This window comes from Protopterus annectens, chromosome 7.part0 (assembly GCF_019279795.1).
Source record: "Protopterus annectens isolate FY-2018-M chromosome 7.part0, PAN1.0, whole genome shotgun sequence".
Taxonomy (NCBI): domain Eukaryota; kingdom Metazoa; phylum Chordata; order Ceratodontiformes; family Protopteridae; genus Protopterus; species Protopterus annectens.
In genome coordinates, this window is record NC_056739.1 from 115,062,921 (window position 1) to 115,135,009 (window position 72,089).

Genomic DNA, 72,089 nt, shown 5'->3' on the forward strand with positions numbered 1-72,089 from the left:
TGTCCCTTCATATTATACTGATGCTGTCCATTCATGTTATACTGATGCTGTCCCTTCATGTTATACTGATGCTGTCCCTTCATGTTATACTGATGCTGTCCCTTCATGTTATACTACTGCTGTCCCTCATGTTATACTGATGATGTCCATTCACGTTATACCGATGCTGTCCTTCATGTTATACTGATGCTGTCCCTTCATGTTATACTGATGCTGTCCTTCATGTTATACTGATGCTGTCCCTTCATGTTATACTGATGCTGTCCCTTCATGTTATACTGATGCTGTCCCTTCACGTTATACTGATGCTGTCCCTTCATGTTATACTGATGCTGTCCCTTCATGTTATACTGATGCTGTCCCTTCACGTTATACTGATGCTGTCCCTTCATGTTATACTGATGCTGTCCATTCATGTTATACTGATGCTGTCCATTCATGTTATACTGATGCTGTCCCTTCACGTTATACTGATGCTGTCCATTCATGTTATACTGATGCTGTCCATTCACGTTATACTGATGCTGTCCCTTCATGTTATACTGATGCTGTCCATTCACGTTATACTGATGCTGTCCATTCATGTTATACTGATGCTGTCCATTCATGTTATACTGATGCTGTCCATTCACGTTATACTGATGCTGTCCCTTCATGTTATACTGATGCTGTCCCTTCATGTTATACTGATGCTGTCCATTCATGTTATACTGATGCTGTCCATTCACGTTATACTGATGCTGTCCCTTCATGTTATACTGATGCTGTCCCTTCATGTTATACTGATGCTGTCCATTCATGTTATACTGATGCTGTCCCTTCATGTTATACTGATGCTGTCCCTTCATGTTATACTGATGCTGTCCCTTCATGTTATACTGATGCTGTCCATTCACGTTATACTGATGCTGTCCCTTCATGTTATACTGATGCTGTCCATTCACGTTATACTGATGCTGTCCCTTCACGTTATACTGATGCTGTCCCTTCACGTTATACTGATGCTGTCCATTCACGTTATACTGATGCTGTCCATTCACGTTATACTGATGCTGTCCCTTCACGTTATACTGATGCTGTCCCTTCATGTTATACTACTGCTGTCCATTCACGTTATACTGATGCTGTCCCTTCATGTTATACTGATGCTGTCCCTTCATGTTATACTGATGCTGTCCATTCACGTTATACTGATGCTGTCCCTTCATGTTATACTGATGCTGTCCCTTCACGTTATACTGATGCTGTCCCTTCACGTTATACTGATGCTGTCCATTCATGTTATACTGATGCTGTCCATTCACGTTATACTGATGCTGTCCCTTCATGTTATACTGATGCTGTCCATTCACGTTATACTGATGCTGTCCCTTCATGTTATACTGATGCTGTCCATTCATGTTATACTGATGCTGTCCATTCACGTTATACTGATGCTGTCCATTCACGTTATACTGATGCTGTCCATTCACGTTATACTGATGCTGTCCCTTCATGTTATACTGATGCTGTCCCTTCATGTTATACTACTGCTGTCCCTTCATGTTATACTGATGCTGTCCCTTCATGTTATACTGATGCTGTCCCTTCATGTTATACTGATGCTGTCCCTTCATGTTATACTGATGCTGTCCCTTCATGTTATACTGATGCTGTCCCTTCATGTTATACTGATGCTGTCCTTCATGTTATACTGATGCTGTCCTTCATGCTATACTGATGCTGTCCCTTCATGTTATACTGATGCTGTCCCTTCATGTTATACTGATGCTGTCCCTTCATGTTATACTGATGCTGTCCTTCATGTTATACTGATGCTGTCCCTTCATGTTATACTGATGCTGTCCCTTCATGTTATACTGATGCTGTCCCTTCATGTTATACTGATGCTGTCCCTTCATGTTATACTGATGCTGTCCATTCACGTTATACTGATGCTGTCCATTCACGTTATACTGATGCTGTCTCTTCATGTTATACTGATGCTGTCCATTCACGTTATACTGATGCTGTCCATTCACGTTATACTGATGCTGTCCCTTCATGTTATACTGATGCTGTCCATTCACGTTATACTGATGCTGTCCCTTCATGTTATACTGATGCTGTCCCTTCATGTTATACTGATGCTGTCCATTCACGTTATACTGATGCTGTCCCTTCATGTTATACTGATGCTGTCCATTCATGTTATACTGATGCTGTCCCTTCACGTTATACTGATGCTGTCCCTTCATGTTATACTGATGCTGTCCATTCATGTTATACTGATGCTGTCCCTTCATGTTATACTGATGCTGTCCTTCATGTTATACTGATGCTGTCCCTTCATGTTATACTGATGCTGTCCCTTCATGTTATACTGATGCTGTCCCTTCATGTTATACTGATGCTGTCCCTTCATGTTATACTGATGCTGTCCCTTCATGTTATACTGATGCTGTCCCTTCATGTTATACTGATGCTGTCCCTTCATGTTATACTGATGCTGTCCCTTCATGTTATACTGATGCTGTCCATTCATGTTATACTGATGCTGTCCCTTCATGTTATACTGATGCTGTCCCTTCATGTTATACTGATGCTGTCCCTTCATGTTATACTGATGCTGTCCATTCATGTTATACTGATGCTGTCCATTCACGTTATACTGATGCTGTCCCTTCACGTTATACTGATGCTGTCCATTCACGTTATACTGATGCTGTCCATTCACGTTATACTGATGCTGTCCCTTCATGTTATACTGATGCTGTCCCTTCATGTTATACTACTGCTGTCCATTCACGTTATACTGATGCTGTCCCTTCATGTTATACTGATGCTGTCCATTCACGTTATACTGATGCTGTCCCTTCATGTTATACTGATGCTGTCCCTTCATGTTATACTGATGCTGTCCCTTCATGTTATACTGATGCTGTCCATTCACGTTATACTGATGCTGTCCCTTCATGTTATACTGATGCTGTCCATTCATGTTATACTGATGCTGTCCCTTCATGTTATACTGATGCTGTCCATTCATGTTATACTGATGCTGTCCTTCACGTTATACTGATGCTGTCCATTCATGTTATACTGATGCTGTCCATTCACGTTATACTGATGCTGTCCCTTCATGTTATACTGATGCTGTCCCTTCATGTTATACTGATGCTGTCCATTCACGTTATACTGATGCTGTCCCTTCACGTTATACTGATGCTGTCCCTTCATGTTATACTGATGCTGTCCATTCATGTTATACTGATGCTGTCCCTTCATGTTATACTGATGCTGTCCCTTCATGTTATACTGATGCTGTCCATTCATGTTATACTGATGCTGTCCATTCATGTTATACTGATGCTGTCCCTTCATGTTATACTGATGCTGTCCATTCATGTTATACTGATGCTGTCCATTCATGTTATACTGATGCTGTCCCTTCACGTTATACTGATGCTGTCCATTCATGTTATACTGATGCTGTCCCTTCATGTTATACTGATGCTGTCCATTCACGTTATACTGATGCTGTCCATTCACGTTATACTGATGCTGTCCCTTCATGTTATACTGATGCTGTCCATTCACGTTATACTGATGCTGTCCTTTCATGTTATACTGATGCTGTCCATTCATGTTATACTGATGCTGTCCCTTCATGTTATACTGATGCTGTCCATTCATGTTATACTGATGCTGTCCCTTCATGTTATACTGATGCTGTCCCTTCATGTTATACTACTGCTGTCCATTCACGTTATACTGATGCTGTCCATTCACGTTATACTGATGCTGTCCCTTCATGTTATACTGATGCTGTCCATTCATGTTATACTGATGCTGTCCATTCACGTTATACTGATGCTGTCCCTTCATGTTATACTGATGCTGTCCATTCACGTTATACTGATGCTGTCCATTCATGTTATACTGATGCTGTCCCTTCATGTTATACTGATGCTGTCCATTCACGTTATACTGATGCTTTCCATTCACGTTATACTGATGCTGTCCATTCATGTTATACTGATGCTGTCCATTCACGTTATACTGATGCTGTCCCTTCATGTTATACTGATGCTGTCCATTCATGTTATACTGATGCTGTCCATTCACGTTATACTGATGCTGTCCCTTCATGTTATACTGATGCTGTCCATTCATGTTATACTGATGCTGTCCATTCATGTTATACTGATGCTGTCCATTCATGTTATACTGATGCTGTCCATTCACGTTATACTGATGCTGTCCCTTCATGTTATACTGATGCTGTCCATTCATGTTATACTGATGCTGTCCCTTCATGTTATACTGATGCTGTCCATTCACGTTATACTGATGCTGTCCATTCACGTTATACTGATGCTGTCCCTTCACGTTATACTGATGCTGTCCCTTCATGTTATACTGATGTCCATTCACGTTATACTGATGCTGTCCCTTCATGTTATACTGATGCTGTCCATTCACGTTATACTGATGCTGTCCATTCATGTTATACTGATGCTGTCCCTTCACGTTATACTGATGCTGTCCATTCACGTTATACTGATGCTGTCCCTTCATGTTATACTGATGCTGTCCATTCACGTTATACTGATGCTGTCCATTCATGTTATACTGATGCTGTCCATTCACGTTATACTGATGCTGTCCCTTCATGTTATACTGATGCTGTCCATTCACGTTATACTGATGCTGTCCCTTCATGTTATACTGATGCTGTCCCTTCATGTTATACTGATGCTGTCCATTCATGTTATACTGATGCTGTCCATTCACGTTATACTGATGCTGTCCCTTCATGTTATACTGATGCTGTCCCTTCATGTTATACTGATGCTGTCCATTCATGTTATACTGATGCTGTCCCTTCATGTTATACTGATGCTGTCCCTTCATGTTATACTGATGCTGTCCATTCACGTTATACTGATGCTGTCCCTTCATGTTATACTGATGCTGTCCCTTCATGTTATACTGATGCTGTCCCTTCATGTTATACTGATGCTGTCCCTTCATGTTATACTGATGCTGTCCATTCATGTTATACTGATGCTGTCCCTTCATGTTATACTGATGCTGTCCATTCACGTTATACTGATGCTGTCCATTCACGTTATACTGATGCTGTCCATTCACGTTATACTGATGCTGTCCCTTCATGTTATACTGATGCTGTCCATTCACGTTATACTGATGCTGTCCATTCATGTTATACTGATGCTGTCCATTCATGTTATACTGATGCTGTCCCTTCACGTTATACTGATGCTGTCCATTCATGTTATACTGATGCTGTCCATTCATGTTATACTGATGCTGTCCCTTCATGTTATACTGATGCTGTCCATTCATGTTATACTGATGCTGTCCATTCACGTTATACTGATGCTGTCCATTCACGTTATACTGATGCTGTCCCTTCATGTTATACTGATGCTGTCCCTTCATGTTATACTGATGCTGTCCCTTCATGTTATACTGATGCTGTCCATTCATGTTATACTGATGCTGTCCCTTCATGTTATACTGATGCTGTCCCTTCATGTTATACTGATGCTGTCCCTTCATGTTATACTGATGCTGTCCATTCATGTTATACTGATGCTGTCCCTTCATGTTATACTGATGCTGTCCATTCATGTTATACTGATGCTGTCCATTCATGTTATACTGATGCTGTCCATTCATGTTATACTGATGCTGTCCCTTCACGTTATACTGATGCTGTCCATTCATGTTATACTGATGCTGTCCATTCATGTTATACTGATGCTGTCCCTTCATGTTATACTGATGCTGTCCCTTCATGTTATACTGATGCTGTCCATTCATGTTATACTGATGCTGTCCCTTCATGTTATACTGATGCTGTCCCTTCATGTTATACTGATGCTGTCCCTTCATGTTATACTGATGCTGTCCATTCACGTTATACTGATGCTGTCCCTTCATGTTATACTGATGCTGTCCCTTCATGTTATACTGATGCTGTCCATTCATGTTATACTGATGCTGTCCATTCACGTTATACTGATGCTGTCCATTCACGTTATACTGATGCTGTCCATTCATGTTATACTGATGCTGTCCCTTCATGTTATACTGATGCTGTCCATTCATGTTATACTGATGCTGTCCCTTCATGTTATACTGATGCTGTCCCTTCATGTTATACTACTGCTGTCCATTCACGTTATACTGATGCTGTCCCTTCATGTTATACTGATGCTGTCCCTTCATGTTATACTGATGCTGTCCATTCACGTTATACTGATGCTGTCCCTTCATGTTATACTGATGCTGTCCATTCACGTTATACTGATGCTGTCCATTCATGTTATACTGATGCTGTCCCTTCACATTATACTGATGCTGTCCCTTCATGTTATACTGATGCTGTCCCTTCACGTTATACTGATGCTGTCCATTCATGTTATACTGATGCTGTCCCTTCATGTTATACTGATGCTGTCCATTCACATTATACTGATGCTGTCCCTTCATGTTATACTGATGCTGTCCATTCATGTTATACTGATGCTGTCCATTCATGTTATACTGATGCTGTCCCTTCATGTTATACTGATGCTGTCCATTCACGTTATACTGATGCTGTCCATTCACGTTATACTGATGCTGTCCCTTCATGTTATACTGATGCTGTCCATTCATGTTATACTGATGCTGTCCCTTCATGTTATACTACTGCTGTCCATTCACGTTATACTGATGCTGTCCCTTCATGTTATACTGATGCTGTCCATTCACGTTATACTGATGCTGTCCATTCACGTTATACTGATGCTGTCCATTCACGTTATACTGATGCTGTCCCTTCATGTTATACTGATGCTGTCCCTTCATGTTATACTGATGCTGTCCATTCATGTTATACTGATGCTGTCCCTTCATGTTATACTGATGCTGTCCATTCACGTTATACTGATGCTGTCCATTCACGTTATACTGATGCTGTCCATTCATGTTATACTGATGCTGTCCATTCATGTTATACTGATGCTGTCCATTCATGTTATACTGATGCTGTCCCTTCATGTTATACTGATGCTGTCCATTCATGTTATACTGATGCTGTCCATTCACGTTATACTGATGCTGTCCATTCATGTTATACTGATGCTGTCCATTCACGTTATACTGATGCTGTCCATTCACGTTATACTGATGCTGTCCCTTCACGTTATACTGATGCTGTCCCTTCATGTTATACTGATGCTGTCCATTCACGTTATACTGATGCTGTCCCTTCACGTTATACTGATGCTGTCCATTCACGTTATACTGATGCTGTCCCTTCATGTTATACTGATGCTGTCCATTCACGTTATACTGATGCTGTCCATTCATGTTATACTGATGCTGTCCCTTCATGTTATACTGATGCTGTCCCTTCATGTTATACTGATGCTGTCCATTCATGTTATGCTGATGCTGTCCATTCACGTTATACTGATGCTGTCTCTTCATGTTATACTGATGCTGTCCATTCACGTTATACTGATGCTGTCCATTCACGTTATGCTGTCCGTTCATGTTATACTGATGCTGTCCCTTCATGTTATACTGATGCTGTCCATTCATGTTATACTGATGCTGTCCCTTCATGTTATACTGATGCTGTCCATTCACGTTATACTGATGCTGTCCCTTCATGTTATACTGATGCTGTCCCTTCATGTTATACTGATGCTGTCCCTTCACGTTATACTGATGCTGTCCCTTCATGTTATACTGATGCTGTCCATTCATGTTATACTGATGCTGTCCATTCACGCTATACTGATGCTGTCCATTCATGTTATACTGATGCTGTCCATTCATGTTATACTGATGCTGTCCCTTCATGTTATACTGATGCTGTCCATTCACGTTATACTGATGCTGTCCATTCATGTTATACTGATGCTGTCCATTCACGTTATACTGATGCTGTCCATTCACGTTATACTGATGCTGTCCATTCATGTTATACTGATGCTGTCCATTCACGTTATACTGATGCTGTCCATTCACGCTATACTGATGCTGTCCATTCACGTTATACTGATGCTGTCCCTTCATATTATACTGATGCTGTCCATTCACGTTATACTGATGCTGTCCATTCACGTTATACTGATGCTGTCCCTTCATGTTATACTGATGCTGTCCATTCACGTTATACTGATGCTGTCCCTTCATGTTATACTGATGCTGTCCATTCACGTTATACTGATGCTGTCCCTTCATGTTATACTGATGCTGTCCATTCATGTTATACTGATGCTGTCCCTTCATGTTATACTGATGCTGTCCATTCACGTTATACTGATGCTGTCCCTTCATGTTATACTGATGCTGTCCCTTCATGTTATACTGATGCTGTCCCTTCATGTTATACTGATGCTGTCCATTCACGTTATACTGATGCTGTCCCTTCATGTTATACTGATGCTGTCCATTCACGTTATACTGATGCTGTCCCTTCATGTTATACTGATGCTGTCCATTCACGTTATACTGATGCTGTCCCTTCACGTTATACTGATGCTGTCCCTTCATGTTATACTGATGCTGTCCCTTCATGTTATACTGATGCTGTCCCTTCACGTTATACTGATGCTGTCCCTTCATGTTATACTGATGCTGTCCATTCATGTTATACTGATGCTGTCCCTTCATGTTATACTGATGCTGTCCCTTCATGTTATACTGATGCTGTCCATTCATGTTATACTGATGCTGTCCATTCATGTTATACTGATGCTGTCCCTTCATGTTATACTGATGCTGTCCCTTCATGTTATACTGATGCTGTCCATTCATGTTATACTGATGCTGTCCCTTCATGTTATACTGATGCTGTCCATTCACGTTATACTGATGCTGTCCCTTCATGTTATACTGATGCTGTCCATTCATGTTATACTGATGCTGTCCCTTCATGTTATACTGATGCTGTCCATTCATGTTATACTGATGCTGTCCATTCATGTTATACTGATGCTGTCCCTTCACGTTATACTGATGCTGTCCATTCACGTTATACTGATGCTGTCCCTTCATGTTATACTGATGCTGTCCATTCACGTTATACTGATGCTGTCCATTCACATTATACTGATGCTGTCCCTTCATGTTATACTGATGCTGTCCATTCATGTTATACTGATGCTGTCCCTTCATGTTATACTACTGTTGTCCATTCACGCTATACTGATGCTGTCCCTTCATGTTATACTGATGCTGTCCAGTCACGTTATGCTGATGCTGTCCCTTCATGTTATACTGATGCTGTCCCTTCATGTTATACTGATGCTGTCCATTCACGTTATACTGATGCTGTCCCTTCATGTTATACTGATGCTGTCCATTCACATTATACTGATGCTGTCCCTTCATGTTATACTGATGCTGTCCCTTCATGTTATACTGATGCTGTCCATTCATGTTATACTGATGCTGTCCCTTCATGTTATACTGATGCTGTCCATTCACGTTATACTGATGCTGTCCATTCATGTTATACTGATGCTGTCCCTTCATGTTATACTGATGCTGTCCCTTCATGTTATACTGATGCTGTCCATTCACGTTATACTGATGCTGTCCCTTCATGTTATACTGATGCTGTCCCTTCATGTTATACTGCTGTCCATTCACGATATACTGATGCTGTCCCTTCATGTTATACTGATGCTGTCCCTTCATGTTATACTGATGCTGTCCATTCATGTTATACTGATGCTGTCCATTCACGTTATACTGATGCTGTCCATTCACTTCATGTTATACTGATGCTGTCCCTTCATGTTATACTGATGCTGTCCCTTCATGTTATACTGATGCTGTCCTTCATGTTATACTGATGCTGTCCATTCACGTTATACTGATGCTGTCCATTCATGTTATACTGATGCTGTCCATTCATGTTATACTGATGCTGTCCATTCACGTTATACTGATGCTGTCCCTTCATGTTATACTGATGCTGTCCATTCACGTTATACTGATGCTGTCCATTCACGTTATACTGATGCTGTCCATTCACATTATACTGATGCTGTCCCTTCATGTTATACTGATGCTGTCCCTTCACGTTATACTGATGCTGTCCATTCATGTTATACTGATGCTGTCCCTTCACGTTATACTGATGCTGTCCATTCACATTATACTGATGCTGTCCCTTCATGTTATACTACTGCTGTCCCTTCATGTTATACTACTGCTGTCCATTCATGTTATACTGATGCTGTCCCTTCATGTTATACTGATGCTGTCCCTTCACGTTATACTGATGCTGTCCATTCACATTATACTGATGCTGTCCCTTCATGTTATACTGATGCTGTCCATTCATGTTATACTGATGCTGTCCCTTCATGTTATACTGATGCTGTCCATTCACGTTATACTGATGCTGTCCCTTCATGTTATACTGATGCTGTCCATTCACGTTATACTGATGCTGTCCATTCACGTTATACTGATGCTGTCCCTTCACGTTATACTGATGCTGTCCCTTCATGTTATACTGATGCTGTCCCTTCATGTTATACTACTGCTGTCCATTCACGTTATACTGATGCTGTCCCTTCATGTTATACTGATGCTGTCCATTCACGTTATACTGATGCTGTCCATTCACGTTATACTGATGCTGTCCATTCATGTTATACTGATGCTGTCCCTTCATGTTATACTGATGCTGTCCATTCATGTTATACTGATGCTGTCCCTTCATGTTATACTACTGCTGTCCATTCACGTTATACTGATGCTGTCCCTTCATGTTATACTGATGCTGTCCATTCACATTATACTGATGCTGTCCCTTCACGTTATACTGATGCTGTCCATTCATGTTATACTGATGCTGTCCCTTCATGTTATACTGATGCTGTCCATTCACGTTATACTGATGCTGTCCCTTCATGTTATACTGATGCTGTCCCTTCACGTTATACTGATGCTGTCCATTCACATTATACTGATGCTGTCCATTCATGTTATACTGATGCTGTCCCTTCATGTTATACTGATGCTGTCCATTCATGTTATACTGATGCTGTCCCTTCATGTTATACTGATGCTGTCCCTTCACGTTATACTGATGCTGTCCATTCACATTATACTGATGCTGTCCCTTCATGTTATACTGATGCTGTCCATTCATGTTATACTGATGCTGTCCCTTCATGTTATACTGATGCTGTCCATTCACGTTATACTGATGCTGTCACTTCATGTTATACTGATGCTGTCCCTTCATGTTATACTGATGCTGTCCATTCATGTTATACTGATGCTGTCCCTTCATGTTATACTGATGCTGTCCCTTCATGTTATACTGATGCTGTCCATTCATGTTATACTGATGCTGTCCATTCACGTTATACTGATGCTGTCACTTCATGTTATACTGATGCTGTCACTTCATGTTATACTGATGCTGTCCATTCATGTTATACTGATGCTGTCCCTTCATGTTATACTGATGCTGTCCAGTCACGTTATACTGATGCTGTCCATTCACATTATACTGATGCTGTCCATTCACATTATACTGATGCTGTCCCTTCATGTTATACTGATGCTGTCCCTTCACGTTATACTGATGCTGTCCATTCATGTTATACTGATGCTGTCCCTTCATGTTATACTGATGCTGTCCATTCATGTTATACTGATGCTGTCCCTTCATGTTATACTGATGCTGTCCCTTCATGTTATACTGATGCTGTCCATTCACGCTATACTGATGCTGTCCTTCATGTTATACTGATGCTGTCCATTCACGCTATACTGATGCTGTCCCTTCATGTTATACTACTGCTGTCCATTCACGTTATACTGATGCTGTCCCTTCATGTTATACTGATGCTGTCCATTCATGTTATACTGATGCTGTCCCTTCATGTTATACTGATGCTGTCCCTTCATGTTATACTGATGCTGTCCCTTCACGTTATACTGATGCTGTCCCTTCATGTTATACTGATGCTGTCCATTCACGTTATACTGATGCTGTCCCTTCATGTTATACTGATGCTGTCCATTCACGTTATACTGATGCTGTCCCTTCATGTTATACTGATGCTGTCCATTCACGTTATACTGATGCTGTCCCTTCATGTTATACTACTGCTGTCCATTCATGTTATACTGATTCTGTCCCTTCATGTTATACTGATGCTGTCCCTTCATGTTATACTGATGCTGTCCCTTCATGTTATACTGATGCTGTCCATTCACATTATACTGATGCTGTCCATTCACGTTATACTGATGCTGTCCATTCACGTTATACTGATGCTGTCCCTTCATGTTATACTACTGCTGTCCATTCACGTTATACTGATGCTGTCCCTTCATGTTATACTGATGCTGTCCATTCATGTTATACTGATGCTGTCCATTCACGTTATACTGATGCTGTCCCTTCACGTTATACTGATGCTGTCCCTTCATGTTATACTGATGCTGTCCATTCACGTTATACTGATGCTGTCCATTCACATTATACTGATGCTGTCCCTTCATGTTATACTGATGCTGTCCCTTCATGTTATACTGATGCTGTCCATTCATGTTATACTGATGCTGTCCCTTCATGTTATACTGATGCTGTCCCTTCACGTTATACTGATGCTGTCCATTCACATTATACTGATGCTGTCCCTTCATGTTATACTGATGCTGTCCATTCATGTTATACTGATGCTGTCCCTTCATGTTATACTGATGCTGTCCATTCACGTTATACTGATGCTGTCCATTCATGTTATACTGATGCTGTCCCTTCATGTTATACTGATGCTGTCCATTCATGTTATACTGATGCTGTCCCTTCATGTTATACTGATGCTGTCCCTTCATGTTATACTGATGCTGTCCATTCATGTTATACTGATGCTGTCCATTCACGTTATACTGATGCTGTCACTTCATGTTATACTGATGCTGTCCATTCATGTTATACTGATGCTGTCCATTCATGTTATACTGATGCTGTCCCTTCATGTTATACTGATGCTGTCCCTTCACGTTATACTGATGCTGTCCCTTCATGTTATACTGATGCTGTCCATTCACATTATACTGATGCTGTCCATTCACGTTATACTGATGCTGTCCATTCACGTTATACTGATGCTGTCCCTTCATGTTATACTGATGCTGTCCCTTCATGTTATACTGATGCTGTCCATTCATGTTATACTGATGCTGTCCCTTCATGTTATACTGATGCTGTCCCTTCATGTTATACTGATGCTGTCCATTCACATTATACTGATGCTGTCCCTTCATGTTATACTGATGCTGTCCATTCACGTTATACTGATGCTGTCCCTTCATGTTATACTACTGCTGTCCATTCACGTTATACTGATGCTGTCCCTTCATGTTATACTACTGCTGTCCATTCATGTTATACTGATGCTGTCCCTTCATGTTATACTGATGCTGTCCCTTCATGTTATACTGATGCTGTCCCTTCATGTTATACTGATGCTGTCCATTCACGTTATACTGATGCTGTCCCTTCATGTTATACTGATGCTGTCCATTCACGTTATACTGATGCTGTCCCTTCACGTTATACTGATGCTGTCCATTCACATTATACTGATGCTGTCCCTTCATGTTATACTGATGCTGTCCCTTCATGTTATACTACTGCTGTCCCTTCATGTTATACTGATGCTGTCCCTTCATGTTATACTGATGCTGTCCCTTCATGTTATACTGATGCTGTCCATTCATGTTATACTGATGCTGTCCCTTCATGTTATACTACTGCTGTCCCTTCATGTTATACTACTGCTGTCCATTCATGTTATACTGATGCTGTCCATTCATGTTATACTGATGCTGTCCCTTCATGTTATACTGATGCTGTCCCTTCATGTTATACTGATGCTGTCCATTCATGTTATACTGATGCTGTCCCTTCATGTTATACTACTGCTGTCCATTCACGTTATACTGATGCTGTCCCTTCATGTTATACTACTGCTGTCCATTCACGTTATACTGATGCTGTCCCTTCATGTTATACTGATGCTGTCCCTTCACGTTATACTGATGCTGTCCATTCACATTATACTGATGCTGTCCCTTCATGTTATACTGATGCTGTCCATTCATGTTATACTGATGCTGTCCCTTCATGTTATACTGATGCTGTCCATTCACGTTATACTGATGCTGTCCCTTCATGTTATACTGATGCTGTCCATTCACGTTATACTGATGCTGTCCCTTCATGTTATACTGATGCTGTCCCTTCATGTTATACTGATGCTGTCCATTCACGTTATACTGATGCTGTCCCTTCATGTTATACTGATGCTGTCCATTCACATTATACTGATGCTGTCCCTTCATGTTATACTGATGCTGTCCCTTCATGTTATACTGATGCTGTCCCTTCATGTTATACTGATGCTGTCCATTCATGTTATACTGATGCTGTCCATTCACGTTATACTGATGCTGTCCTTTCATGTTATACTGATGCTGTCCCTTCATGTTATACTGATGCTGTCCATTCATGTTATACTGATGCTGTCCATTCACGTTATACTGATGCTGTCCCTTCATGTTATACTACTGCTATCCATTCACGTTATACTGATGTTGTCCATTCATGTTATACTGATGCCGTCCCTTCATGTTATACTGATGCTGTCCATTCACGTTATACTGATGCTGTCCATTCACATTATACTGATGCTGTCCATTCACGTTATACTGATGCTGTCCCTTCATGTTGTACTAATGCTGTCCCTTCATGTTATACTACTGCTGTCCCTTCATGTTATACTACTGCTGTCCCTTCATGTTATACTGATGCTGTCCCTTCATGTTATACTGATGCTGTCCCTTCATGTCATACTGATGCTGTCCCTTCATGTTATACTGATGCTGTCCCTTCATGTTATACTGATGCTGTCCCTTCATGTTATACTGATGCTGTCCCTTCATGTTATACTGATGCTGTCCATTCATGTTATACTGATGCTGTCCAGTCACGTTATACTGATGCTGTCCCTTCATGTTATACTCATGCTGTCCATTCACGTTATACTGGTGCTGTCCCTTCATGTTATACTGATGCTGTCCATTCATGTTATACTGATGCTGTCCTTTCATGTTATACTGATGCTGTCCCTTCACGTTATACTGATGCTGTCCCTTCATGTTCTACTGATGCTGTCCCTTCATGTTATACTGATGCTGTCCCTTCATGTTGTACTGATGCTGTCCATTCACGTTATACTGATGCTGTCCCTTCACGTTATACTGATGCTGTCCATTCATGTTATACTGATGCTGTCCCTTCATGTTATACTGATGCTGTCCATTCACGTTATACTGATGCTGTCCATTCACATTATACTGATGCTGTCCATTCACATTATACTGATGCTGTCCCTTCATGTTATACTGATGCTGTCCATTCATGTTATACTGATGCTGTCCCTTCATGTTATACTGATGCTGTCCCTTCATGTTATACTGATGCTGTCCATTCATGTTATACTGATGCTGTCCCTTGATGTTATACTGATGCTGTCCCTTCATGTTATACTGATGCTGTCCATTCATGTTATACTACTGCTGTCCCTTCATGTTATACTGATGCTGTCCCTTCACGTTATACTGATGCTGTCCCTTCACGTTATACTGATGCTGTCCATTCATGTTATACTGATGCTGTCCCTTCACGTTATACTGATGCTGTCCATTCACGTTATACTGATGCTGTCCCTTCATGTTATACTGATGCTGTCCCTTCATGTTATACTGATGCTGTCCATTCATGTTATACTGATGCTGTCCCTTCATGTTATACTGATGCTGTCCCTTCATGTTATACTGATGCTGTCCCTTCATGTTATACTGATGCTGTCCATTCATGTTATACTGATGCTGTCCATTCATGTTATACTGATGCTGTCCCTTCATGTTATACTGATGCTGTCCCTTCATGTTATACTGATGCTGTCCCTTCATGTTATACTGATGCTGTCCATTCACGTTATACTGATGCTGTCCATTCATGTTATACTGATGCTGTCCCTTCATGTTATACTGATGCTGTCCATTCATGTTATACTGATGCTGTCCATTCATGTTATACTGATGCTGTCCCTTCATGTTATACTGATGCTGTCCCTTCATGTTATACTGATGCTGTCCCTTCATGTTATACTGATGCTGTCCCTTCATGTTATACTGATGCTGTCCCTTCATGTTATACTGATGCTGTCCCTTCATGTTATACTGATGCTGTCCCTTCATGTTATACTGATGCTGTCCATTCATGTTATACTGATGCTGTCCATTCATGTTATACTGATGCTGTCCATTCATGTTATACTGATGCTGTCCATTCATGTTATACTGATGCTGTCCATTCATGTTATACTGATGCTGTCCCTTCACGTTATACTGATGCTGTCCATTCATGTTATACTGATGCTGTCCCTTCATGTTATACTGATGCTGTCCATTCACGTTATACTGATGCTGTCCATTCATGTTATAATGATGCTGTCCATTCATGTTATACTGATGCTGTCCATTCACGTTATACTGATGCTGTCCCTTCATGTTATACTGATGATGTCCCTTCATGTTATACTGATGCTGTCCCTTCATGTTATACTGATGATGTCCCTTTATGTTATACTGATGCTGTCCCTTCATGTTATACTGATGCTGTCCCTTCATGTTATACTGATGCTGTCCCTTCATGTTATACTGATGCTGTCCCTTCATGTTATACTACTGCTGTCCCTTCATGTTATACTGATGCTGTCCATTCACGTTATACTGATGCTGTCCATTCACGTTATACTGATGCTGTCCCTTCATGTTATACTGATGCTGTCCCTTCATGTTATACTGATGCTGTCCATTCACGTTATACTGATGCTGTCCCTTCATGTTATACTGATGCTGTCCCTTCATGTTATACTGATGCTGTCCATTCATGTTATACTGATGATGTCCCTTCATGTTATACTGATGCTGTCCCTTCATGTTATACTGATGCTGTCCATTCACGTTATACTGATGCTGTCCCTTCATGTTATACTGATGCTGTCCCTTCATGTTATACTGATGCTGTCCCTTCATGTTATACTGATGCTGTCCATTCATGTTAGACTGATGCTGTCCATTCATGTTATACTGATGCTGTCCCTTCATGTTATACTGATGCTGTCCATTCATGTTATACTGATGCTGTCCATTCACGTTATACTGATGCTGTCCCTTCATGTTATACTGATGCTGTCCCTTCATGTTATACTGATGCTGTCCATTCATGTTATACTGATGCTGTCCCTTCATGTTATACTGATGCTGTCCATTCATGTTATACTGATGCTGTCCATTCACGTTATACTGATGTTGTCCATTCATGTTATACTGATGCCGTCCCTTCATGTTATACTGATGCTGTCCATTCAAGTTATACTGATGCTGTCCATTCACATTATACTGATGCTGTCCATTCACGTTATACTGATGCTGTCCCTTCATGTTATACTGATGCTGTCCCTTCATGTTATACTACTGCTGTCCCTTCATGTTATACTACTGCTGTCCCTTCATGTTATACTGATGCTGTCCCTTCATGTTATACTGATGCTGTCCCTTCATGTTATACTGATGCTGTCCCTTCATGTCATACTGATGCTGTCCCTTCATGTTATACTACTGCTGTCCCTTCATGTTATACTGATGCTGTCCCTTCATGTTATACTGATGCTGTCCCTTCATGTTATACTGATGCTGTCCATTCATGTTATACTACTGCTGTCCCTTCATGTTATACTGATGCTGTCCCTTCACGTTATACTGATGCTGTCCATTCACATTATACTGATGCTGTCCCTTCACGTTATACTGATGCTGTCCATTCACGTTATACTGATGCTGTCCCTTCATGTTATACTGATGCTGTCCCTTCATGTTATACTGATGCTGTCCATTCACGTTATACTGATGCTGTCCCTTCATGTTATACTGATGCTGTCCATTCATGTTATACTGATGCTGTCCCTTCATGTTATACTGATGCTGTCCCTTCATGTTATACTGATGCTGTCCATTCATGTTATACTGATGCTGTCCCTTCATGTTATACTGATGCTGTCCCTTCACGTTATACTGATGCTGTCCCTTCATGTTATACTGATGCTGTCCATTCATGTTATACTGATGCTGTCCCTTCATGTTATACTGATGCTGTCCCTTCATGTTATACTGATGCTGTCCATTCACGTTATACTGATGCTGTCCCTTCATGTTATACTGATGCTGTCCATTCATGTTATACTGATGCTGTCCCTTCATGTTATACTGATGCTGTCCATTCACGTTATACTGATGCTGTCCCTTCATGTTATACTGGTGCTGTCCCTTCATGTTATACTGATGCTGTCCATTCACGTTATACTGATGCTGTCCCTTCATGTTATACTGATGCTGTCCATTCATGTTATACTGATGCTGTCCCTTCACGTTATACCGATGCTCTCCATTCACATTTCATACTAATGCTATCTGTCTAGACCATCTTTACTAGAAGTAGTGAATATAGTAACAGAGATAAAACAACTGTAACTGGGATCTTTAGAAAAGGGATGGAACAAACTACACAGGAAAAAATGGGAACTGTGGGAACAATATATGCAGAGAAGGAATGAGGTTTAAGAGGCAGGATTTGAATGAGCCATATAGTGCTAACTGACAATGACTGGATAGATTATAAGTGATGTATAATGTTTGAAACTACAGTTGTTTCAGTGGTGTCTGTGATGTATACTGTTTGCAACTAAAGTGGAGTCAATGTTGTTTGTTTTTCATTTATATAAATGTAAGATTGCCTATGTCATATGTGATAATTTAATAAAGATGTTTATTGAAAGAATAGGTGTATATAAGGCTAATGACCACTAGGTCCTTTATAAGCCTAGCTGTGCAACCCAAATGTGACCCAGAAATTTGATTTATATAAGGGGTGATTTACTAATTGCCTCTATTCATCAGTGACATAGGCACCAGACCCGGGGTGAATTTCCTATTACCCATCCATTGGTCCAGGTTGGGCTTAAATAACAGATAGGTAGGAACAAGGCTTCAAATGGATGGGGAGCCTGTTCCAGAGAATGGAAATTCTCTGGGAAATGTGTCTGTATGAGATAAAGCGTTATTCCTTTTCTGACACCTTATTAAGGATTTATTGATTTTAACCAAATTATTCTTTATGTATGTATGTATGTATGTATGTATTAATTTATTTATTTTATTGTTTATGTGTTTGTTTTTAGATATATTTGTTGGCCAGGAATATACTGCTGTGAATTCTCCATTTTCAGCTGAGTTTGGGTTGAAAAGCTCCAGAAACATTAAAGTATATAAAGGCCATACACATCAACAACAGCTCAGAGACATTGTGAGGGTGAATGCAATGTTTTGTCTTTGTCCTTAATCCATTAAGCTGTTCATTTGACAAATTAGATCATTATTACAATTTGGCTCCTAGAAAGCTAACTTGCTAAAAGTTTCTCATCTATTTTTTTGAGGATGACTAAAAACTATATAGTTCATCAGATGAGAAGTTGAAAGCACAAATTCAAATGGTCAAAACTCTCTCAAATGATATAAGGATGACATTTTGTCTTGATAAATGTGCGAAATCAACATTTAAAGCAGGAAAGTTGCAGCACCAAGAAAATATCAATCTGGGACAGGAACGTGATATAAAAGGACTTGAGCAGGAGGGAGTTTATAAATATTTGGGAAATGATGAAGGATCGGGAATAAAACATGAAAATAAAACTTAGTAAGAAATACTTCAGAAAACTAAATTAATACTGAAAACAGCCATGTCATACACGGATAAAGCCCAATCGATAAACAAATTTTCTCTTCCTGTTTTAACTTACAGTTTTGGTGGTAATGATTGGCCCCAAAGCATACTGTATCAGCTAGACAGAAAAACAAGAAAAATGCTTTATGCTTATCAAATGATTTATAAAGTTTAGTGTTCCCAAGATTTTCTGTTCCACACTTTGAAGGAGGTATGTGCCTCCTCGAAATTTATCACATATATAGAGCTGCATTCATGGGGCTGCATACATAGCTGCTGACCTCATCAGAACCAAACATAGTGAAAGTTATAAGCCATGAGGATAGGAAGTCTAAGATGGCCTCTCTGCTTAGTTTAGCAGAAGCATTCATGTGGCAAGCAGGAATGGAAATCAAAGCAGAAGCAGACAAAATCAGATGACTGAATGTGCCAAAAAAATATATAAGAAGAAGTATCAGATGAGAAGGAAACAAATGTGAAAAAGCCATAACTATAGTGGTAAATATAGAGATCCCTGGGAATGACCTCATGTTGATCAGGATTTGACACAAGAAGGGTTAAGGAGAGATCTGTTGAAAACAAAGGATGGAAGGTTGATAATGGCAGCCCAGGATAGTGGACTATGTATGCATTGGCTTACAAAGTCCATTGAACATGTGGGAGAAACAGACAAATGTAGGTTCTGTAAAAAAGAATTGGAAATGGTCACACACCTAGTTGTGAGGTGTGATACACTCATGGCAGAGGGTCTATACACTGAAATGCACCATAAAGTGATAAGATTGTTGCAATGGGGATAGTGTAAACAATACAATAACGAAGTACCTGAGAAGCATTGGGAACATGAACCATAACGCATTGAGAATGATGAAGTATATATTACATGCAATACCGCATTACCAACAGTTCAAAAAATAGATGCAAGAAAACCAGATATAGTAGTCCATGAAAAAAGACAACAGTATTGATCACCAAAATTACCACACCAAGAGATTACAGTGTCTCATGCACAGAGGGACTCAAATGCATAAAATATCAGGATTTGCAGGCAGAAACAAGTGCAGTGTACAAGAAATATACACAGACAGTTCCAATAGTAGTCAGAGCAATGAGTCTTATAAAAATAAATCTACAGCTGTATTTAGATATTTTACTAATACATGTAACTCTGTATGAATTGCAGAAGGAGATAGTTCTGGAAACATTGCGGATGCTGCAAAGAGCACTTTTGGCTAACATCAAAGATTGCAAGAATACTAATTTCATGAACTTTAATTATACCCTGACTTAGGAATGGTCTGCATTCCTGTCATGGTAGTAAAAACCAAAAAGATTTGGAGAAATTAAAATCAGGAATATATTATAAAGCATGAGGTGTCTTGTCTTAGAGTCTGCCAACATGTGCTGGAATACAGAAATCTTCATAGTTTCAGCAGAAATTATAAATACAGTATTCATATATTCTATCGTACTAGTATTATACTGCACTAGGGCATTTGGGAGCATGCAGAACTTTATGATCGAATTTCAATTAAATTAGAGACAGTTGCTGATCAAATGCCAAACTTTCAGGACTGTAAAGGATAGGGGTATAGACAGTGTTTTTGGAATTGTACTCTAGTTTCAAAACGTTGCTCCCATCAACACCAAAAAGTGCAGACTTAAGAAAAAACTAACTTAATTACCCCATCCCAACACCAGGAAGGGTAGGCTTAAGCAAAAAAACTCACATAAATACCCCCTCCCAACATATGAAAGTAGGTTTAAGCAAAAAACTCACTTAATTACCCACTCCCATCACAAGAAAGTACAGTCTTAAGCCACAACTAACTTAATTACCCCCTCCCAACATGAAAAAGGGCATGTCAATATACATTATTGTAAGGCAGCTTAATATTAAGAACAGGTATACATTACAAGTTTATTAGATGCTTAATATACAGAATCAAAGGGAATTTCCACATATTGTCAATAAACAGAGCATCAGACAAGTAAAATGACTTGACTGTATGAAGCCTGTATATTTTTTGTTGGTTTTGGCCAGAGCATTATGCATATGTGTAACTGTGAAAAACAAAATAAAATAAAATCCACAGAACCACCCCGTCAGAGTAGAATAAAATGGGTTGTTTAATATAAGGTTAGCACTTTCATGCTCTCCTGATACAATCCAATACAAACAAAACTAAAACACACTCCACTTAAATACTAAAAAATCATTATCACATGACCAATAATGCATTACTTAAGCAAATTGTTATAAATTAATTATTTAAATAAGGTTTGTGATTTAAAGGAACATGCCCATTCAACCCTGGATGTACATCTGCCTGTAGTCTTACTATCCACCTTGTCTCTCTCTGTTTGTAGTTCATAGGTTCATAGTTTAGTACTAGGCTAATTGCCCTTGTGGGCTATTTTAAGCCTAACCAATTACCTCAAGTGAGAATCAAACCCTGCACCTTGTGTCTGTAAGGTAAACACCTTGACCATTATGCCAACCTCCACTGCATTATTAACTCCCCCCAGTCTGATGATTTGGTCTACCATATCCAATACCCTAAAACTAAAGGCATGAGTATCACCTTCCTTGTAAATATGCTTAGCTAAAGCATTCCTCAAATCTTGACTCCTGATAGCCTGTAAGTGTTCCCTTATTCTCTTCCTTAACATCCTCACTGTTTTTCCTATATAAAAACATAAGCATAGCTGACAGCTAGCCAAATAAATCACATTGGTGCTATTGAAAGTAGCTCCAACATTTAGCCTATGCTGTTAATTTGTTATCCACACTTTGTGTTTAGGAATAAACATTTGTTAAAGCAACTTATTTGCTATGAAAAAAGGAAAGGAAAAAAATCCACAGACTGTAAGAGGAACTACACCTTGTGGAAATTGTAATTTTTGCCAGTTTATAGATACCAATAGTGTTTTTGTGCATCCTGTACAAATCAACAGCATAGGCTGAATGTTGAAGCTACAATATATATAGGAGACTGAAGTCTCAGCAGCAGTCTGCTTCTTGGAACCTGGCATAGAAGGATCCCTCACCTAATTCATCTTGCCTTGCTCTAGTAAGTGACCAGGTTCATAGATTCATAGGTAGGTACTAGGCTATCGGCCCAAGGACCTACGTAAGCCTAGCCAGCAAGGTTCCATAGCTTACGCCACCCAAGAAAGTTATTTTCCTGTGCCACTGTCCAGCAGAGACACAGAAGTGATCCCCAGAGTGTATTTCCTATTTCCCATCCGCTCATCAAGATTTTTCTTGAAGAGTGCTAATGAAGAACTTTGCTTGACATAGATGGGTAGCTTGTTCCAGAGTATAGAAAGTCTCTGGGACAGGAATCTATCCCTCTAGCGTGTCCTGTGTATTGTGGTGACAAGGTTTAGGTCCCTAGAGCGTGTAGCTCAGAGGGATTGGGATTTCTTTAGGTGTAGCATGTCCAACAGCTCTGGGTTTGACATAGCTTTATATATTAGGCAGAGATCACCTCGGAGTAGGTGATTTGCTACGGAGTAAAGCTGGAGTTTTTTGAGGTGGTCAGTGTAGGGCATTTGTTTGAGGTCAGTAATCCTCTTTGTGAGGTACTTCTGTGGCCTTTCCAGCTGCTGCAGATGTCTTGTGAGGTACATTCCAAAAGGGGCGTTGTATTCTATAATGGGTCTAATGAGTGATGAGTTGAGGGGAACAATGACCTCTTTTTTCCTGGATGAGAACCCTTTTATGATGAGGTGTACCACATAGAGGGACTTCCTGACTACTGTGGCGATGTGACTATCAAAGGAGAGACTACTGTCCACCTTGGTCCCAAGGTCTGTTATCATGCATTTCGGTGTTTAGTAGATTGCTGCCTATGTGGTAGTTCATGGGTACAGAGTTTTTACCAAGGGATAGTAATTCTCTAAATCTGTTAGGAAAATATAGTGGAATTAGTTAAATACTGTTTTTGCTGTAACTGTATGACTTTATTCATCTGTGTTATTTTAATATTTCCTGTGATTGAAACTCTGGTGTTTATTGTAAATAGATATTTAGTATTGTCATGTTCTTTTATTATTTATTATTAAATATATTTAAACTTTTCATTGTGACTGATCCTTTAGAAAATATTTTTACCTTTTAGAGTACTTATATCTATTGGTGACACTGTGGCCACTCCTGAAAGCCTGGCTGTTTGGTCAACATTACCATCTGTATTAATATTAATTTTACTTAGTATAATTGGGTACACTTGCAAGAGCCTTAGAGTAGCTGGTTTTGGAGTGTCTGGTGGCAGGGTAACTACCTTATAGTCTGGGCAGATGGGCAGAAGGGGGAACAGCAGGTGAATTTGTGCCAGCCTTTCCCAGGTGTGTGTGCATGTGTGAAAATCAAATCTCAAAGAGTGCATGCATCATCTGCTGGGTGCAGGGACATGAAGTACTGGTTTCACAGACAGGGTGCTGAAGGACTTGGCCTGGATATTTGGCTGAGGACTTACCCCACAGCCATGCTAGTGGGGAGCCTTATTAGGGTCTTGGGGAGACAGATATAAAGAAATCCAGACCCCAGGCTGACTGTGTTCTCTGTGTGCTCTTAAGGGCAATAGTGCTTGATTCAGAGAGGTCTACATCTGTAAATACTGAGTGCATCCATTTGTATTCCAAATGAACATCCCTTTACAGTGTCAGTGGTGAGTATTCAGGCTCCTTGATTACTGGTCCAGAGAGGGGATGTCATATAAGGTACGCTATGAGCAACTAATTAATGATACTTCCAATAATAAGGCATTTTATAAATATGCTAATATAATAAACAATAATAAATCAGCAATTGATATCAATAAAATAATCAATGTGGCTACTCAGGTTGCTTATATTATTGCAAGTCTAGAATCTCAATGGCAACACTCAGATCTGCTCTGAGTTACAGCACAATGGCACTAAATATACAGAACCAACTGATATTGCCAACATCCTGGCAGATAGGTTCAGTGCTAACTTTACGCCCTCTCACCCCCTAAAGGGCCCATCTCTATACTGGAAGAATGCAAAGTTCCTGTAATCACAGCTGAAGAGGTAAAAAACACATTATCCAAAGCCAAGAACACAGCATCCATGGGACCTGACAACATACCAGGCTGTGTTCTACATGAACTGCAGAATGAACTGGCACCCCACCTAAGCACCATGTTCAATCATAGCCTCACCTCAGGCTTTGTGCCCACTGAATGTCGCACAGCGATGGTTATCCCACTCCACAAAGGGGGAGCCAGCACGACCCCTGGAACTATCTCCCCGTTAGCCTAACGAGCCTGGTCTGCAAGGGCATGGAACATATCATTATAGAACTTATAAACAAAGACATTGGTAATCTCCAAACTCTGGACCCCACCCAGTTCATGTTTGTAAAAGGCAGATCATGTCTTCTAAACCTGATTAACTTCTTTGAAGCAGTCACCAAAGCCGTAGGGGAGGGTACAGTGGTTCACACAGCCTATCTAGATCCCTCCAAGGCTTTTGACACCATCCCCCACTCTGGAATTATAGATAAACTCACTAAACTAGGTATAAATCCCTATGTCACAAGATGGGTTGCCAACTGGCTCACTGATAGAATCCACACTGTGAAAGTAGCAGACTCCAAATCTGACTTCAGACCAGTGACAAGTGGAGTACCACAGGGTTCAGTCCTGGGTCCTCTCCTGTTTGGTATCTACTTTTCTGAAGTACAGGCTAACACAGAAGGTCTTTGACTAATGAAGTTCACAGATGACTGCAAACTAGGAGCCATAATCGAAACTCCTAACGATGTGGGCATCCTACCCTTTGATAATCACATCGCCACAGTAGTCAGGAAATCCTTCTACATGGCACAAGTCATCACAAAAGGTTTCTCGTTTAGAAAAAAAGATGTCATTGCTCCCCTCTACTCATCACTCATTAGACCCATTATAGAGTACAGTACTTTTGGTTGGTACTCCCTCACAAATGCCCTACACAGACCGCCTAAAAACTCCAGCTTACTCCATCGCGATATCATGCCCTTTCAGAGGCGATTTGCCTAACATACAAAGCTATGTCATCAAACAAAGCTCCTCATTAGCACTCTTCAAAAAAATTGATGACTGGATGGAAATATGAAATTCACCCGGGATCTCCTCTGTGGCTCTGCTCAACAGGGGCAGGGGCACACAGGGAAATAATTTGGTTGGGTAAGCTAGGGTTGAGCTTATTGGTTATTTGGCTAGCCCAGCCCCTAGCCTGACTGACCTACTAACCTATGATGAACCTATAATGTAAAATAAATGTAAAAATATTCTCTTCTCCAATATATCTGGCAATCAAAACAAACAAATACTGTTTCTGTGTTTGTTTTTGTGGATGCAGGTAGTAACTTCAATTACCTCTTAGTAAAATCTTAGTAAAATTATATTGTGTAATATTTTAATAGATTTTTGGTCAATGGGTTTGTTTCTAATCTCTGGAAACTTTCTTGTGTAATTCCTATTCATAAGAGAGGGATGAAAGATAATATAGAAAGTTATAGACCAATCAGTTTAACATTTATTTTTCATGGTTTGTGAGAGGAAGGTCCACCATGAGTAATTTAATAAGTTTTGATGAACAGGTAACTTTTCGCCTTGGATATGGGATTATCATCTGCTGTAATCTTCCTGGATCTTGCTAAAGCTTTTGATATTCTTCACATAATATTTCAGGTGTTTCCCAGGAAATGCAGTTTTTTTCTATACTTCTCAGGAATGATACAAACAAAATTCAATGGGTACCCTGTAGATCAGAGTATGCATGTTCCTTTATAAGACATTCTAGTCAGTGGGCACGTGCATATAAGTACTGAGCGCATGCAAATAAGAGTGCCATTTTGTAGTGAGCAGCCGAGGTGTAAGCATGCATGTGTGTAGTAGTCAGTCAGTTAGTTTGTTTAAGTTTAATGTTACCGTTCTCCATCCTGATGTGTTTGTGTGCAATAAACTACTTAAATGAACATCCAGCCTCATCATTTTATTGAATATACACAAGACAAGTGACATGGTTTCAGAATGGGATCCAGAGTAAAACTTCTTCAAGACCATGAGACAGGCAGTTACAGTTGGAGAATATACAGGAGTGGATCATCCCTGCTCAAACGACTCGAAAACAGGTCAGAAAGACAAATCCAGGTACTAAAACTTGCTTAAATGATTTTTTACTCTATGAATATAAAATAAAGCATTAAAACCATTCAAAACAACTTTTTAATTAAACAAAATGTTCTAAATTATGATATATTGATAAAAATACTCACAATGCTTACAAAAGTGCTTGAAACAACTTCCAAATTGCATAAAATGTACAAAAAAGAGAAAATGACCATATTTTTTAACTACGTGCTCCTTTTTCATATTAACTAAAGCTATTTGAGATATCTGGTGTGCAAAGTGTTCGCATGTTTGTGCAGTATTACAGTACAGTTATTTCACAGAAAACATTTATATCAAAGAGTTTATGGTGTAGTTGAATATTTTTTCAAGTACCTGGTGTGCTTATACATAATTACAATGGCATTTTATTGGCATGGCAGACTGATTTTACAGACCTGTCCACTTGTATTTCGTGGCTGAAAACTGGATAATTTTTGAGCAGGAGTATGATATTTTCATACAGGCTGCTTCTTCTGATAAAGACACACATACAAAGGCATTTATTCTGCTTAATTTAGTTGGTTCAGATGCCATTTAAAGAGAGAGTTCATTTGTGTATGCCCCAGTTATGTATGCAGGGGAGGGGGAACCGCCATATAGTGGTACTGGCTGAAACCTGGGAAGACCCTGAGTGCTTAAAACATAAATTTAGAGAAATGTATAACCCCCAAATGAATATTACAATGGAAAGACACATATTTTACACAAGAGATAAAAAGCCTGGTGAAACTTTTGCACCATATATAACTCACTTGAGAAACAAGGCAAAAATGTGCAGATTTGGTATTTTAAGAGATGAGTTGATAAAAGACAGGCTTGTGTGTGGTATTAAAAATGATGCAGCGAGAAAGATTTTGCTTTGAGACAGTGATTTAACTTTCAATAAGGCCATAGAGATTTGTCACATATATGAGCTCAGAGAAAAGCAAATGAATATGCTCACAAATGAGAAACGCATGCTTCCAGTGCCTTCCAGTGGTGATGTTGATAGTTTGCAGAACATGCTTAAAAGATACAGTCCTAAGGGTGTGGCTGCTTCAGTGAAACCTAGAGCCTTTCTAGCAAATTTCAAGGCAGCTCCAGTAAAATCCAGATGATGCTCAGTGAAGCAGAGGGGTGAGTTAGCAAAATTTGTGGCAAGCCTCAAAGTCAACTGTCGTAATTGTGGAGGTTGCCATGAGCCCAAAAGGGAAAAGTGCTTAGCTTTTGGTCAGCAGTGCCACACATGTAAAAAGTGGAATCATTTCAAAAGGTTCTGTAAATCAAAAGGGGAACATTCTTTTATTAAAAGAGAGCATTCAACGAGGCAAGTTGATCAACTAGAAAGCTGCAACCCTACTTTTTTATATTGATGGTGTGTCTGTGCTTGGTGATACAGTCAATGCCGTAGATTTATGGAGAAAGAATGAAGTATTTTCTACTGTTCTGATTAATGGGACACCTGTAGAGCCCTATGTTGATACTGGTTCAAAGTGCAATGTTATGTCAGCAGAAATGTTTGCCAAAGTAAGGGCTGGTGAGAAGCTTGATCTGACAAAGTGTTTGAAGCTTGCTGTTTATGGTGGTGAAGAAATTCAAACAAAAGGCTCTGTAGTGCTTTCGTGTTACTCTGCTGAGAACAGCTATGAGTTGCAATTTTATGTAGTCAACAGGCATGTACAGTCATTGTTAGGCCTCAAGGACAGTTTGAAAATGGGACTGCTTTAATTTAATGCAGAAGTCCACCATGTAAGCATGTGTAACAATGGGAATTTTGCACAAACTATTTTTTCTGACTATGCTGATTTTTTTAAAGCAAGTTAGGCAAACTCCCAGTTGTGTACTCCATGAAGTTAGACCCTGAAATAACCCCAGTTATCAAACCAGCAAGGAAAGTTCCACTAGCCCTGCAGGGCAGAGTCAAAGTTGAACTAGACAGAATGGTGCATTTAGGTAGAATTCGGCCAGTAGAAGAACCAATTGAATGGGTATCCTCCATGGTGGTAGCTCATAAAATAATCTCAGATGATATTAGACTATGTATTGATCCAAGAGACTTGAACAAAGCACTAAAATGACCTCATCATCCAATGCGAACAGTCAAAGAAGTTGCTGCTCTTATGCCAAATGCTACTGTTTTGTCTGTCTTGTTCATTTTGGCAAATTTTGCTTGACCGAAAATCTTCATTGCTTACCACTTTCAGTACACCATTTGGAAGGTACAGATTTTTGAGAATGACATTTGGGATAAATTCTGCCAGTGAAGTCTTTCAATGTGCAATGGAGTAAATTTTTTCAGGCTATCCGTGTGCTATTGTAGTAGATGATATTCTTGTAGGAGGCAATGGTGAAGTCGAACATGATAGAAACCTCAAGGAAGTTCTGGAACATGCTCATGAGGTGAATCTTAAGATGAATCCACAGAAATGCAAATTCAGGATACAAGAAGTAACTTATGTGGGTCATTTGTTTACCAGTTCATGCTTACGACCAGATCCTTCCAAGCAATCTGCAATTCTTAAGATGCTATCTCCAGGCAATGTGACTTCCTTACGTTTTCTTGGCATTGTTAACTATTTGGGCAAGTTCATTCCAGATATGAGTGAGCTTTTAACAGCGTTAAGAGAACTGACATGCAAAGATGTAACTTGGTCCTGGTCAGAACAACACCAAAGAGCATTTGATGTCCTGAAACAGAGACTTGCCAGTCAACCCACTATAAGATATTACGATGTTCACAAACCTGTAACTCTTTCTTGTGATGCTTCAAAGTTTGGTCTTGATGCAGTCAGTATTCAAGAGGGCAACCAGTAGCCTATGCATCCAGAACTATGACCAAAACTGAAATGCAGTATGCTCAGATACAGAAAGAACTCTTGGCAATTGTGTTTGCATGTCCGAAGTTCCATGATTATATTTACGGCTGACCTTTTCAAACTGAGACTGACCACCACCTTTGGTCACTATTTTGAAAAAGCCAATGTACACAGCTCCTGCAAGATTGCAATGCATGATGTAGAAATGGCAAAAGTACAATTTTCACTTGGTTTATACAAAAGGCAATCTTCTTTATCTTGCTGATACGTTATCCAGATCACCCAGAAAAAACACTGAACAGCTTGAAAATGAAAAACCTGATTTTGAAGTCATGGAAGTGAGAAATTTTTCTTATACACATCTTGATGAGCTTAGAGCTCACACAGCTTCAGATCCAATTCTCCAGAAGTTCAACCTCTTATTAAGTCAAGAATGGCCATCAAAGTAATCTTGTTTGCCACCAGACGTGCAGCAGTATTTTCCTTAAAGAGACGATATTTCGATGGAAGATGGTATCATCATGAAAGGTCCAAAATGTACTGTTCCAAAATCCTTGCAACAAGAGTATATTAAAATCTTGCCTCATGGCCACCCAGAAACTGATTCTACCAAAAAAGGGTGAGAGGACTCGTATCTTGGCCTTCTATGTCAAAAGATATTGAGAAAGTACTTTCATCTTGTTCTGTTTGTAATAGTACTAAACTGCATCAACAAAAAGAACCACTACAGCTAAGCCAGATTACTGAATTACCTTGGTCAATAGTAGCTAAAAACATTTTCTAATTGAATGGTCAACATTACTTGGTATTAGTAGACTCTTATTCAAACTGGATCGAGATTGACCTACTTCCTAATCTGACATTCAATACTGCCATTACTAAACTGAAGAGACATTTTTCTGTCTATGGTAATCCACACAAAGTCATTTCTGACAATGGTGCACAGTTTAGAATTCAGCAGTTCAAGAGATTTGCTGAAACGTGGGACTTTGATCAGTTTATGAGTAGTCCTGAATACCCACAGTCACATAGCTTGGCAGAACGTGCAGCTCAAAGTGCAAAACTGCTGTTGGAGAAGTCTAAATGTGACAATACCAATGTTTTTCTAAATTTGCTTAATCTCAGAAACACCTCGTGACAATCTTCTTGGTTCACCTGCCCAGAGGTTAATGGTGAGACAAACCAGAACCACACTGCCAATCAGTAAGTATTTGTTGGTTCTCAGTACTAAAAGCAACAAAGCAGTAAATACTCAACTCCTAAAGAAGTGGTTGTCCCAAAAGTCTTACTATAATAAAATTAGCAAACCTCTGAATCCATTAAAAAAGGAGAGATAGTGAGGATGCAGACAGCAAAACGATTTGACCAAATGGGACTTCTGAAACATTTGTGTGAAAAACTGAGATCGTACATCATTAAGTAGCAAAGCATAGAATTCAGGCGGAACGGGAAGCATTTACTACTGGTGTCAGAGTCAGTGTTGCAACATTTTGCTTGTAACAAAGACTCTAATTCTCAGAGAGATTTGTCCAATTTTCCTGCTCCAGAAAACATTTCATCATCTGTTCCTGTTCCTGAAAGTATCCCCGAAAGTCCTCAAGAAGAAAATTCCCCAGTGACTGTCCCTGTTGCTAAACCCAGTTCTAATTATTACATTATGAGGTCAGGTCATATCTCAAGACCTACTCTCAAATACACAGCAACTCGGACATGATTGCTATTTGTATATATTTGTATAATTTGCATACCCATATGATTGTCATTGTTTATTTGCATGACCAACTGGTCAAAGAGGGAAGATGTAGATCAGAGTGTGTATGTTCCTTTAAGAGCCATTCCAGTCAGTGGGCATGTGCATATAAGTACTGAGCATGTGCAAACAAGAGTGCCATTTTGTAATGAGCAGCCGAGGTGTAAGTATGCATGTCTGTAGTAGTCAGTCAGTTGGTTAGTTCGTTTAAGTTTAATGTTACCGTTCTCCATCCTGATGTGTTTTTTGTGTAATAAACTAACTAAATGAACACCCAGCCTCATCATCTTATTGAATATACACAAGATGAGCGACATAGCCCATATATTTATCAAGTTTATATGACTTCATTGTGTTTTCAGAAACCGAAATTCATATGGTCAAGATCATATGATCGAGTTTCCGAAAACTTGAAAAAAAAAAACACCCAGCAAATCATATATACCAACTCCGAGATCACACTACAGTAGGGAAAAGGGTATCTTCCCCAATTCCCACTGTGCCACGATGTACATAGAACTGCTTCAAAGGGAAATTTATCCTTTTCCCTACTGTAGTATGATCTCGGAGTTGGTATATATAATTTGCAGGAGGTGTGGGGATGCAAAAACATAGATTTGTTTTTTTTTTTTCTTATATTTCAAGTTTTTGGAAACTCAATCATATGGTCTTGACCATATGAATTTCAAGTTTCTGAAAACCTGATGAAGTCGTATAAACCCATATTTATCTAACACTAAACTACAGGAGGTCAAGGCATACAAAAACATTGTATTATTGTATCTTCTAAACTGCTCTTTAATACAAATGTTAATGTTATTACTACAAAATCAATAAGATACAAAGAATTTTTGCTCAAGAATCTTATAACTAGAGATGAATAATGTTTAACTCTGATGTTTAAAATTTATATAACACCAATTATTGACACATTATACAAAGGGACAACTGAATTGTCTTGAAAGGGTGCAAAAAATGTACTAAAACATTAGTTTCCCTAAATAATTGATTACTACACAAGATATAGACATTTGAATTTTTTTTCTGTGTGTTACAGATATATTCATGGAAAACTGATTATGGCCTATAAAATATTTCATGATCCAGTTCTATAAATCATGTTTAATATTGAGGTGAACAGAAATATAAAAACATGTAGGCACAACAGCAGGAAATTCTTGATAAAATGGGAAACTGAGTGTGCAATGACATTCATACATCACAGTAAAAATTATACACCTCTGGAATAATATTCCTTTATATGTAAGACAGTCTGAAGGACTGGAATGTTTTAAAATGATTTTGGATTTATGGGCTGGAGATCTTAAGGAATCTGTGCTCATTGATGGCCTTCTGGCCTAAGCACTGTATTTGAACTTATGAGGTTATGAACTTATTTCAATTGTCTTTGGGCAAGGTAGTTTAGAATGAGTAATTAGGGCTGTTGATTGAGAGCGTTTCTCAGGTCTACTGCAAGTGCTCACGTACTATTAACTTATGATACACTTCCCTGTTGTCACTTGTTCCTATTGGCAAGTGCCCTAACTTCCATCAGCTGATTCCTGTTTACTACTGCTAGCCTACCTATCCCTCCCAGAACCCTGAACCTAACCCTATAAACAACTCCCGATCACTGCCTAAAATCTAAAATCCCCTCCGCTACTTAGCCCTAATCCAGTGCTAACTCCTAATCAATTCCAAATCTAAAATCCCTTCCCACTTCTAGCCCTACCTCTGAACTAAATTCTGGTCCCATGTACTGCCACTAACCTACCTATCCCTCCTAGAACCCTGATTCTAACCCTATAAACAACTCCCAGTCACTGCCTAATGAGGTTGGACAATAATTTTTTATTACAACTGAAGTACTTCCTTTATATAGAGGTAAAATAAATGCCTTTTTCCAGATTTTAAGATGAAGGTCCTCCTTGATTGAATTGTTATTCAATAGAAAATCTAGGCAAGCAACAGTGCTTGCTGAGATTTTTAAGAATTCAGAGGGTAGATTCTCAACTGAACTTGGGTTTCAGCTTACAGAGGAAACTATACACTAAATATGATGAGATGGTTTGCAGGGTCAAGTCAGATTAGACATGCTGTGGAGAGAAGTCTAATGTTCACGTCACTGACCAGTTATCATGGTCCTTTATATTATACCAAAAAAATATCTCCAAACAACATAGTAGTCCCAGTGTCATTTGGATGAGGAAGAGGTGAAGCCATGGAGTTTTGTACAGAATCATGTAGTTTTTAAATTATACTAGAATTACTTTTTACTGTTGGGGCACATATGCTGCTCAATAAGGGAAATGTGTTAGTGAGTATTAGAACCGTTCATCGACCATGCTCTGAGCTTAGAAGATGGCAGCAAAAGGAATAACACAAAGCTTTATTACCTAAACATGGATGGTGCTCCCAGCTCAAAACCTGGATTTGGTACATGAATAAAACTGATTTAAACAAGAGAGCTAACAGCCAATAACAACAAATATTCTTCTATGTGGGATACCATGTGTGACTTCCTAGCCCACTAAGCTAGAAACTATGTAATAAATATACTTAAAGCATAAAATACCTAATTTAAAAGTGTTTCTTGGCCATAAGCAGAATGCTATAAATAAAAGAATGGTCTTTGGGGACCACAATAAATATTGATGCTTGGCCATTCAGTACAAGACACTATCTTCTGGCTGGCTGTTGAAATGCTTTTTCTAGGCTAACCTCAGTTGGCGTTTGAGCGTTTAGTTGTGTTTTGCATAGTTATGCTTTGTTAAAGTTATCGCGCTCAGATGTGGTTCAGATAATTGCGTTTACATTGTACCTAGTATTAACATTATTTAGAACAAGAACCTAAAAGGTCAAGATGTGTGTATCTCATATCAAGTCATGTCTTTATTGTATAACACAATGTAGACTGTTGTAGAGCTTTGACTTTTATAACCTACTCTCAGTGCTTTTGTTTCCCTTTCTATTTTTAACATACATTGTTTCATTCTCCTTTTTTACTCCTAGACTCCTATAACTTTGCTTAAGTGATTCTTGTTTCCTTCAATGTGTTCTAACACCTTATCCCTTGCTATTTCTTGGTTTTAGCCACTAAACTGATTGGTGGAAGCAGCGGGTATTATACTAACAGTGCTTTTAAAGCATACATCCCTGCTGTGCTTGTCGCAAAAGACGATTAACTGTAGTTTATATCTATAGCTAGTGTCTCTGCAGACATACTCTCTAAACACGTTAGTAAGCCTATGCTCCTACCCTTGGCCTGCTTCCTATGGATGTAGTAGATTTGTAACCTTTTTTGTGACTCTGTTCTCAGAGCATTATGATTTTTACAAATTAACTCTTCCCTCATCCCCCCAACTTCTTGTGCCTACACACATGCAGCTATAAAGGTCATCTGGGATTGCTGTATATATTATTCTACTTGCTTTATTTGGCCATATATGAATTGTCGCTCAGTCGCTTGTAGCTTGTGTTTTTCACTAAGTGCTTCCTTACCGCATTTGAGACTGTGCTACCATATAAACAGATATAATTCGACACCTTTGCTCAATTTATAGGACTTTTGCATCAGGACTTTTCCATAGACTAAGCTGAAGTCCAACTCTAGAGACCTTTTAGAGCTTTACTCCCTGGGGCTATAGTCGGCTAGCTGTGCACATACTCTAGCGGTCCCCCCCCCGATCCTGACCTATTCCCCAATTAAATTAATTTCTTATTCTTCATCACTCCTCTACTCTGAACTACGTTTAATCTCTCTGTAATACTACTGTAGTGGTCTCCTTGTGTACCATCACAGCCTATATGCTAGCTTATAACCTGATTGCTTTCATATACTGCTGATAATTATTGTAACCACATTATTCTAATTAAATCTTTTCCTTTCAGCTTGCCCACTGTAGTGTTTGCTAGTCCTCTCCTGTAGTGGCTACCTGCCCAGCGGACTACCCTCCATTGAAATTCCTCCAGTAGAGCGGAATACCGGTTTCTCCACGGAACCCTGTACAGCATCTTCAATAAGAATTGCTGCATGTATGTACTTACTAGTGCTACTATCTAATTACTAATTATTTATTGTACCACTTCTGGGGACATTTCGGTGATAGGATAGGGCTCTGCCTCGTGTCCGCCAGCAGCTTAACATAGTCCTTACTTTCCTTCTATCTCCGCTACCTTTACACCCATGCCCGTTTTCAATTACCTTGTAATATTGGGTAGTAATTACATACTAAGGCCACTAGATGGCAGCACAAGTCTGTTTTTCCTTCCCTATTTGGAATTCCCGTCCTTAAGAGAAGCAATCTCTGCTAACAAACTATCCAGTTTCTAGTAATTACCCCACGCAGTGCTACCTTTCCCTCCCTGAGGCTTTCTCCCTATCTCTGTTTTCCACACCTATTAAAACTAGACCTATAAAGGAACATATATCCCTAACTCTGTTCTTATATCCTATTGTAGTTTTAAGCATATTACCTGTTTTAGATCCTCCTGCCCTCCCTACATTGACCCCTTTTTTGTGGTAATGCTTACAAATCCATAATTGTATTAGCTCAGTCTGTACACTCTAAATTCCCTCCAAATCTCTCTGTCCCACCTCCTACACATCCTGCTAACTCCTTCTCCCTCTACGATAGCTTACCTGACCCTGGGAGTGATCCCAAACGAGCTAACTGATTGTTTTTTGTTTGACTTACCTTTTTCCTTTGCTCTACCTGCTCTGTTTGCCCTGCGGGCTCACTACGCTCCCCTACCCTGCCCCCAATTCCCACCCACCCCAGTGGTCCTACACTTATATGTGTATAACCCAACCCACTACTATATCCACCAATAAGAAAGCAAACTTAATTAGCTCCACCCTATTAACTCTCTATCCTCACACCTCAACCCTCCACTACATCCACCAATAAGGAAACGGAATTAGTTAGCTCCAACCTATTAACTATCTATATTCAGACTACTCTTTTACCCCTACTTCTTTGAACACACCTTCACTTACTATGTATAACTCAAGCATTTCTAAATATAACATCCTTCTCTCCTCCTTCCTACTACTAAACACTCTTCTCATTTCCTACTCCCTCACCTTCTTTGAAAATAGAAAGCTAACTGTATCCCATCTAACACTAAAACAAACTAATACCCACTTTGAATACACCCCACAAGCACACAGCAACATTACTTCATCATCTTCATACCTCAGACCTCAATACCACAGAACAACACATATCAAGTTTCTCCTATTTGTGAAAAATGTTTCAATATCTTCCAAACTTTCCAAACACACATATAGTCACCAACAGCTATTATTCATTTATGGCGACAGTCAGCCTAATCCAGGCCCAAACCCCTACAACCCTACTATCCCCTCAATAAACCAAGCTACTTATTCAAGTCTTACCACCAGTCCCAATTCTCTACAGATAGCCCACCTTAATATTCGCAGCCTAAATAATAAAATAACCCAACTGCATGCCCTCCTTGATTTATATTCCTTTGATATCCTTTGCCTAACTGAAACCTGGCTAAAGACAAACACCAAGGATAATGACATACTACCACCAGGTTATAACATCATTAGACTTGACCGTGATATCAAAAAGGGTGGAGGTGTAGCTGTACTTTACAAAACTGAACTACTGGTTACCCTACTAGATACCAAACCACCCTCACTAAGTAATAGTGAAATCTTAATCACCAAACTACAAATTAATAAAAATAAATCCATTTATATAATTTGCTGTTACATCCCACCAGGTAACAATATTAAGACCCTTGAAAACCTTCTGAGCTGGCTTTCAACCTCCTTCCCTCAGGAAACTATACTGCTAGGAGACTTTAATATTGATTGGAATTGTATTTCCCAAATACCCACATCAGACATAAACCTCTATGGCTTTAATCAAACTATTAGCGTCCCTACAAGAATAAACAAAACCGGCTCTAAACACAGCACCCTGGACTGGATTCCAGTTAATAGCAACCCCATGACGTATATCACAGGAACACTACCTGATAATATTAGTGACCATCAAATCACTTTCATCAACAGACTAAAGAGCCCTATTGCCAATAATATACAACTCAGAACTACCAGGAACAAAACTAATTTCAAGCAAGCCAACTTCCAACTAGAACTCAAAGCTTGCAATTGGTCTCCCCTAAAATACTTACCTCTTGAGGAGGCTGTTTTATACTTTAACAACAAATTCCTCCAAATTCTCAACCACCATGCCCCCACAAGATTAATAAAAACCAAAGCAAAGACTGCTCCTTGGCTATCTAAAAAAAACAAACAAAAAATGCTACTTAGAAATAGGACTTGGGACAAATGGCGATCTACCAAAAACCCAGCTGACCACCTGATCTTTAAACAACTTAGAAACGAAACAAAGAAACTAATATTCCAAGATAAAAAAAAATTACTACTGGAGATTCAAACACACACGTCAAAATCCTCAGAAATTTTGGTCCGGTATCAACAAACTTCTACACCCAGGCAATTCCAAAACACCCACTCCTTCTAACCTCACTCAGACTACATCCAAGCAAATTGCTGACACTTTCAACTCATTTTTCTCAGACACTGTCACTACCCTAGCATCAACCTTATCTCCTCAGCCCACTCAAGTACCTCACTCCCTAAACAATAAACCCCCCTCTTTCAAACTGCAACCTGTCTCGACAGATCTCATCTATACCTTACTTACAAAACTTAAACCTTGTACCCCCTCAGCTGACCTCATCCCAGCTGAGTACCTACAAATAGCAGCCAAAGTACTTGCCTTTCCTGTCTCCATTTTAATTAATCGAACCATAACTGAAGGCACTATTCCAACCCTCTGGAAGGTCTCTCATATCATTCCACTACATAAGGGTGGTAACTCTAACGAGCTCTTGAACTTCTGTCCCATAGCTTTACTTTCTCCACTAGCTAAAATCATGGAAAGATGTGTTCATAGGCAATTACTTGACCATCTCCTCCAAAACAATCTCCTAGCAGATTGCCAACACGGTTTTAGACCTCATCACAGCACCACCACTGCTCTCCTCTCATTCACTGACAATATTAATAAAAATCGGAATAACAACTTACTATCCTCAGCTCTATTCTTAGACCTCTCTAAGGCCTTTGATATGGTCAACCATCCTCTCTTACTAAACATCCTTAAATCTTTCAATTTAGACTCTCAGGCTATCCAGGGGTTTAATTCCTACTTAGATAATAGACAACAAGCAGTACTATGGGAAAATCACTTATCATCTCTTCTTCCTATCAAAATAGGAGTACCACAAGGCTCCATACTGGGACCTCTCCTCTTTTCTATTTTTATTAACAACCTAGATAAGTCCCTTCCACAATCCATCTGTATTCAATATGCTGACGACTGTACACTGATATGTTCAGCATCCTCTGCAGTTGAGCTTCAGGCTACTACACAAAACGTCTTCCCAGCAGACCAAAAAGACTAAATTATTACTTTTCACACCTTCACAAAAGTCATCTTCTTTTACCTTCAATATAACTTCTAACAACGGCACTATAATATTCCCTGACCCTACTACCAAACTTCTTGGTGTCACAATAGACCACAATCTCAACTTTGATTCCCACATTAACTTAACCATCAAGTCAGTCAATAGGAAACTTGGATCTCTCTATAGGCTTAAACCCTTCCTTACAACCTTAGCCAGAAGTACTGTAGCACAAATACACCTGCTCTCTACCCTTCTTTATGCCTCACCGATATTTACAAACTTATCTAAATCTAATTTCAATAAACTAGCAACAGCATATAACAATATAGCCAGATTTGCAACAGGAGCCCCTTTACATACATATCATTGCTCTAATCTTAAACAAGTAGGCTGGCTAGAACTACAAAATCAAATACGACTACAGCAACTAACCATCGCCCACAAAATCTTCTATCAGCCTTCTAATACTACTATACTTAGCTCTCTTATTACTCCTTATAAAAACATCTCTTCCTTACGCTCTGCCACCAAACTTCTAGCAGACTCCTATAAATCCAACAACAAAGCTGGGAGCAGTTTGTTCGCCAGCTGTATTGCACCTGTCTGGAACAAGCTTCCAAGTGAATTTACTGCAATTACCTCTTTACATACTTTCAAGAAACATCTTAAAACTCTGCTTAATTCCCTATGGCTCTGCCCATGTACTAACCCTGACTAAACTTTTTTTCTCCACTACCTTTTCCTTGACTTACTAATCTTCACTAGCTTTCTACAGTTCTTTTATTTTCCTATTCTCTAACTATCTATTTCACTGAGAGAGAGAAAAAAAAAAGGCACCGATTTGAACTTCTTTATTTTCCTTACAAAGTAATTATATACAACTGCCCATTTGTAAATTTTTCCTTTTGTATAACAAGTGTAGTATCTACTGTCTTTTTGTGGAGCTTTTCTCCCCAGGCCTCTACTGAAAATGGACATGTATCCAGCTAGACTAGCCCGGTCAACAAATGTAAAATAAATAAAATAAAAATAAATTATAGCACCACAAAAGAGAAAGAGTACCATTGTAGAAGCTGAAGCATTACCATTTACTTTAGTGTCCATAATACTGAATTAATAAGTTTAAAGTTTATCACTGCATATACAGGTTGAGTAGTGAAACTCCTGCTGTTTATTCATTTTTCAAAGCCCACAGCTATCATTCAAACTATTTATAAGTTTTCTTAATATGTCAGCTCTTAGACTAGAACTGGAAGCCAAGAACAAACAAGGCAGCAAAACAATGCATACAGTGCGAATTATTTATTTTCTTTTACATATTCATGGGCTTAAGTTAAAAATCTACCGTGTTTCTACAATTAAACCAAGACAAACTAACACTCCTTACATGATGCTCCAGCTAAAGTAAATAAGCCACAATGAGTGTCAAGTCACAATGTTGTGTTAATGTGATACAAGAATGTCATTTTAAAAACATATAACCTTTATAAATACTTTACTAAAAATCCACAACTGGGTGAGAGTAACGAAGGATTTGCACATGGTTGGCAAGGTTTGATTATGAAGGTGAAGCTTTGCCAATGTGATTACAATGACCCCCGAACCGAATTTGTCCTTGTTGGGAACAGTCAGTTTACAATGGGCATGTTGATGGGACCATCCAATCAGTGTGCAAGGTTTTGCATACTAAATACAAGTTATTATATAATTGCCATTTAGCAGTAAATGCAAATATAACTGGACTGATCTGAGTTCACGTAGCTGCATGAGCAGAATGGAGAGCCATCAGGGCAGGGTGGGAAGTAAGTGGCCACAGCATTCAAAGAGAATGTGTGTGTGTGCGTGTGTTTGTGTGTGTGTGTGTGTGTGTGTGTGTGTGTGTGTGTGTGTGTGTGTGTGTGTGTGTGTGTGTGTGTGCTTGTGCGTGTCTTAGGTTCATAGGTTCATAGGTTCATACTAGGCTATCTGCCCGAGGGCATTTACAAGCCTAGCCCATCGTTTTGTGGCTTACGCCACCCCTTTAGTATGGGGAACTATACCCATTATTTTGCTGTGCCTCTGTCGAGCAGTGACACTGAGGTAATCCCTGGGGTATATCTGTGATCTCCCATCCATTGGTCAAGATTTCTCTTGAACAAGGCCAGCGAGTGCTCTGCCTCACATGTACTGGGATTTTGTTCCACAGCATAGGAGTCTTTGGGTGATGAATCTATCCTCCAGCACGTCCTATTAATAGCCGTGTCAAGGTTTAAGTCTCCGCCCTTGTGGCTCTGATGGATCTAGATTTTTGAGGTGAAGCATATTCATCAAATCTGGGTTTGACATGGCCTTGTATGTTAGGCAAAGGTCACCTCTGAGCAAGCGGTGCGACTGAATAGAGCTGGAGTTCTTTCAGTTGGGCAGCATAGGACAGATTTTGAGACCCTTTATCCTTTTGGTGAGGAACTTTTGTGGCCTCTCCAGCTGCTGCAAGTGTCGGGTCAGATACATTCGAATGGGGCATTGTACTCAATCATTGGTCTGATGAGTGATGAGTAAAGGGAGACTATGACCTCCCTTGATCTAGATGAGAATCCCTTCATGATAAGGTGGGCAATGTAGAAGGTCTTCCTAACTACTTTAGCTACATGGGTGTCGAATGACAGACTACTATCAACCTGGGTCCCCAGGTCCCTGATAACTTCTTCTGTGCTCAGTGGATTGCCACCTATTTGGTAGCTAGGGGTAACCTTGTTTTTCCCGAAGGGTATGACTATGCATTTTTGGCATTTAACTTTAGGCCGTGGCTCTGGCACCAGTTATCCGTTTCTGTGAGACCCTTCTGAAGGATATCTGTATCAGATGTGTTTTCTACTATGGCCCAGTTTGCAGTCATCTGCAAACTTTGTCAGCCATAACCCTCCTGTGTTTGCTTGTACTTTGGAAAAGTAGATGCCAAACAAGAGTGGGCCCAGGACTGAGCCCTGTGGGACACCACTTGTGACAGGCTTTGAGTCTGACATGGCGCCAGCAACTCTGACCCTGTGGGTTCTGTCACTCAGCCAGTTTGCAACCCATCTTGTGATGTATGGGTTGACATTTAATCTGATGAGTGTTTGAATGATACCCGAGTGGGGTATTGTATCGAAGGCCTTAGCCAGATCGAGGTAGGCTGTATGGACTGCCTTTCCCTCATCAATGGCTTTGGTGACTGTTTCGAAAAAGTCAACCAAGTTTAAAAGGCATGATCTGCCTTTGACAAAGCCAAACTGGGTTGGATCCAAAGTCTGCAAATTCCCTATGTCTTTATTTATGAGGTCCATTATGATCCTCTCCATGGCTTTGCAGATAAGGCTTGTCAAGCTAATGGGCCGGTAATTTCCAGGGTCGGTGGAGGCACCGCCTTTGTGAAGTGGTACCACAGTTGCAGTGTGCCACTCCCTGATTCTATGGTACAGAGAAAGTTAGTGCGAACTGTCAGCTTTACAGGCACTAGTACTGCCATTAAAGGAATCCCCCATTTATGTGAGTGAACGATGTCCCAACTAATCACTTATTGCATCCCAGACCCTGAAGAAGTAGTCAGGATGCACAATTAGGAAGCTAAGCACATACAGCCAAAAGCTTATCCTCCCTGGAAACCAGTCCACCATTGCTCGATTCTCACTCCCATAGGCAATGGGTATGAAGAGCGAGAGCAGGGGAAATGAACCTGTCAGTATGGGTCTGAGATGACGTGGATAGTCAGGTGGTGAGACCTGACTAAGTATATAAACAAATCTTTAAATTACTCATGTCCTTTGAGTTTTTCACTGTTGTGATTCAGGGCAACAGTGGTCAGATGAAGAGAAAACTCTGCCTTCAACCATTCTGCTGTAGATGGAGGAAGGCAGCTGCAAGGAGATTTTGTTTCTGAAATGACAAAAGAAAAAATGCCCCCACCCTGCTCTGCTATGTAGATAGATCAGTAAATCATATGACAGCAATATTTTCCCATTACATAGGTTACTAGATTAGTACTAGGCTAACTGCCCTTGCAAGCCATTTTAAGCCTAGCCAATTATCCCCTGTGGGATTCAAACCCTGTACCTTGTGTGTGTAAGGCAACCACCTTAACCATTAGGCCACCCACATTGCAAGGGAAAAATTAAATGCCACACCTGCAAAAGTGCAGCAAGTGTAACACCGAGCAGGATTGTTAAATGAAGGAAATACTTGAGAGACACGGATGTAAATATGTGAGTTTGAAGTGCTATACCATACCATTGATTTGCCTTTGCGTATTACACAATCTTGATTAGAATTTGTATAGAAGGAAAAGCTTGACATTTTATTGCCTGGTGGAAAATAAAAAGTTATGGCTGACATATGTCTTTTATTCTGGATGACAGAGAGGTTCAGGCTGCCAAAAGTGTTTCCATTTTGAACTGGGTGGTAACAGATTAGTCTGTTTTATTTATTTGTTTATTTCTCATTTGGCTACTACTGTTTTTCCCTCCACTCACCTACTGAATGCCTTGTTTATTCTATCTCCTTCATGTCATACTAACCAGGTCTGTTCTTCAATCAACCCTTATTGGACACTTACATTTTGTTGACTATGATGCATGATTTTTAGGCTGGGATTCGCAGACATGTGCTATGTGCCTGTGCAGTGCTAAATACCATGGAGCTAATAGTGTGGTGTGGCCCTAAGAAAATCAGAAATATATATTAGGGCACCCATAGCATTGAAATACCAAGCAATGACTGCATACTAAATCACAAGAGGCAAATTATGAGCAAGAGTAGAATGGACCAGTAGCACAACAGATGGGCACATAACCAATGTGGCTGATGTCACTGGTAAGGCCAGCTAGTGTGACATACTTCTTGTGTATCTACATGCGTAACAAACAGCTGCATAGCTGCCACTTCAGCTTACAGAGGGTAAGTACAACAACATGTCAACCCAGTTCATCATTAACATGGGGAGGAAAGTGGAGCTTGAAAGGGGAATATAGTAAGCAAAGAAAAAAACACAAGGGTCACCATAAAATAAGACAGGTCAGAGAAGGAAGGGCAATCTTTTTTTATGAGACAGACAGCCAAGATTTTAATCTATGAAGAAGAAGGATAAGTGGAGTATGTAGAGAAGAACAGGTAGGGCATGGACAGAGGGATATGAGAAGATGGTAAGAACAGATAGGCAGACATAACATACAGGTACAGACAGAGATGAATACACACAAAAGGTGGGGATGTCAGAAGATGGAGACAAATGGACAGCAGGTGGAAAATTGTTGTTAAAATAGATTTAACAACAAACAAGGTATGGAAAATAAAACATTAAGGAGGGAGAACCTAGATGGGGATAGGGCAGGAGCTATGGACAGATGCCAGATCAATCCTGAAAGCAACACCCAGCCACTTCCATGACTGACATTCTGGAGAAGTTATTCCTCTGGTGGCTTGATGGTAAGGACCTTCAGGTCCCATGACCTGACCAGTTATATCAGGAGGTGCTTCACCAGGTTGAGGCAGGCATCCAGCTGTAGGCACACATTGCATGACACCCCCTTCCACAGCTGATATTAGGAGATAATCGAAGACCCCTCCAGGCCACTGTAAAAAGAGAAACCTCTAGTGGCCTCCTAATAAATGGCCAAAGGGGCCACCAGTGATCCCTCCCCTTGCTGAAAAGAGGTGCAGGTGATGACTAGTAACCCAGCACTAGAGGCATCATCTAGCTCTCTCAAGGTGACCTACTGTGCCATCATCTACAGAACAACCTGACCTGCAGAAGGAGGAGACAAAGATAATGCATTAGTACATCAATACATCCATAAACATACAATAGCAGTCTGTAGGATACAGAGTATAGTGACAGGGCTTTGAGATTAGTGCACACCTGAACATACAGTAGCAGTCTGTAGGATACAGAGTATAGTGACAGGGTTTTGAGATTAGTACACACATAAACATACAGTAGGAGTCAGTAGGATACCGAGTATAGAGACAGAGCTTTGAGATTAGTACGCATGTAAATATACAGTAGCAGTTAGTAGGATACAGAGTATAGAGACAGGGTTTTGAGATTAGTACACACGTAAACATACAGTAGCAGTCTGTAGGATACAGAGTATAGTGACAGGGCTTTGAGATTAGTACACACATTTTTTCAAACAATTTTCTTCCTTGCTGCTGACTCATTCACTGTGTTCCCTCAGCCTGCTCTCTAACAGCCAAGCCTTGTCTTTTTCCTCTTCATACTGCCAGTGTACTGTTAGAAGTCCTGCATACTGAATAAACGGTTGCAATAAAAATCGCTCATCATTCATCTCTGTTATCTCTCACCTTGCAGCATCTTTTTTTCTCTGTAAACTAACAGCCAAGCCTTGTCTTTTTCCTCTTCATACTGTCAGTGTACTGTTAAAATTCCCACATGCTGAATAAATGGTTGCAATCAAAATCGCTCATCATTCAGCTCTGTTATCTCTCACCTTGCAGCATCATTTTTTTCTTTGTAAACTAACAGCCAAGCCTTGTCTTTTTCCTCTCCATACTTCCAGTGTATTGTTAAAAGTCCTGCATACTGAATGAACGGTTGCAATGAAAATTGTTCATCATTCAGTCTGCTATCTCTCACCTTACAGTATCTTTTTTTCTCTGAAAACTAACAGCCAAGCCTTGTCTTTTTCCTCTTCATACTGCCAGTGTACTGTTAGAAGTCCTGCATACTGAATAAATGGTTGCAATGAAAATCGCTCATCATTCATCTCTGTTATCTCTCACCTTGCAGCATCTTTTTTCTCTGTAAACTAACAGCAAAGCTTTGTCTTTTTCCTCTCCATACTGCCAGTGTACTGTTAGAAGTCCTGCATACTGAATAAATGGTTGCAATGAAAATTGTTCATCATTCAGTCTGTTATCTCTCACCTTGCAGTATCTTTTTTTCTCTGAAAACTAACAGCCAAGCCTTGTCTTTTTTCTCTTCATACTGCCAGTGTACTGTTAAAAGTCCTGCATACTGAATAAATGGTTGCAATGAAAATCGCTCATCATTCAGCTCTGTTATCTCTCACCTTGCAGCATCTTTTTTTTCTCTGTAAAGTATGTTTGCTTAGTTTTTTAAGTCTTAAAATATACTTATTTAAGGCTTTATCTACTTTCTAGTGAGTTTGTACACTGGGAAGCAGCTTGGCAGCAAGGACCCCCCCCCCGCCATTCTTAACAGAATCTGTTAGTTTTCAACAAACTTCTCTCTGTTAAATGCTGGACTAATCAGCCTACTTTAAGACATGTCCTACCTGATAGTACTACACAATAAAACCTCATTTTTTTCTTACTATTAAGAGTACAAAGCCTTTTTCTATTAGACTTTTTACTTTTTGTTTCTGGAATGTGCTTGCCTCTGGACTTGGCTCAACCCGCTCCATTCATCCTCGCTTCACCTGGGCTCACTCTACTACCCTACCCCCATTCCCACCCATCCCCACCTTCTTTACACTTATTAACCTAAACCACACCTTTCTAACTCATTATTCTATTACTTGCAGCTACCTCATCCAACACAACCGCAATAATTGTTTTTTTCATTTTCTCCCTCAACACCACACTAACCATTATTTTCATCCCTCATATAACACTGTCACCCCATTATTGTATCAGTACATTTTTCACTCTCTACTAAACTGCAGACACCAACCCACCCATATATTTCTCCTATTTCCCTACTATTTCATCATGTCAGTTAACACCACTCTTTTGAGCAACTCTCTCCTACTCATTATCCTCAACCTCACCTCCCACTCCACCTCCTTCATCACATGAATCATACCACACTACCCCTCTCCTACACTCGCCACTATTACATACCACACAAAAAACAAATATCCATTTTCACATCTGTTCTAACTTCTATACTAACTCTAACATATTGCTCTTCCACTATAAATATGTCCATACCCCAACCCTCCTTCCTATCCAGATTTGTTTCTTCTAATATCCAAGTTCAAACTCTCTCTCTCCTTCTACACTCACTAACAGAAATCAAACTCCAAGCTGACATACATCCTATCCCAGGACCCACGCAGCTACTCCCACCCCACCCAATAACACCAACCACACCTGGTAATACTGCCCTCCACCTTCTTCCTCTAAAAAATTCCAAATCAGACTTACCCATAACTAATCTTAACCTCAGAAGTATCACAAAAAAACTAGTGAATTTCATGCAGCCCTAACTACCTACAGTTCTGATATAGTATTTATTACAGAGACATGGCTAAAACCCCACATTAAAGATGAGGAAATACTTACTAATGGTTATAATGTTATTAGACAAGGTAGGCTGAACAAGCGTAGTGGAGGCATTGCCATCATGTACAAACATTTCCTCAAAATTGAAAAATTAATCTGTACTCCCCCAGAGCTATCAGAAGCAGAAATTCTAACTACCCAATTTGAAGTAAATCCACATAAAACCATCATAATTATTGCCTCCTACCTACCACCAGGAAATAATCTACCTACCATTGAAAGTCTTCTATCTTGGGCATCCTCTACTTTCAACCAATAAACTATAGTGCTAGGCGATTTCAACTTGGACTGGATATCCTGATCATCTGACAACCCCTCCAATTTTATCAGTTTATTCAATTTCACACAAACTATAAACTTCCCCACTAGATTCGATAAACACACCAAGAAAAAAATCTATTCTAGACTGGATACTAACCAATAAGCCCAACTTTGCCCACCAGGCTAGGTGCCTCTCTGATTCTCTCAGTGATCACTCCCCTACCTTTCTTCTAAGGAAATGCATTCATTCCCCCTGTACTGTCATTTTCAAACAAAATCAACACAGTCCTGGCACTCAAAAGAAGAAGAAATAAATTTCTTTACCACAGTGAAATGTGGAACCAACACCTTTATTGCATAAAAATGTAAGTAGGAATTAGAAAATGTCCCTTTCCTGTAAACCATAGACTTAAAATATTGCTGTTCTGGAAGCTTCTGTAAGGTAATGTCTAAGAAATTCATGTCCTTGTAACTAATATGATGCATACATTTCAAAAATTCAGTGGTTTGATTAAGATAATCTATAAATTCCATCAATAAGGCTTCTTGTTCCTGTCCAAAAAATACAAATGTCATCTAGGTAATGTTTGTAAAAATTCCAATATTGGGCATATTGGGAAGTAAGTACATATTTTTCTTCCCATATCATAAGTTCTATGTTGGTGTATGTAGGGGCACAGCAAGCACCAATAGCCACACCTTGTATTTGTTTATAAAACTCCCCTTCAAAAAACAAGAAATTGTATTTTAAAACTAGTTCCATAAGTTCCAAGTATACCAAATACTCGTCTTGTTTTAAATTCCCATATGCTTGTAACACTTCCTCACACCACTCTAAGCCAATCCGGTGGGGTATCACATTAAATAGATCATGTATATCTAGGGTAACAAATATAATGTTATCTCTGTATATTTCTTTCTTAATACTTTTCAGGAAATCCCAAGAATCCTTTAAAATACCTCCTGCAGTGGTCCAAATGTTCTTTAATTTTAAATCTAAACATTTAGCTAAAGGGTAGGTTTTAGCCCCTCTAGTGGCCACTATGGGTCTCAAAGGTGGATCTTCTACATTTTTATGGACCTTGAGTATTCCGAAGATCGAGGGTACTCGAGGTCTCTCCATCCTTAAATAGTTGAAGATGTCCAAACTAATTAACTGGTCTTGTAACATCTCTTTCAATACAAAATCTATTTTATTGTAGGCAATATTAATTTAATTTTTGGTTACTCCAACATATCTAGAAATATCATTCAACATATTTAACATTTTGCTAGAATATAAAACACTATTCATAATTTAGAGACCCAAATGGAGAAAGATCTTATACAGAGTATGAATCAAAAGCGGGATACAAAGTTAAATCTTACCCATGAAGAAAATACATTGTTAGATGAATTTAAGGATAACAAATATATAAGGGTCATGCAGCCCGATAAGGGTGGGGGTGTGGTCATTATGGACAGTGTTTTCAGAAAACCACACCTCTTACAAACAACTAAGAAACCTAACTAAGAAGCAAATATTATCTGAAAAAAAATCTTATGTTCTAGCTTGTCAGAAAAAACACATAAATAACCCACAAAAATTTTGGCAAAACCTTAACTACCTTCTCAGCCCTGGCAAAACCTCTACCCCTGCACCATCTATAACAAATAGCACTGAATGTATAGCATCCCAATTTAATTCTCATTTCATCAGAACTGTCACCTCACTTTTAAACAACAATAAATTTAACCAACCCCCTTACAGTGCCTACCTCTACTAACTCTAAACCCAACTACTTCTCTTGTAAACTCGTACAAACCTCTTATATCAAAAAACTCCTATCAAAACTAACTCCTAAAACCTACCTGTCTAACAGCTGACCAACTCCCTAATGACTTCTTAAAAACTGCTGCAGGCTCCATCACCTATCCTATATCTATCCTAATCAAGCGTTCCATCACAGAACAATATGTCTCCATACTATGGAAAATATCCCATGTCATCCCCCTCCACAAGGGAGGCCCATCTAAAGATCTCTCTAATTATTGGCCCATTGGCATTCTCTCACCCGTAGCCAAAATCTTAGAGAAATGTATCCATAAGCAGTTCCTAGACCACTTCACTACAAATAACCCCTTATCTAGTTCACAGCACATCTTCCATCCAAAACACAGTAACTCCACAGCCCTCATAAGTTTCACTAACTACATCAATCTCCTCAAAAACAATGGAAAGCTAGTCTCTGCTATATTCCTAGATATGTCCAAAGCTTTTGATATGGTATCCCACCATCTACTACTCAACACTCTAGCCTCCTTCAACCTCAACTCTACAGCTCTCAATTGGTTCTTTAGCTACCTTACTAATCGACAACAGGCAACTAAATGAGATAATAGACTCTCCACATTCCTCCCAGTCTCCATTTGGGTTCCTCAGGGTTCCACCCTTGGCCCTCTCCTTTTTATTACATTCACAAATAGTCTAAACACTGCCACTAAATCTGCTTCTATCATTCAATAAGCTGACAACGCTATTCTTATTTGCTCTTCTCCCACACCCCAAGAACTCCAAGTTAAACTGCAAAAGTCATTTCTAGATACTGAAAATTACCTAAATGAACTTCAACTCATTGTAAACCCAAACAAAACAAAATTAATGATTTTCTCTAACAGGAAATCCAAAGCCAACCCACCTCCACTCTCCATCTACTCCACTAATTGCACTATAATAGAACCAGTTAACCAAACAAAACTATTTGGTGTCACGATAGACAACAACCTAACATTCAGTAAATACATCACTCACAATAAAGAAAGTTCACATCAAACTGGGTGCTCTATGTAGGGCCAAACCTTACCTTACTCAAAATGCCAGACTAGCCGCAGCCAGATCCCACCACCAAGGGAGCCCGCAGGATTTTTTGCAGGGGGGTGCAAACCCAGAGCCCCACCCACATAGCTCACCCCGCCCCCTGCCAACACAGCCCCCCCCAAGTCCACCCACCCCAAGCCCCGCCCACACAGCCATTCCAGTGTCCCATTACTTGGCTATTTCTCCCCATTTACTGTAGACACTGTTCAAATCTGTGTGCATACTGTTTTATGCTTTAGTTCTACAATGATTACAGGCAGTTGGATTTAATTTACAACTTTTATTTCAAACATTATAGCCCAAACACTGAGACATTTACTAAACCTAAACAAAGCAATAGTCTTACAATGAAAACAGACTTGGCATTAAAGCTTCTCTACTTTTGAAACTCACATTCAATGAAACAGCATTGAAACCCACATTCAAAGAAATGCATCTGGCCAGTGGCAGGTTATTTACCTTTGAACTGTTTTCAAGCAATAGGCTCCTTGCACACCGTTAGGGCCATGCAAAAGTTATTTGATTTACCTGATTGTATTAATTATAATATATAATTGAATTATATCCCTTGTATTATACAGCAGCACTTGAGTGACTCTGCTGAAGTAAAAGTAATCTGAATAATTCCACATTAAAGATATCTGAAACTAATGAAGATGTTGTTGCTAGAAAACTGTATATTTCAGTGTTTCATCTACAAATTCAGTGCATGTTGCCGTCAAAGAATAAATTGCCTATGAAGATGTTGTTGCTAGAAAACTGTATATTTCAGTGTTTCATCTACAAATTCAGTGCCTGTTGCCAAAGAATAAATTGCCTATGTTAAATTAAAAAAATGGTAAGCTTGTATATTGCAATAGAAAATGGATGACAAGCTGAAAAACAGGTTCATAGTTATTAGGCATCTCATCCAAAGGAGGACATCCTGAGGACTGCAGCATACAAATGTATATACTGTAGGAATAGAACCTCAAGCCTTTACATTAAGATGCAAGTATTCTACTTGTGGTGCTACTAACATAGCTTTAAAACTTTATACCGCAATAGAGATACCATTTGCTAAACAAAACAGTTGCACATTGTAAATAGACTTGGCATGAGCAGCAGTGAACTTAGCTTTCCTTACAGTTCCTTGAAAATGCACTTGAAAATTCCACCTGTTAACTCTAACTTGGGCATTTCACTTTCTCACAAACATACCACACCCTCAAGGCCTCAACCTTAGTGCAAGAAATCTGGACAAAGCCTAAAATAAATAGGGACAGATTATAAATATGGCTCTCAGAAACTTAGAAAATTGCAAGAGTAACAGGATTTGTGTTAGTATGCATTTTTCTAAATGACATGACATCTAAAACTGAAATGTCTCATTTAGCAACTTCAATCCTTTTAGGAGGAATATGGGGCAAAAATCTGGACAGCTGAGGGTATGCTACCTCCCTCTTATACACACACCAAATAATTCTGGTCAGACAAATTAGTTCTGGGAAGGTTGCACTGAACGGCACCGTGCTTGAGCTGAAGTGGGTGAAATCCTGGTAGCCAGTGATAACTGATCTGCAGCTCAGCAATGTGGAGCATTAAAGCATTTTTAGCAGAGCATTGTTTCATCACTACCTATTGTGTTTGCACATAAGCTGTAGTTCTTTTAAACATTTGCCTTTTTTGATTACTACAGAGTACATTTACCCACCAGAGCTATTGTGTTTTGACTTCAGTGTGGAGCTAGTTGTTGCAGGGCTTGGCTTTTAAGTAAGGTAGCAATGCTTATTTACCATATACCATTAAAGCCACCCTGACCCAACTACAAGTGTACTAACACACAGACACAGCTATAAGACACTGGTCTGCAATAAAATGTAATGAGCTTCTGAAAATACTGTAATCCTGTCATTTTATTACAATGAATATAAAATACTTCGAAATAAGGTAAAACAGCTCATAATCTTCGACCGACAAAACTACTTTACCACACTTCAAAATAATAAAATCAAACTCTCAGAAATTTTGGAAAGGTATCTCTACTCTACTTAACCCCAGCAAACCAGATACCCCTACCCCAGACCCAAACGCTCCTGACCAAGACTTGGCTACCCAATTTAACTCTTTTCATTGAATCCATTTCCAAATTAACGTCATCTTTCTCTAACACCACTACATTCTCCAAAACTCCCTTACCATCCCCAACCATCCCTCTACCCCACTCTGCTACTACTTCCTCATTCCCATCTACTAACTCCCATCCCTCCACTCCTCCTCCTACTACTTCATCAGCTTCATCTGCCCCTAATTCGCCCTCTTCACACTCCTTTTTTCTCATTTAAACCTATACCCACTTCTACTATAAAGAAATTCCTTATGAAACTGAAGCCATGCACCAATACTCCTGATAACATCCCTTCTTACTTTCTTAGCAAAGCTGCTGAAGCAATCGCTTACCCTATTAGCATTTTAATCAACCGCTCTATCCAAGAATGTATAGTACCCCAAGTCTGGAAAAGGGCCTTTATCACACCTCTACATAAAAGGTGGCAACAACAATGTTACTAATTTCCACCCCATCGCTATTCTGTCCCCCATCTCTAAACTCCTGGAAAAGTGTATCCAAATACAACTCCTTCCACATCTCTTAGATAATCATCTACTAACTCCCACACATGGATTCAGACCACATCATAGCACTATGACCGCCCTCCTCTCCTTCCTTGAAACTGTAAATAAAGCCCGTGACTCTGGCCAAATTGTTTCTACCCTACTACTCGACCTCTCTAAGGCCTTTGACAATCTCTCACAGCCTGCTACTAACTAAACTTTCTAAACTTAACCTATCTCCCCTCCTCCTTGAACTGGTTCTCCAGCTACTTATCTAACAGATCTCAAGCAGTCAAATGGAAAAAGGCCACCTCATTTCTAAATACTCCTACTGGGGTACCCTAGGGCTCTATACTGAGCCCCCCTTCTCTTCAATATATTTATAAATGATTTCCGCAACTCTATCCCATTCTCAGACATCATCCAATATGCCGATGATTCTGCTATTATCTGTGCTGCCACCTCTATCCCCTCACTCCTAAAACTGACTCAAGATGCTTTTACAACAACTGAGCAATGGATGAAAAGGAATCACCTAGCGCTCAATGCCTCTAAAACCAAATTAATGTTATTCACCTCCTCTAAGGCAACTTCTTTCAATATAAACACATTCCACATCTCTAGACAAAATAATCTACCCCTGGAACTGGTGTCCGAGACCAAGTTACTTGGGGTCCAAATTGATAACCAGGTCAAATTCAACCCCACCTACAGTTAAATATCAAGAAAACCCATCAAAAACTAGGTATGCTTTACCGACAAAATCATTACCTTACACCTGCTACCAAAATCACCCTCTCTACCTCATTTCTTATCCCTCCTTCTCTATGGAGCTCCACTCTAACTAATCTACAGACCTCTCTAAAAACACAACTTTCCTCTTGCTACAACAAAATTGCCAAGTTCGCTACCAACTACAAGTCCTCCACCCACCACTGTTCCTCTCTCCAAAAACTAAAATGGCTAGAGCTACCCAGTTATCTCACATATACTCAACTAAATCTTGCACATAAGCTCATTTTCAACCCCTCCCTTTCATCAGCCTTTAAATTGCACCTTCCTGCTAGAGTATTAAGGTCCAACAATCAAAATCTATTAGAAGTCTATAAACCAACTCGTCCCCCAGGCAAAAATCTTCTGTCTTATGGCCTTGCATGCCTTTGGAACTCCCTACCACCTTCCATTCAAGACCACCCCAACCATTTTATATTTAAAAGATCTCTTCACTCACATCTAGTATCCCAGTGGGAATGCTCTTGCTCCCACCCCACATAACTAACACTTGCAAACTCCATCTTCTTTCTTCCTCTGTTTCCTCCTGCAACTTTCCTAATTACCCACCCTAACTCATACATGTTATTATTCCTACAATAAATCAGAAAGAATATACTAGGCCACACTTCCCAAGTATTGCTTCCCTAATACGTTATTGCTTCTCAGTACTTTTGTGCATTGCTTCCTAATATGTTATTATTCCTCAATATTGTCATGAAATGCTGTTGTTATTTCTCAGTGCTTTTGTGCTAAATTTCCCTTTAGTCTGTATTACCTATTAATTTCATCACTAGATTGTACTCGCTCTAGTTTTTGTTGTATTATTTGCAAATTGTTATTTCTTATATGATTAACTTCTGTGTAATTGTATAATTTGTATATCTATTAATAACCTACTTAGTTTTGAGCTTTTCTCCCAGGACTCCATTGAAAATGGGTTCATTTGGCCCAATGGACTATCCTGGCAAACCAACTGCAAATAAAATACTGTCATATGCATTTCAATACCCAAGGCTTATACATTATCTAGTCATGTAAATATTCTCTGCATGGCAACAACGAAAAGGCTTTCAATGCTGGTAATTCTTTAACAATATACTTACTAAAGCTTACTTGCATCTTACAATATCCGACAAGCTTACTAAAGCTTACTTGCATCTTACAATCTCCGACAAGCTTACCTGATGTTCATTAAACCATGGCTACTTAAACAGAGCAACAGGGCACTGTGACAGCATACAGTTCCAGAATAAGAAGCATAAATCAACAGTACAAAAATCTGATAGAAAACCAGAACATTTTGCAAAAATCAAGGACAGATGAAAAGCCATGGTCGTATTTGTGATCTACTTTGGATGGGGGAATACTCTGCACACTTACACTGCATAACTTCTCCTTGCCTTCCATGGACACATCCAGAGCCACTACAATGGGGAGTGGGGTGCAATAAGTATGTCACAATTTGAAATGTCTCTGGCTGTCTGACACTCATACCTCTCAACTTCAGAGCAAGAAATCTGGACAAAGCCATACATAGAACTAGAAGTGTGACACAAACCCAAAAATAAGGCCAATTTTTAAATATTGCTCTTATAACTTAAATAGAACAGGTAGATCTTGCATTAGTACAAATTTTCTGAAGGGTATGAAATCTGAAACTCAAATGTCTGCCATTATTTTCTAACTTCAATCTTTAATGACTTGCCACTAATTTGCCAGAAAACCACAATTTTATGAAAAACGGACCAAAATGTGATGCAAAAATACCTGTCAAAAAAGGGACACCTTTTTAATATTAACAGTTAACTTGAAGCAGCTAACAAAATAAGAGCATCCACATGCATTTCTGAAATAAAGGTAATCTATAAGTGATCATTACAGTTATATATAATTGTAAACCCTCCACATTTTCTTCCAAAATTGCCATTTTGGAGGAGGGATTATTAGGGAAGAGCAACATTTTGAGCCAGAATTGGGGACAAATGAGATGTTTGGATATTCTAATCTACAAAGTGATTTGCACGCACTCTCAACCTCTTAATGCAGGAAATCTGAACAAGGCCAAATATATTGGGGAACATACAAACACTACTAAAATTGCTCTTGTATAAACGTGAAGACAGTCTTGCATTAGCATGCATTTTCTGAAGGTTATGACATCTGAAACTCAATGTCTGTCATTTAATGGCTTCATTCCTAAATGATTTGCTAGAAAATCACATATTTGTGGAACAAACCAAAAATAGCAGCAAATATCTATTCATTCTGCAAAGATATGGACAACTGAGAGGTATAGTTCAACCGGGGCTGTTTGAGCTTACTACCCCTCATTAAAATCATGGTCAAATGGAGCCTCCCCCTGCATTCCAATGTCCCATTCCTTGGTTATTTTGCCCCATTTATCATAAACACTAATGTGCATACTGCTTTACTTCATGATGATTTAGGATTTCATTTGAAAGTTTTATTTTGCATTTTACAGCACAAACCCTAATACATATCTGTTAAAGCAATGCAGTCTCACAATGAAAATAGACTAACATTAAAACTTCTCTGCTCTTGAAACTTGCATGCATTGAAACAGCACTGAAACCCACTTTCAGAGAAAGTACATTTTGCCAATGGCAAATATTAACTCTGGGCTGTCTACAAAATCATAGGCCCCTCGAACATAACATACACGTGCTCTTTGATACACCTTCCTGACTGTATTACATTATATTCCTTGTATAATACAGTACAGTTGTTAGAGGGCATTTTAAATTTATTGTTTTGAACATTTTTCCAGTAAACAATGAAACAAAAAGCATCCACCAATGACAAAACTGCCCAATTCAGAACATTTCCATCATAAAAAGTCTACTCAAGTCCACCAGTATCAGTAAAAAATATACACAATCTCTGAAGTAGTAAACTCCACATTGAAAAAAATTGTAACTAATAAGAGGTTGCTGCTAGCAGACACTTTATATGTCATTGTTTAGTCTTCAAATAAACCATGAAACTATGTTAGGATTCAATTATGTTCTGTATCTGCACCCAATTATCATAATAATTTCACACAAACAATAAACTTCCCCACTAGATTCGATAAACACACCAAGAAAAAAATCTATTCTAGACTGGATACTAACCAATAAGCCCAACTTTGCCCACCAGGCTAGGTGCCTCTCTGATTCTCTCAGTGATCACTCCCCTACCTTTCTTCTAAGGAAATGCATTCATTCCTCCTGTAATGTCATTTTCAAACAAAATCAACACAGTCCTGGCACTCAAAAGAAGAAGAAATAAATTTCTTTACCACAGTGAAATGTGGAACCAACAGCTTTATTGCATAAAAATGTAAGTAGGAATTAGAAAATGTCCCTTTCCTGTAAACCATAGACTTAAAATATTGCTGTTCTGGAAGCTTCTGTAAGGTAATGTCTAAGAAATTCATGTCCTTGTAACTAATATGATGCATACATTTCAAAAATTCAGTGGTTTGATTAAGATAATCTATAAATTCCATCAATAAGGCTTCTTGTTCCTGTCCAAAAAATACAAATGTCATCTAGGTAATGTTTGTAAAAATTCCAATATTGGGCATATTGGGAAGTAAGTACATATTTTTCTTCCCATATCATAAGTACTATGTTGGTGTATGTAGGGGCACAGCAAGCACCAATAGCCACACCTTGTATTTGTTTATAAAACTCCCCTTCAAAAAACAAGAAATTGTATTTTAAAACTAGTTCCATAAGTTCCAAGTATACCAAATACTCGTCTTGTTTTAAATTCCCATATGCATGTAACACTTCCTCACACCACTCTAAGCCAATCCGGTGAGGTATCACATTAAATAGATCGTGTATATCTAGGGTAACAAATATAATGTTATCTCTGTATATTTCTTTCTTAATACTTTTCAGGAAATCCCAAGAATCCTTTAAAATACCTCCTGCAGTGGTCCAAATGTTCTTTAATTTTAAATCTAAACATTTAGCTAAAGGGTAGGTTTTAGCCCCTCTAGTGGCCACTATGGGTCTCAAAGGTGGATCTTCTACATTTTTATGGACCTTGAGTATTCAAGATCGAGGGTACTCGAGGTCTCTCCATCCTTAAATAGTTGAAGATGTCCAAACTAATTAACTGGTCTTGTAACATCTCTTTCAATACAAAATCTATTTTATTGTAGGCAATATTAATTTAATTTTTGGTTACTCCAACATATCTAGAAATATCATTCAACATATTTAACATTTTGCTAGAATATAAAACACTATTCATAATTTAGAGACCCAAATGGAGAAAGATCTTATAAATCAAAAGCGGGATACAAAGTTAAATCTTACCCATGAAGAAAATACATTGTTAGATGAATTTAAGGATAACAAATATATAAGGGTCATGCAGCCCGATAAGAGTGGGGGTGTGGTCATTATGGACAGTGTTTTCAGAAAACCACACCTCTTACAAACAACTAAGAAACCTAACTAAGAAGCAAATATTATCTGATAAAAAATCTTATGTTCTAGCTTGTCAGCAAAAACACATAAATAACCCACAAAAATTTTGGCAAAACCTTAACTACCTTCTCAACCCTGGCAAAACCTCTACCCCTGTACCATCTATAACAAATAGCACTGAATGTATAGCATCCCAATTTAATTCTCATTTCATCACAACTGTCACCTCACTTTTAAACAACAATAAATTTAACCAACCCCCTTACAGTGCCTACCTCTACTAACTCTAAACCCAACTACTTCTCTTGTAAACTCATACAAACCTCTTATATCAAAAAACTCCTATCAAAACTAACTCCTAAAACCTACCTGTCTAACAGCTGACCAACTCCCTAATGACTTCTTAAAAACTGCTGCAGGCTCCATCACCTATCCTGTATCTGTCCTAATCAAGCGTTCCATCACAGAACAATATGTCTCCATACTATGGAAAATATCCCATGTCATCCCCCTCCACAAGGGAGGCCCATCTAAAAATCTCTCTAATTATTGGCCCATTGGCATTCTCTCACCCATAGCCAAAATCTTAGAGAAATGTATCCATAAGCAGCTCCTAGACCACCTCACTACAAATAACCCCTTATCTAGTTCACAACACGGCTTCCATCCAAAACACAGTACCTCCACAGCCCTCATAAGTTTCGCTAACTACATCAATCTCCTCAAAAACAATGGAAAGCTAGTCTCTACTATATTCCTAGATATGTCCAAAGCTTTTGATATGGTATCCCACCATCTACTACTCAACACTCTAGCCTCCTTCAACCTCAACTCTACAGCTCTCAATTGGTTCTTTAGCTACCTTACTAATCGACAACAGGCAACTAAATGAGATAATAGACTCTCCACATTCCTCCCAGTCTCCATTTGGGTTCCTCAGGGTTCCACCCTTGGCCCTCTCCTTTTTATTACATTCACAAATAGTCTAAACACTGCCACTAAATCTGCTTCTATCATTCAATATGCTGACAACGCTATTCTTATTTGCTCTTCTCCCACACCCCAAGAACTCCAAGTTAAACTGCAAAAGTCATTTCTAGATACTGAAAATTACCTAAATGAACTTCAACTCATTGTAAACCCAAACAAAACAAAATTAATGATTTTCTCTAACAGGAAATCCAAAGCCAACCCACCTCCACTCTCCATTTACTCCACTAATTGCACTATAATAGAACCAGTTAACCAAACAAAACTATTTGGTGTCACGATAGACAACAACCTAACATTCAGTAAATACATCACTCACAATAAAGAAAGTTCACATCAAACTGGGTGCTCTATATAGGGCCAAACCTTACCTTACTCAAAATGCCCGACTAGCCGCAGCCAGATCCCACCACCTATCTACTCTCCTCTACTGTTCTCAAATATTCACTAACCTGCACGTCTGATTTATATCTGCTTGATTACCATTATAATAAAATAGCAACATTTGCTGCTAATATACCCAACAGGATCCATCATTGTTGTGCTCTTCAAAAACTACACTGGCTTGAATTTCCCAATTTGTTATTGCTCAGTCAGCTCAGCACTGCCCACTCCCTCGTCCACAAACCTGAAAACTGCCCTGCACTCTCCAACCTAGTGCAACTAAATACCAACCCTAGGACCCTTAGATCATCTGATAAACTTATACTCAAGGTAACTAAGTCCCATAATTACTTTGGTGACTTCTTCTTCTCCTATAAAGTAGCCAAACAGTGGAACCTAATACCCCATAATATCCTAAAAACACAGATAGTCACAGCTTCAAACAACTCCTAAAGGAATACCTTACTCAACAATGGCTATGCTCCTGTAATACTCCTGGCTAGTTTCTCATGCCTTTGATCAAATGTTTTCTATTCTGCTATTTTCTTGCCTTACTTCTACCAAATGAAAATGCCACAATGGTTTTTAGTTATATATCTAATGAGTTTCATATTACTGTCTGTAATAAGGCTTAAGAAATGTAAGGTTTTCTGTTTTACATTCACCTTTTTGTAAATTGTGATTGTTGGCAACTGTAAAACTTTTTTGTATATTGTTTGTAAATCTTTTTAAAAATTTGGTAATCTTTTTGTACTATTGTTATGGAGCTTATCTTCCCGGGTCTCCGCTGAAAATGGGCTACTTGCCCAGCCGGACTCTATCTGGTTAACAAATGTAAAATAAATAAATAAACAAACATACAATAGCATTCAGCAGGATAGAGAGTATAGTGATAAAGCTTTGAGTCAGTCCATGTAAAACATGTTGTTAAGGCCTTGCATCCTTTTAGTAAGGTATCTCTGTGGGACTGCCAGGTGTTACACATGTTTGGACAGGTACATGCCAAAGGTGGCACTCTATTCAATGACTGGCTTAATGAGGACTGGGTAAAGGGGACAATGACATCCCTAGATCTGCACACAATTTGTTTATAAGCTGTGCAATATAAAAGGACTTTCTTACAACAATGTACACATGTTGGTCTAAAGTTAGGTCACTGTCCACATAAGTTCCCAAATCCTGAAAAAGTGCATCAACTCTTAGGGTGTATTGTTAATGTGGTAGTTCCCTGGGATAGATGACTTCCCAAAGGATACAACAATGTATTTTTTTGGCATTTAGTTTAAGTCCATGATTTTGGCACTGGTTATTGATTTGGAACAAACCTACCTGTAGGATGGCTTAGCCATTTGTAAGGCTGGACATTTCAAAAGTGCCTCTGTCCATTAGGAGGACAGGCATCAGTCCTGAGGTAAATTTCCTATTTATTATACACTGGTCCAAATTATACTTAAATAGTGTCATGGAAGGGGCTTTGTTTTACATACATGGGGAGTCTGTTCCATAGTAGTGGTATCTTCTGGGGGGGGTAATGCTTCATTTGATATAAAAAGAAAAATAGTGGCCCATTTAACTGAAAGTTCATTCGATCTAAACCACAAATGATTGAATCTCATCTGATCAAAAAGCCTGTAGAAAATTACTGATGGCCAGGTTTTGGAGCATAGAAAGTATAATACAAATTAGTATTAATCAGTATTAGCTCAGTGCTAATTCACACTAAGTTATACCTCCATGTCTACAGGTTTATGCATGTGTGGCAGCAGTGATTCAGTGTGTCACGAGTATTCTATTTTCTTTGTGGTTGTATGATTGTGGAGTAAGTATATTTAAGTTGGGGGGATAGTAGGGGTGCAGGGAGGCTTGGCCCCTGCAAAAAAAAAAAGTTACTTGGAGATATACTTAGTGTATGTGACATTTTCAGTGAAATACTTTTCGCTGTTCTGTGGTTTTGATGTTTTATGGCTTCGATTATATGGGCCACTATTTTTATTTTTAGACCAAATTTTGTTTTTAGAACAATAGGGTCACTAGTTTTGGTTTTAGATCAAATTAACATCACTATTTTTGTTTTTTAGAACAATAGAGCCACTATCTTTGTTTTAAGATCGAATCAACTTCTGATCAAATAAACCATAATCCCACTGGGACATGTACCTGTCCCACCACACCATTCTCTTTATGTTGCAGAAGAGGTTGAGGTCTCTGGATAGGGTATTTCTAATATCATTTTACTTGCAGATGTGCAGTAGGTCTATTAGTGCTGGGTCTGTGGATGCCTTACAAGCCAGGCACAGGTTGCCTTTTAGTAGTCTGTATCAGACCGATTATAAAGACAAGGCTTTGAGGTGATCCATGTACATCACATGCCTTAGGCCACTATTCTTTTTTGTAAGGAACCTCTGTAGTCACTCCAGTGGTTGCAAGTACCTGGACAGGTACATACCAAAGGGGCATTGTACTCTCTGATGGGCCTAATGACAGCTGAGTAAATTTGGACAATGACTTCTGCAGTGGTGGTGCTGCGGTAGCGCTGTCACCTGACAGTAAGACGTTTCCCATTCGATTCTCAGCTAGAGCGTCTTCTGTCTCGAGACATGCATGAATGGGCGTACCTTCGCTGAAGGTTGTGCGTCAGGGCTGGCAACTCGGCACATAAAAATCTACTGCCAATCATTAGCGGACTGGAGTTCCGCTGTGGCGACCCCTAACCGGGAAAAGCCGAAAGACACAACAACTTCTCTGGGCCTAGACTCTATCCCTTTATTTATAAGTTGTGTAGTATAGAAGAACTTCCTCACAACAGAGGACAAATGTTGTTTGAAGGCTAGGTCACTGTCAGTATAAGTGCCCAAATCCCTGACTACTGGATCTACATGTCAATGTGTTAATTCCCAAGGGTAGTCAATAATGCACTTTTTGGCATTTAGTTTTAGTCCATGACTCTGACATCAGTTATGTGTTTGGGACAAGCCCTCTTGTAGGATCACCATGTCCTGGGGGGATTCAATGGCAGCTCCCAGCTAGCAGCTGTCTGCAAACATGGTCAGCCTTCGGCCCTTGACATTTGTTTTGACTTATAAGAAGTAGATGCCAAATAATACCAGCCCCAGAACAGAGCCCTGCAGGACCCCACTCATGACAATCTTTTTGTTGAGGTGGCAAGCCCTAACCTTACTTCCTGTGTCCTATCTGTGAGCCAGTTTCCAGTATATCAGGTGACATACTGGTTTATTCCTAGTTTGGTAGGCTTATCCACAATGCTTCATTCGGGGTATAATGTCATAGTCCTTGGCCAGATCAAGGTACTGTCTTCCCTTCATCAATTACTTTGGTCAGATATGGCTAGATAGCCTAGTAGACCTGTCAGTCAGTAGTAGCAAGGTAGCGGGTGGCAATGTTTCTCACAAATGTTTTCACACGTCTGTACCTTTGTTGTCATCTGTGGGCACGTGGAGCATTATGCCTGTATGTGGTCATTGTTAAGGTTGTGAAAGCTCTAATGGCTTCCACCACTGGACACCTCATCAGAGCACATGCACTCAGTCCTATTTTTATACACCTTTCTTGCCATAGCTTATCAAAACCAAGACTGCATGCCATCACAGTGGACATCACCAATGGCAATGACCAGCATTTCAACACCATCACCGCTGGAGGGGAGGCTGTGACCCTTAACTCTCCACAACCTGCTAACAAAGCAAGTGGCTACCAAATGTGGCTTTCATGATCCTACATCATATTATAGTATTGCTGTCACCTGTGACCGCCAGGGCAAGTGATGAAGACAGTGCCACATCCACCCACTACTTTGTGTGGGTAAGGTTATGAATGATTCACTGTGTGGCCAGCAAAGGTTATACCTTGCATAGCCTGGCTGTGATAATACAAGCACCATTTTATTCTGTCTGGCCCATAATCATGGACTGGATGTCACATCTTCATCAGTGCCACATTGATTGACCTAATGCTATGTTATACCATGCTAGGATGTTTCCCCACATCTGGAACTGTTCACATAACACCATATTTACCATGCTAGGATATTTCCCCACATCTGGAACTGTTCACATAACACCATAGTATCCAACTTCACTCACACTACAATGTTTTGCTGCAGCTGTCAGATGCATAATGAGCACCCTGCCTGATGTGTCCTGGCAGTAGAAATATTCCTTCAGTTGTCCAAACATTTGATACATGATGTTGCATGCTTCTGTTTCAGTGTTGTAATATGCATTCTTCATCATGGTTTGGGAGTTGTGGATGGATGATTATCATCCATGGCTCCAAAGCATATCCAGCTTCACCTGCAATACACAACAGTCACATTATTGTACATGGCCTGCTCCCTGCTTGCCATAGTGTATACATACTGCTCTGTGACACACAACTGTCACATTATTATACGTTGCCTGCTCCCTGCTTACCACAGTGTATACATACTGCACTGTGACACACAACTGTCATATTATTATACATTGCCTGCTCCCTGCCTGCCACAGTGTATACATACTGCACTGTGACACACAACTGTCACATTATTATATGTTGCCTGCTCTCTGCTTGCCACAGTGTATACATACTACACTGTGACACACAACTGTCACATTATTATACATTGCCTGCTTCCTGCTTGCCACAGTGTATACATACTGCACTGTGATACACAACTGTCACATTATTATATGGTGTCTGCTCCCTGCTTGCCATAGTGTATACATACTGCGCTGTGACACACAACTGTCACATTATTGTATGTGGCCTGCTCCTTGCTTGCCACAGTGTATACATACTGCACTGTGACACACAACTGTCACATTATTATACATTGTCTGCTCCCTGCTTGCCACAGTGTATACATACTGCACTGACACACAACTGTCCCATTATTATACATTGCCTGTTCCATGCTTGCCATAGTGTATACATACTGCACTGTGAAACCCAACTATGACTACATCTGCACACTCGATAACCCTGTGGGAAACCCTTTCACATAAACCAGTGATAAATGTTTGATAATTACCATATGTGTGAATCACGGGAACTTCCAAGATGGCACATATACATACTATATGTAATGCCCTGGCCATTACAAACCACCTGGCAGTGGATGGACTGGAAGCCCTTTATATTTGTGTATCTCAATCCCAGTGGACGAGGTGGGAATTTGATGGTAATATGTGGGCACTCTATATTTACAGGATTTTAGAGAAATAGTCTGTGTTGTTAAATGTCTCTCCTCTGCAGTCCTGAGGAGCGAGTTAGGTTCCTCCACATTATGCAGCATGAAGTTGATGAACTGGAACAGAATACTCAATACTGACACCTGTGATGTGCCTAATGTGTCCCCTGTTGGTCACTGAAAGGCCCCTTGGATGCTAATGATACATGTATGTTTGTGTCCACTGGGATGGGCATTTCACGCACACACACCCTGATTCTCCTTGTGAAAAACAGTTTGACTAACTCACATATGATGTTTATGTCCTCTTAAAATCAATCCACTCTCTGCTGGACCATTAAGTCCTAATATGTAAACTACTACCAGCACCTTCTTGGATTATGAGGATGCCCTCGGCTTACAAGGTCACGAGCACTGGCTCTGATTATGACCTCTTACACATTGTGCTCAGCTATAGTCCTGGCTAGTCCTGTCATAATCATTATGTACACCAAAGCTCCTCGGTATTCAAAATCTGCTGTCATTTTTTATATATATATATATATATATATATATATATATATATATATATATATATGTGTGTGTGTGTATATTTATATATATATATATATATATATATATATATATAAATCAATGTTCCTCATTTGTATGCATGCCTCATTTCCATATCATTATGCAATCATTTGCATGTGCTGCATACCACTCGGTTTTCACACAGCAGGGCTGCCCTGTTTCTCTGGCTCACCAACACCCTACTTGCTACCCCTGCATTTACTAATTTACTCTGTGCATTACATGACACATCTATAAATCCTGATCTTAGTCTCATAACTCACCTGTTCTTGTACTCCGGATATGTTTGGATCAATACAGGGAGAATTACTATGGTGACCTTAATACTCTTGGGTCACCCCCCCCCCCCATTTTTGGCTCTTTTAAGAAGGGGCAATTATGCCATTTTTGCTGGAAAATATTTTAATTTAATTTTAATTTCTTAAATGTAGAATGCTGATCCAGATGGTCTATTTTTAGGCTCAGCCTGAATTCTCCCTTTCTAGCAACTTATTTTATTTAGTTATATTTATTTGCTTATTTATTTATTTATTTATTTGGCATTTCTTCACTGGGAAAGTCCGACTGGGTCAGAAACCCATTTTCAGAGGAGTCCCTGGGAGAAAACCTCCACAAACTAGTACAGTTAACAACATATAAGGTAAAACATTTGACAAAGCATAGGTACAATGGTCATTTGATTTACATTTACATTAGAGAAATACAAAGTAAATATCATTGACTTGAGATACAAAGTAAAACATTTTGTTTACATTTTCATTTGAGAATTACAAATAAAACATTTGACTAGTGTAGATAACAAAGTTATTTAATATACATGCAGATGAACAAAATAGCTTGGATGGCATAAAAGCAGTTAGGTTTCAATGTCTGAGATTACTGGCAGCAAAATTGGTTAGTTTGCCTAATTTGTAAAGTTGGAAGGCTAGTGGTATGGTTTTAATGAGAGTTAGTCTAGTTGAGGTAGATGTTTTAAGTTTTATTTAGGTAATGTGTAGGTAGACCTTTGTAGAGAAAAGATAAAAGAATGCAAAGGTCAAACAAAGAACATCTTGTGTAGCTGAGTCAGCAAGGATATCAATAGAAAAGCTTTAGCGTCCACACTGTTTATTAGCCGCTTTCATCAAAAGACTTCATCAGCAAACAAATTCACTATAAGCCACACCCTTTATAAATACTGTGTGGGGTTGATGTATTACTTTGTGTGCCATATTAAGTTGTTGGTGGTGTAGATTGTTAACAAAGAGGTTAAAGAGTAGTGGTCCAAGAATGGACCCCTGAGGGACTCCAGTGTTGTTAGGTAGAAAGTTAGAGAGGGTTCCCTGCCATTTTACACATTGTTGTCTGCCTGTTAAGTAGTTGTTGAACCGTAGAAGGGCAGAAGAGGAAAGACCAAGAGTAGACAGTTGTTGTAGGAGTTTTGGGTGGGAAATGGTATCAAAGGCCTTGGATAGGTCAAGAAATATAACGGATGTTAGTAGTCCAGCATCTCTGGCTTTGTTAATTGTATCTGTGAAGGAGAATAATGCAATGGTTGTACTATGGAAGGGTCTGAAGCTGTGCTGAGTGGAGGTGAGGAGATTATTTTGTAGGGTGTGATTAAGCAGTTGTTTATGTATACATTTTTCTAATAGTTTGGATAGGGGAGAGAGTAGAGTGATGGGACAGTAATTTGAGATATCAAATCATTTAACTCCTTTGTGCAGGGGAGGATATTATGGATTTTTTCCAGATGGAGGGGTTGTAAGATTCTGAGATGGATCAGTTAATGAGAATACTGATAGGATAAGCTATGGCATCGGTGGTTATTTTTATGTATTCTGTTGGGAGGCTGTTGGCAGATGGAGAGCACGGTTTTAGTTTGAGAAGCAACCTATGGATAACTTGAGTGGGGACAGGTTGAATAGCAAAGGGTGGAGTACTTTGGTGAGTTTCTGGTATGACTTGTGGGTCATGGGAAGATGAAGGAGAGTGTTGTTTGTTAGTTTGGGGTGGCCTGGGGTTGTGAGGAGAGTGGGGAGGGCTGGGGTTTTGTGGAGCGTGAGATACTGAGGGCTGGGTGGAGGAATTGAGCAGATTGGTCTGTATGAAGTGTGTTTTGAAAGCTTCTGCTATTTGGGATGGGGTTTTATCAGTGGTAGGGGATGGATTTTCTTTGGTTCCTGGAGGAAGGAGCTGAGATATAGTATGCCAGAATGTTTTGGGGCTGTTTTCATGGGAGGTTAACTATTGGGAGAAATATAGTTTCTTATCTTTGTTTATCATTTTCTTTGCTTGGTTGTATAGTTGTCTATGGTTTAGGAAATTAGAGTCATTTTTGGGTTGTTTTGCCATTTCTGCCAGGACTTGTCTCTTGTTACAAGAAGGTTTTTGGTATTTTTGGTTAACCAAGGGCCATGATTAGTTCTTACTCTCTTGCAGCGGAGAGAAGCTAGGTTATTGAGGGTGTCTAGGAATATTTTGTTAAAGTGGTTAACAGCTTTGTCTAATGATAGACTTTTTAGTATGGACCAATTTATAGATTTTAGTAGAGAGTTAAATTGGTGTTGATCAAATCTAGATAGATTGCGTGAAGTTTTATAGTTGTGGTTTCTAATAATGTGGGTTATGGTCCTATTGGTGTATGCGGGTAGGTGGTCACTCAAGTTATTTGGTTAAGTTCCAGAGTTGGTGTATTTATGGGGATCTGATACTAAGATCCAGTCAAGTATGGTTCCTTGAGTGTTATTTTATGAGTATCTAGTTGGGGAAGAGATGAGCTGAGTAAAACCATAAAGGTTAATGCAATTGTTGGAGTTGTTGGAATCTAGGTCTTGTCAATTTATGTTGGTATCCCCCCATGATGATGGTTTCATTGGAAATGTTTTGGGACATCCAGGGTATGATGTTTTCTAATATGGGAATGTTGTTCCCTGGAGGAATGCATGGGACTGCGATACATAGTTGTTTTGTATTATTGATTGTTAAGGAAGCTAGAAGATTTCAGCTGTAGAGAAGGAGGGGATGGGTTTAGTATATGGAACTAGAGTGAGAGTATTGGAATAAATTAAAGCTACTCCTCCCCCTTTTTTATGTCTTTGATCTGCTCTTATTATGTTATAGCCTGGGGGAGTAGTTCAGTATCTTTTATGTGTGGCTTGAGCTGTGTTTCAGTGAGTGTTAGCATGTCAGGGGAGTGCTGGGTTAGCCATGTGTGGAGTTCTGTGGTTTTGTTGCAAATGCTATATGGGTTAAGAGTGATTATTAGTGGTAGAGTCTTTGGGAGAGGTGGGGTTAGAGGATGGACCTGGTATGGGATGGATGTCACCACAATGGGCTAAATAAGAGTCAGATTTTTTGTGGTGGTTGAGGAGGGTTAATTTATTAGAACACTTTAGTAATAGATGGGCATGTGGTTTTAGATGAGACAGTTAGAATTTTGAATTTAACGGTTAGTATTATGCTGGGATTGTATAGAGTGGATACAATTTTTGAGTAGGAAGCTGTTTTTGTTTCTAAGGAAGTATTGGATGTGGAGGACTTTGCAAATTGACGGGAGGTCTGGGGGTGTATTGCTATGTGGTAGTAAAGAAGACTGAGGGTTATGCCAAAGAGAGGTAATGTGCTATAGGTACAGTGAGACACGTTAGAGAATGTGAAGGGTGGTAGGCAATGAATTATTTGAGTTATATGTGTCAGGAGGGTGTAAGGGTGTAGTTTGATGATGTGCGGATTAGCTGGGTTGTTAGGCTTAGCTAAAGGATATGTGAATATGCAATGTTTGTGGTGGTGGGTAAATGGATAACCCTGATTGGACAGGAAGTAATAAGAGAGGGAAGATGGACAAGTCTGATTGGCGATGGAGTGTGAACAGAGACCAATTGTTTGCAGGAGGTGTTGGAGGAGGGGTTAGGGCTGTTATAAAAGTAATTGATGTAGAGGTGGGTGGGAATAGGGGTAGGGTAGAGGAGCGGAGTGAGCCCAAGCGCAGTGAGGGTGAATGGAGCAGTTCACAACAGAGAAAATCAGCAATAGCAGAGCAGTCAAGACAGGAGGTTCTACAGGTAAACTAAAAATACAGAGAAAATATAGAAAGAAAAAATAAAAGGGAGGACCAAGGTTATCAAAAGTAAGAGGAAAAGAGAGCAGGGAAAAGCCAGAGGAGAGGGAAAGATAACACGAGAAATAGGGGGGGGTTGCTAAGAAGAGTAGATATGAAATGGTATGATTAAGCAGAATAGATGATGGGGAGTTGAGGTAGGCCGTAAGGAAATCAGAAGCCAGATACAGATTTACATACAGAGCAGGTTGGCCAGTAGTGAGCAGAGGGTCTAAGAACTTAAGGCTAGGTAAGATGATAGAGTAAGTTTGTATACAGGAAGAAGATACACCAACAACCAGGAAGTGGAACAGTTCGTGGTAAATTCAACAAATGTAGATTAGTTTAATCCAAACAGACACAATGCAGAATGCAAAGTTGAAGTAGTTCTTTTAATCCAGTAAAACCAAAGTTGAAAACACACAAGCGCTTTCACTCAGAAAATTTCCGAGCTTTATCAAGTGACACCATGTTGTTAGATCAGAATCCGTCAATTAATTAATAAATGCTGTTAATCAGCATTTTAAAGAGACAATGCGCTTTTAGACATGTATCATACAATTCATTTAAAACAAAAGTTAAAAATATAAAAGTAACATTTACATATGTTTAAAAACTATCTGCTTTTTACCTAGGTGTTTTAGACCATAAAAATAACCTTTATTTATTTGGGAGGAAGGAGAGCAGAATTAGTGTAGTGGTGATGAGATTTACCTGGGATACAGAGTACTGCAAGTTTGATCCTGCATGCAGGAGGTATTTTAACCCAACACTATAACCTGTGAGAGATGCCAAACTGGAAGCAAAGCTCTCTTCACCCAAGACTGGACTAGACAGTCAAGAGGAGAGGGTAAACACTTGCACCACACCACACTCATCACAGAGTCCCTCAAAACTCACACCACAAAAACACACACATAGAAACACAAAACACACACCTACATCCGCGGAGGATCTCCATAAAAACCTGCCCAAGCATCAGGGACATCCAAAGCATAAACGCAAGCAAACTCCACCCCCCAACACAACCCAAATGACACATAGCCCACAAACTCAGTGTGCCACTCAACCACAGCCCATAAGGCATAACAACGTACCCAACACTCTAGTCATAGGTGACTCTATAGTCAGGCACACTGATGTTCCACTCACTAGACTAAACAAGGAGAAAGTTACTGTCAGCTGTCTGTCAGGTAACAGGATCCACCACATAACGCATGCACTCAGGTCACTCCACAATAAGTACAAATATGACATGTTGGTGTGAATGACCTGAGACGTACCTCCCTGGACTACATGAAAAGAGACATGGAGGAGCTCTCCGATCTTGTATCCCAGCAGGTATGACCCTAACCCTGAGTAGCATCCTGCCATCACCCAGAATGATACCACAGTACAAGGACAAAATGAATGACTTCAACAATTGGCTAAGCTTCTGGTGTCATTCTAAGGGGATCCAGTATTTATCTGCCTGGGACGACATGATCGACAGTCCACGATGCTTTGCCAGAGATGTCCTGCACCTGTCACCCTTAGGATTCCGGATACTGGTTAAGACTCTTGCCACCCCTATATTGCCTTTTTTAGGCAAGGTTCAAATGACAAATTCACCACTGTAACCAGTACAAGCAAGCAAAATCTGAGGGTAATGCTACTCAATGCTAGAAGTCTAAACCTCAAAATGCACTCACTCGAGGCACTCCTTAAAATGGAGAACACTGACATCTGTGCAGTGACAGAGACCTGGTTCAAAGCTCCAGAGAGCACCCCTGCATTACCAGGCTTCAATTCATACCACACCTTTCGGCCACCTAACCCAGAAAGAAGCACTAAAGGCGGAGGCATGTCCATATTCATTAAGGATATCCACACCTCCAGGCTAGTTGCACAGCATAATGCATCCGAGATTATCCAAGTGCAACTAACTCTGGGCAAGACCGCAATCCAAATTGTAGCTTGCTACAGACCCCCCACCATGCCCCAGGATTCACACTCCTCATTTCTTGATACACTGGAAAGTATTAGGGTACAACCCAACACCCCAATAATGGGCGATTTCAACTACCCCACCCTTAACTGGGAAAACTACTCATGTACCAACTCTTTTGCTCAATGTTTTCTAGAATTCATAAATTCCAACACCTTGGATCAACTTATTCACAACCCCACCATGGGCAGCAATATCCTAGACCTGGTCATCACCAACATGGGAAACCGGTGTTCCACACCAGAGGTCAATTCCTCGTTGGTCAGATCCGACCACAAGCTAATCCGCCTAGACATCCACATCCCACCCCCAGCCCCAATTAGGGAAACCATCGTAAAAAACTTCTCAAAAGCCAACTTCACACTTCTTAAGACAGAAGTGGCAAACTTCATGACACCCATGCAGAAGGACAATAGAGGTATGACTGCTGAATCCTACACAAATGCACTTTATAAGCACTTACACGAGTGCATGGATCATGCTATCCCTAATAGAACCAAGATGTTATCCTCTAAAAAAAGGAAGCCAATCTGGTGGTCCTCTACCATAAACAAACTGTACAACAGAAG